This window comes from Mus caroli, unplaced genomic scaffold (assembly GCF_978045245.1).
Source record: "Mus caroli unplaced genomic scaffold, Mus_caroli_1 scaffold_18, whole genome shotgun sequence".
Lineage (NCBI taxonomy): Eukaryota > Metazoa > Chordata > Mammalia > Rodentia > Muridae > Mus > Mus caroli.
In genome coordinates, this window is record NW_028227273.1 from 67,672,836 (window position 1) to 67,734,896 (window position 62,061).

General features: G+C 43.9%; 2 protein-coding genes across 4 annotated transcripts; one reads left to right on the forward strand and one right to left on the reverse strand.

The window, feature by feature from the left end:
• Positions 1-29,876: 29,876 nt before the first annotated feature.
• Positions 29,877-30,595, forward strand: LOC110312398 (hemoglobin subunit alpha-like). The gene is made up of 3 exons (XM_021185958.2): positions 29,877-29,968; positions 30,074-30,278; positions 30,426-30,595. The coding sequence occupies exons 1-3, from the start codon at positions 29,877-29,879 to the stop codon at positions 30,552-30,554; spliced, it is 426 nt and encodes a 141-aa protein (XP_021041617.1). The 3' UTR covers positions 30,555-30,595.
• An 806-nt stretch (positions 30,596-31,401) lies between these two features.
• Luc7l (LUC7 like) lies at positions 31,402-60,738 on the reverse strand. 3 transcript variants are annotated; one of them, XM_021186248.3, is made up of 11 exons: positions 60,569-60,738; positions 59,617-59,687; positions 58,538-58,632; positions 55,295-55,393; positions 46,138-46,248; positions 45,173-45,316; positions 40,677-40,853; positions 38,872-38,960; positions 37,357-37,386; positions 36,580-36,747; positions 31,402-35,276 (listed from the first exon to the last, which is right to left on the reverse strand). In XM_021186248.3, the coding sequence occupies exons 4-11, from the start codon at positions 55,388-55,390 to the stop codon at positions 35,135-35,137; spliced, it is 957 nt and encodes a 318-aa protein (XP_021041907.1). In that variant the 5' UTR covers positions 55,391-55,393; positions 58,538-58,632; positions 59,617-59,687; positions 60,569-60,738; the 3' UTR covers positions 31,402-35,134. The 3 variants fall into 3 exon arrangements, with proteins under 3 accessions (XP_021041907.1, XP_021041906.1, XP_085689313.1); XM_021186247.2 differs by lacking the exon at positions 59,617-59,687; XM_085833187.1 differs by having other exon boundaries at positions 58,538-59,687.
• Positions 60,739-62,061: the final 1,323 nt, after the last annotated feature.

The window sequence follows — 62,061 nt, forward strand, 5'->3', positions numbered from 1 at the left end:
TCATCCACTTAAATCTCAAGGCTCTGAGAAGAATGTATTTTTTAAACAGAGTTAGAATTTATTCATTTTAAGAATTATTTATATATTTTAAGTATGTAAGTACATGTAGCTGTCTTCAGACACACCAGAAGAGGGCATCAGGTACCAATAGAGATGGTTGTGAGCCACCATGTTATTCCTATCATTGAACAGAGGACTTCTGGAAGACCAGTCAGTCTTCTTAACCACTGAGTAACCTCTCCAGCCCTCAGAGTTGGAATGCATTAAAAGGGATTTTTGTCTGAGGTGGTTTAGGCAGAGTCAGCCTGCTGGCCTGGAATTCGATATGTAGGCCTAGATGGTCCTGAACTCACAGACATCCTTTTGCAACTGCCTCCTCAGTGCAAGGATCACCCTGTACCAGTAACACAAGACACAGATTAAAGGGGGATTTGAAGGTAGATTTACATCACTTTCATTAGTTTTGAATTACGAGTTATCCTGTTTCTACTTATACCTGGGGTGTGTGTGTGTGTTTGTGTGTCTGTGTGTGTATGTGTGTGTTTACACAAAGGGCACAAGTGGGTGTCAAATCCCCGTGCTGGAGCTGCTGTTACAAGTAGTTCTGATCCAGCTCACTTGAGTGCAGGGAACCAAGCTCAGGCCCTCGGGAAGGGCAGCAAGCATCCTTCAGTGCGGAGCCATCTCTGCAGCCAGATCCTTTTTCTTTCTGTGTAGGAAAACACTTCACACCCTTTTGTGTTATCAATAGGAAGAGTCTCTCTGTCATATCTCTCTACCCAGAAAAGGCAGAAGTAAACGTTGGGACTGAACCCAATGCCTTCACTAAGTGTAAACAAAGATGACTCTGAAGGGGAGGGTTAAAAGAAGGAACGTGGAGAGAAAGGGAGGATGGAGGGTGGTGGACAGGAGAGGAGGAGAGTAAAGAGTGTAGGAGAAATAGGGAGAAGAAAGGAGAGAAGAGTGAGGAGGGAAAGGAAGGGGTGAGAAGGAGAGAAATTTGGCTGCTCTATGACTCAAGATCCTTAAGACTAAGACTCCTTGTAAGAATCTCAAAGAGAGCCGGGCATGGTGGCGCACGCCTTTAATCCCAGCACTCGGGAGGCAGAGGCAGGCTGATTTCTGAGTTCGAGGCCAGCCTGGTCTACAAAGTGAGTGCCAGGACAGCAAGGGCTACACAGAGAAACCCTGTCTCGAAAAACCAAAAACAAAACAAAACAAAAAAAAAAGAATCTCAAAGAGGAGAGACTCAAACAGTATACAGAGAGAGGAGAGCCCCCCCCCGAAAATCCAACCCCAAGGAGCGCCCACAAAGACACCCCAGCCAGGGACAACAATTCCTCTAAGTCCCCAGCATTATATCCTTCTTGACCTCAGAGCCAGTATGAAGCCTGCAGTTGGGGTTTGCACAGACCACAGGCAGAGAATAAGGTGTGACGTGGAACAATTGTGCCAACGATGACCCTCTGTACCCCCAGACAATGACAACACCTTTCTTACCAGACACATGTCTCTCTCAGGGGAACAGGAGCAGAAAAGAGGATGAACCATCTGAACCAAAGGCTGGGGTCAGTGAACAAGGTGATGTCAGCTCACCATGGACACTACCCTGCAGTGTAAGCTAGAGGCAGCCAAGGATGGTGGTCAAGCTGAGAGTTGATTCCCTCACACATGCCCACCCTACCTAGAGATAAATTGCCCAATACCGTGTGTATCCAGCAATCCTGTTCTGAATCACACTCTAATAATGAGCCCACTAGGGCACTTACTAATGAAGGTAAGTCCTGATCAGGACAAACAGTACCTATGTTAGCACAGAAGCCCTGGAGAGGCAAGAGAACCTTTCTGCCCTGCCCAGGCTCCAGAGGGCAAAGCTGCCCTTCCCTCATCCAGACTCTGCCTCTGAACTTTATTCTTCCTGAAGACACTCCACAGTTTTGCCTCCTACAAGACCTACTTCCTTAACTAAGACATGAGTCCCTCTCTGCCCAGGTAGCAGCCCAAGGCAAGAGGTGCCATATACATTCAACAACTCGGCAGGCCACCTAGATAACATTTGCACTGTCATGTCAGCCCAGAGTTTCCTCATGTCAAGGCGCAGCATGAGGACCCCATCAACCCTGGGGTGACTGCTGGCTGTGTGGGGGCGTGACCTGGGATCTGAGGTATTGTTGGTCCTTCACCTAATATGAGAGAACCTCCTGTAGTGTGTAAGCCACTGACCTATGTTTCCTTTCCCCAAGTTCCTGAACCAAACATGCCAGTACCATGAACAAGTTACAACCGGATTTATCCACCCTGAGGTTCACACCTCCACAGACAAGCTTTTTACTCCTGTTCAGACAATGATAACCTCCAGGTACCATAAACCTCTGACTTGTAACACAGCCCTCATTCTCTTGGCTCCTGGCCATGCCCTATGTCTGGTTGGGCACCTGCACCTCTTAGTATGAGGAACATACTTGACAGCAAAGAGAGAATTTCTTACACAAGGTGTCTGAGCCTTAAAAAAAAAACCTGTCATGGAGAAGAAACCAACGCCAGAAAAAAGTTGTGTGAACAGTGCATGGCTTCATCTACAAATCTATACAGTGCATGGGCAAATCAATGGGGACAGCAAGCAGCCTCCTGGTTCACAGGTCCTTTGGGTAGGGCTTGGACGGTGTACTGGCTAGTTTTGTGTCAACTTGACACAGCTGGAGTTATCACAGAGAAAGGAGCTTTAGTTGAGGAAATGCCTCATTGAGATCTAACTGTAAGGCATTTTCTCAGTTAGTGATCAAGGGGGAAAGGTCCCTTGTGGGTGGGATCATCTCTGGGCTGGTTGTCTTGGGTTCTATAACAGAGCAGGCTGAGAAAGCCGGTGAAGAACATTCCTCCATGGCCTCTGCATCAGCTCCTGCTCCCTGACCTGCTTGAGTTCCAGTTCTGACTTCTTCCAGTAATGAACAGCAATATGGAAATGTAAGCTGAATAAATCCTTTCCTCCCCAACTTGATTCTTGGTCATGATGTTTTGTCCAGGAATAGAAACCCTAAGATAAATTGGTACCAAGAGTGGGGTATTCCTGTGACAGCCTGACCATGTTTTGGGGAGGACTGTGGAAGGACTTTGGAACTTTGTGCCAGAAGATCATTTGCTGTTAAGAACTCTGTGAGATGTTGTGTAGGAGCTTGGAAGACAATGTTGAGAACAGTGCAGAAGATGGAGGTCTGGCTTGTGAAATTTCAGAGGGAAGATTACAGACTCTTTTCAGAGCCATTACTAGTTTGATTGTGAAGGTTCTGTGGTTCTGGTTAGCTGGGGATGAAGAATCAGCTGTGATTAACAAGATACCAGAACCACTACAGTGAAACCTTTGCATTACTGGGACTATTGATGCTGGATAGCTGGAGCTAAGAAATTAGTGGTGATTAAGAAGAGACCAGCATCATTGAGTTGACATCTTCTGGGAAGTGTTTTTTTGTTGTTGTTGTTTTTTTTATTTTTATTACATATTTTCCTCAATTACATTTCCAATGCTATCCCAAAAGTCCCCCATAGCGCCCCCCACTTCCCTACCCACCCATTTCCATTCTTTTGGCCCTGGCATTCCCCTATATTGGGGCATATAAAGTTTGCAAGTCCAATGGGCCTCTCTTTCCATTGATGGCCGACTAGGCCATCTTTCGATACATATGCAGCTAAAGACAAGAGCTCCGGGGTTCTGGTTAGTACATCATGTTGTTCCAACAATAGGGTTGCAGATCCCTTTAGCTCCTTGGGTACTTTCTCTAGCTTCTCCATTGGGAGCCCTGTGATACATCCAATAGCTGACTGTGAACATCCACTCCTGTGTTTGCTAGGCCCCGGCATCGTCTCACAAGAGACAGCTATATTTGGGTCCTTTCAGCAAAATCTTGCTAGTGTATGCAATGGTGTCAGCATTTAGAAGCTGATTATGGGATGGATCCCTGGATACAGCAGTCTCTAAATGGTCCATCCTTTCATCACAGCTACGAACTTCGTCTCTGTAACTCCTTCCCTGGGTGTTTTGTTCCCAATTCTAAGAAGGTGCACAGTGTCCACACTTTGGTCTTCATTCTTCTTGAGTTTCATGCGTTTAGCAAATTGTATCTTATATCTTGGGTATCCTAAGTTTTGGGCTAATATCCACTTATCAGTGAATACATATTGTGTGAGTTCTTTTGTGATTGTGTTACTTCACTCAAGATGATGCCCTCCAGGTCCATCCATTTGGCTAGGAATTTCATAAATTCATTCTTTTTAATAGCTGAGTAGTACTCCATTGTGTAAATGTACCATAAATTCTGTATCCATTCCTCTGTTGAGGGACATCTGGGTTCTTTCCAGCTTCTGGCTATTATAAATAGGGCTGCTATGAACATAGTGGAGCATGTGTCCTTTTTACCGGTTGGGACATCTTCTGGATATATGCCCAGGAGAGGTATTGCTGGATCCTCCGGTAGTACTATGTCCAATTTTCTGTGGAACCGCCAGACTGATTTCCAGAGTGGTTGTACAAGCTTGCAATCCCACCAACAATGGAGGAGTGTTCCTCTTTCTCCACATCCTCGCCAGCATCTGCTGTCACCTGAATTTTTGATCTTAGCCATTCTGACTGGTGTGAGGTGGAATCTCAGGGTTGTTTTGATTTGCATTTCCCTGATGATTAAGGATGTTGAACATTTTTTCAGGTGCTTCTCTGCCATTCGGTATTCCTCAGGTGAGAATTCTTTGTTCAGATCTGAGCCCCATTTTTTAATGGGGTTATTTGACTTTCTGGAGTCCACCTTCTTGAGTTCTTTATATATATTGGATATTAGTCCCTTATCTGATTTAGGATAGGTGAAGATCCTTTCCCAATCTGTTGGTGGTTTTTTTGTCTTATTGATGGTGTCTTTAGCCTTGCAGAAGCTTTGTAGTTTCATGAAGTCCCACTTGTCAATTCTCGATCTTACAGCACAAGCCATTACTGTTCTATTCAGGAATTTTTCCCCTGTGCCCATATCTTCAAGGCTTTTCCTCACTTTCTCCTCTATAAGTTTCAGTGTCTCTGGTTTTATGTAAAGTTCCTTGATCCACTTAGACTTGACCTTAGTACAAGGAGATAGGAATGGATCGATTTGCATTCTTCTACATGTTAACAACCAGTTGTGCCAGCACCATTTGTTGAAAATGCTGTCTTTCTTCCACTGGATGGTTTTAGCTCCCTTGTCGAAGATCAAGTGACCGTAGGTGTGTGGGTTCATTTCTGGGTCTTCAATTCTATTCCATTGGTCTATTTGTCTGTCACTATACCAGTACCATGCAGTTTTTATCACAATTGCTCTGTAGTAGAGCTTTAGGTCCGGCATGGTGATTCCACCAGAGGTTCTTTTATCCTTGAGAAGAGTTTTTGCTATCCTAGGTTTTTTGTTATTCCAGATGAATTTGCAGATTGCACTTTCTAATTGGTTGAAGAATTGATTTGGAATTTTGATGGGGATTGCATTGAATCTGTAGATTGCTTTTGGCAAGATAGCCATTTTTACAATGTTGATCCTGCCAATCCATGAGCATGGGAGATCTTTCCATCTTCTGAGATCTTCTATAATTTCTTTCTTCAGAGACTTGAAGTTTTTATTATACAGATCTTTCACTTCCTTAGTTAGAGTCACGCCAAGATATTTTATATTATTTGTGACTATTGAGAAGGGTGTTGTTTCCCTAATTTCTTTCTCAGCCTGTTTATTCTTTGTGTAGAGAAAGGCCATTGATTTGTTTGAGTTAATTTTATATCCAGCTACTTCACCGAAGCTGTTTATCAGGCTTAGGAGTTCTCTGGTGGAATTTTTAGGGTCACTTATATATACTATCATATCATCTGCAAAAAGTGATATTTTGACTTCATCTTTTCCAATTTGTATCCCTTTGATCTCCTTTTGTTGTCGAATTGCTCTGGCTAGGACTTCAAGTACAATGTTGAATAGGTATGGAGAAAGTGGACAGCCTTGTCTAGTCCCTGATTTTAGAGGGATTGCTTCAAGCTTCTCACCATTTACTTTGATGTTGGCTACTGGTTTGCTGTAGATTGCTTTTATCATGTTTAGGTATGGGCCTTGAATTCCTGATCTTTCCAAGACTTTTATCATGAATGGGTGTTGGATCTTGTCAAATGCTTTTTCCGCATCTAAGGAGATGACCATGTGGTTTTTGTCTTTGAGTTTGTTTATATACTGGATTACGTTGATGGATTTCCGTATATTGAACCATCCCTGCATCCCTGGGATGAAACCTACTTGGTCAGGATGGATGATTGTTTTGATGTGTTCTTGGATTCGGTTAGCAAGAACTTTATTGAGGATTTTTGCATCAATATTCATAAGGGATATTGGTCTGAAGTTTTCTATCTTTGTTGGGTCTTTTTGTGGTTTAGGTATCAGAGTAATTGTGGCTTCATAGAATGAGTTGGGTAGAGTACCTTCTGTTTCTATTTTGTGGAATAGTTTGTGAAGAACTGGGATTAGATCTTCTTTGAAGGTCTGATAGAACTCTGCACTAAACCCATCTGGTCCTGGGCTTTTTTTAGTTGGGAGACTATTAATGACTGCTTCTATTTCTTTGGGGGATATAGGGCTGTTTAGATCATTAACCTGATCTTGATTCAACTTTGGTACCTGGTATCTGTCTAGGAACTTCTCCATTTCATCCAGGTTCTCCAGTTTTGTTGAGTATAGCCTTTGGTAGAAGGATCTGATGGTGTTTTGGATGTCTTCAGGATCTGTTGTTATGTCTCCTTTTTCATTTCTGATTTTGTTAATTAGGATGCTTTCCCTGTGCTCTCTAGTGAGTCTGGCTAAGGGTTTATCTATCTTGTTGATTTTCTCAAAGAACCAGCTCCTTGATTGGTTGATTCTTTGAATAGTTTTTCTTGTTTCCACTTGGTTGATTTCACCCCTGAGTTTGATTATTTCCTGCCGTCTACTCCTCTTGGGTGAATTTGCTTCCTTTTGTTCTAGTGCTTTTAGGTATGTTGTCAAGCTGCTAATGTGTGCTCTCTCTAGTTTCCTTTTGGAGGCACTCAGAGCTATGAGTTTTCCTCTTAGAAATGCTTTCATTGCGTCCCATAAGTTTGGGTATGTTGTGGCTTCATTTTCATTGAACTCTAAAAAGTCCTTAATTTCTTTCTTTATTCCTTCCTTGACCAAGGTATCATTGAGAAGAGTGTTGTTCAGTTTCCACGTGAAGGTTGGCTTTCTATTATTTATTTTGTTATTGAAGATCAGCTTTAGTCCATGGTGATCTGATAGGATGCATGGGACAATTTCAATATTTTTGTATCTGTTGAGGCCTGTTTTGTGACCAATTATGTGGTCAATTTTGGAGAAGGTACCATGAGGTGCTGAGAAGAAGGTATATCCTTTTGTTTTAGGATAGAATGTTCTGTAGATATCTGCCAGATCCATTTGATTCATAATTTCTCTTAGTTTCTCTGTGTCCCTGTTTAGTTTCTGTTTCCATGATCTGTCCATTGGTGAAAGTGGTGTGTTGAAGTCTCCCACTATTATTGTATGAGGTGCAATGTGTGCTTTGAGATTTACTAAAGTTTCTTTAATGAATGTGGCTGCCTTTGTATTTGGAGCATAGATATTCAGGATTGATAGTTCCTCTTGGAGGATTTTACCTTTGATGAGTATGAAGTGTCCCTCCCTGTCTTTTTTAATGACTTTGGGTTGGAAGTCAATCTTATCAGATATTAGAATGGCTACTCCAGCTTGTTTCTTCATACCATTTGCTTGGAAAATTGTTTTCCAGCCTTTCATTCTGAGGTAGTGTCTATCTTTTTCTCTGAGATGAGTTTCCTGTAAGCAGCAAAATGTTGGGTCTTGTTTGTGTAGCCAGTTTGTTAGTCTATGTCTTTTTATCGGGGAGTTGAGTCCATTGATATTAAGAGATATTAAGGAAAAGTAATTGTTGTTTCCTGTTATTTTTGTTGTTAAAGTTGGCATTCTGTTCTTGTGGCTGTCTTCTTTTAGGTTTGTTGAGGGATTACCTTCTTGTTGTTTCTAGGGCGTGGTTCCTGTCCTTGTATTGGTTTTTTTCTGTTATTATCCTTTGAAGGGCTGGATTCGTGGAGAGATAATGTGTGAATTTGGTTTTGTCGTGGAATACTTTGGTTTCTCCATCTATGTTAATTGAGAGTTTGGCTGGGTATAGTAGCCTGGGCTGGAATTTGTGTTCTTTTAGTGTCTGTATAACATCCGTCCAGGATCTTCTGGCTTTCATAGTCTCTGGTGAAAAATCTGGTGTAATTCTGATAGGCTTGCCTTTATATGTTACTTGGCCTTTTTCTCTTACTGCTTTTAGTATTCTATCTTTATTTAGAGCATTTGTTGTTCTGATTATTATGTGTCGGGAGGTATTTCTTTTCTGGTCCAGTCTATTTGGAGTTCTGTAGGCTTCTTGTATGTTCATGGGCATCTCTTTCTTTAGATTTGGGAAGTTTTCTTCTATAATTTTGTTGAAGATGTTTGCTGGTCCTTTGAGTTGAAAATCTTCATTCTCATCCACTCCTATTATCCGTAGGTTTGGTCTTCTCATTGTGTCCTGTATTTCTTGGATGTTTTGAGTTAGGATCTTTTTGCATTTTACATTTTCCTTGATTGTTGTGCCGATGTTCTCTATGGAATCTTCTACACCTGAGATTCTCTCTTCCATCTCTTGTATTCTGTTGCTGATGCTGGTATCTATGGTTCCAGATTTCTTTCCTAGGGTTTCTATCTCCAGTGTTGCCTCATTTTGGGTTTTCTTTATTGTGTCTACTTCCCTTTCTAGGTCTAGTATGGTTTTGTTCATTTCCATCATCTGTTTGGATGTGTTTTCCTGTTTTTCATTAAGGACTTCTACCTGTTTGATTATGTTATCCTGTTTTTCTTTAAGGATTTGTAACTCTTTAGCAGTGTTCTCCTGCAATTCTTTAAGGGATTTTTGTGCTTCCTCTTTAATGTCTTCTACCTGTTTACCAGTGTTCCTTTGTATTTCTTTAAGTGTGTTATTAAAGTCCTTCTTGAAGTCCTCTACCATCATCAGGAGATATGCTTTTAGATCCGTGTCTAGCTTTTCCGGTGTGTTGGGGTGCCCTGGACTGGGCGAAGTGGGAGTGCTGGGTTATGATGATGGTGAGTGGTCTTGGTTTCTGTTAGTAAGATTATTACGTTTACCTTTCGCCATCTGGTAATCTCTGGGGTTAGTTGTTGTTGTTGTCACTGTTTAAAGATTGGAGCAGAAGCTGTGTTCCACTCACCAGCAGTCTCAAAATCCTGTGGCCGGGGTCGTGGGTAGCTGGCGGTACCCAGGTGCTGGTCCAGCCGGAAGAGGCCTGTGGTCCTACTCAGGCCGGTTTTCTGCTTCCCTAACTAATGCAGTCTCTGGTCCCGCGCGCAATTGGATTGGAGCAGAAGCTGTGTTCCACTCTCCAGAAGTCTTAAGATCCTGTGGCGGGTGTTGTGGGTAGCTGGCGGGTGTCAAGCGACCCTGCGCTCTAGCTACCCCTGTGCTGATCCGGCCGGATAAGGCCTGTGGCCCTACTCAGGCCGGTTTCTGCTTCCCTAACTAATGCAGTCTCAGGTCCCGCGCAATTGGATTGGAGCAGAAGCTGTGTTCCACTCACCAGAAGTCTTAAGATCCTGTGGCGGGTGTTGTGGGTAGCTGGCGAGTGTCAGCCGACCTTGCGCCCTAGCTACCCCGGTGCTTTTCTGACCGGAAGAGGCTTGTGGCCCTATGTAGGCCGGATTTCTCCCTCCCCAACCAAAGCAGTCTCAGTTCACGCGTGATTGGACTGGAGCAGAAGCTGTGTTCCACTCACCAGCAGTCTCAAAATCCTGTGGCGGGGATCGTGGGTAGCTGGCGGGTGTCAGCCAACCCTGCACTCTAGCTACCCTGGTGCTGATCCGGCCGGATCGGGAAGTGTTTTTTTGAGAGCACAGAGGCTGTGTTCCAGAGATAGCAAACGTTGTACCTTGTGCTGTGGCTGGACTTGGTAATGTGTAACACTCACCCAGGTGGTACTGGTTTTGAATGCCTGAAGGGGTCATGCAGAACAGCTGAGGCTCAGCACTGGGAGAGGCCATGGAGGCCACTGGTGAAGGAACAGCCTCAGTTGCAGTTTGACAGCCCAGGACTGAAGGTGTCAGGCAGTGACAGGACAGGAGATGCCAGTACCATGTGATGACCACCAAGAGCAGCAGCAGTGGAGTACAGGCATCTGAAGCCTAGAGTACGACCCGTGTGCTACAAAGGGCATGGCTGGAAATGTGACCCAAGCCCTTGGAGGAGCCCAGAATGTCGTGAGTTGGATCCCAGACATTGGATGGTTGGAGAACTGTGCCCTGGTGTTTTTCCCTCTTGAAGGAAGTTTTTTCTTTAGTGAAGCCAAGAGTTAAGAGAATTTTAATTGTAAAGACTTTGGATTTTAAGAGAGATTGAAATTTTAAGAATTTGTAAAGACTGTGGGACTTTTAAAGTTATTTAGATCTTGGGGTTGAATAAGAAACTAAGGGTTGAGGCTTACCAGTTATGTGTTTGTGTATCAAGTTGCCTAGGTGTCAATTGTACTGGCTAGTTTTGTGACAACTTGACACGGCTGGATTTATCACATAGAAAGGAGCTTCAGTTGAGGAAATACCTCCATGAGATCCAACTGTAAGGCATTTTCTCAATTAGTGATCAAAAGGGAAAGGTCCCTTGTGGGTGGGATCATCTCTGGGCTGGTAGTCTTGGGTTCTATAAGAGAGCAGGCTGAGAAAGCCGGTGAAGAACATTTCTCCATGGCCTCTGCATCAGCTCCTACTCCCTGACCTGCTTGAGTTCCAATCCTGACTTCTTCCAGTGAATAACAGCAATATGGAAATTTAAGCTGAATAAATCCTTTCCTCCCCAACTTGCGTCTTGGTCATGATCTTTTGTCCGGGGATAGAAACCCTGATTAAGACAGACGGTTATGACTAGTGAGCTAGAGGTTCTATTTCAGTGAGTAAACCTTCTGGAAATGGGTATTAGTGAAGACTGCACAAGGTATTGGAAGAACGTGATATCACTGAGTTGTACACATCAAAGACAGCTAAAATGCACAGGGCTTTGTGCCACATACCTCGAGTTCCAGAACTTAGGAGCTCTAGCATAGTCACACGTACACACACAAATAAATAAGAACAGAATCCCCAATGTACTGATAATATACTTACCGAGATTTTATCATTGCTGTCAGCATTGAAATATATAATAGGCGCTCATAAGGTCATTGTCCCCTAAGGAATTTGCCCTATGATCCAGGCAGATAATATTTCTCATCCACTTAATTCTCAAAGCTCTGAGAAGAATGTATTTTTGAAACAGAGTTAGAATTTATTCATTTTAAGAATTTTATATATATATATATATATTTTTTTTTTTTTTTTTTGGTTTTTCGAGACAGGGTTTCTCTGTATAGCCCGGGCTGTCCTGGAACTCACTTTGTAGACCAGGCTGGCCTCGAACTCAGAAATCCGCCTGCCTCTGCCTCCCGAGTGCTGGGATTAAAGGCGTGCGCCACCACGCCCGGCTCTATATATTTTAAGTATGTAAGTACACTGTAGCTGTCTTCAGACACACCAGAAGAGGGCATCAGGTACCAATAGAGATGGTTGTGAGCCACCATGTGATTCCTATCATTGAACAGAGGACTTCTGGAAAACCAGTCAGTCTTCTTAAGCACTGAGTAACCTCTCCAGCCCTCAGACTTGGAATGTATTAAAGGCGATTTTTGTCTGAGGTGGTTTAGGCAGAGTCAGCCTGCTAGCCTGGAATTCGATATGTAGGCCTGGATGGTCCTGAACTCACAGACATCCTTTTGCAACTGCCTCCTCAGTGCTAGGATCACCCTGTACCTGTGCCACAAGACACAGATTAAAGGGGGCTTTGAATGTAGATTTTCATCTCTTTCATTTTACCTTACACTTGTGGGTGTTTGGCTGCATGGATATCTGTGACTCTCTGTGTTTATGACTTTGGAAGACAGAAGGAGGCATGGATCCAACTGACCTGAAGTTACAGGAAACTGTGAGCATGCAAGTAGGTACTGGGAAGTCTAAGCCAGTAAGTCCCTGTCGATGTCTTTCATTAAAACAGACTCACCTTTAGTAGTTTTCAATTATGAGTATACATGTTTCTACTTATACATGGGGTGTGTGCTTTCGTGTATGTGTGTGTATGTGTGAGTGTGTGTGTTTCCTCGAAGGGCACAAGTGGGTGTCAAATCCCCAGTGATGGAGCTGCTGTTACAAGTAGTTCTCATCCTGCTCACTTGAGTGCATGGAACCAAACTCAGGCACTCAGGAAGGGCAGCAAGCATCCTTCAGTGTGGAGCAATCGCTGCGGCCAGATCTCTCTGTGTAGGAAAACATTTCACACCCTTTTGTGTTATCAATGGGAAGAGTCTCTCTGTCATATCTCTCTACCCAGAAAAGGCAGAAGTAAAACTTGGGAATGAACCCAATGCCTTCACTAAGTGTAAACAAAGATGAGCCTAAAGGGATGGAGGGTTGGAAGAATGGAAGACAAGAGAAAGGGAGAATGGAGGGTGGTGGACAGGAGAGGAGGATCATAAAGAGTGCAGGAGAAATAGGGAAAAGAAAGGAGTGAAGAGTGAGGAGGAGGAGGGAAAAGAGAATACGAGGAGGAGGATTATTTGGCTGCTTTATGATCAAGATTCTTAAGACTAAGACTCCATGTAAGAATCTCAAACAGGAGAGACTCAAACAGAATACAAAGAGAGTGGAGCTCCAACCCCAGAAACTCCACACACAAGGAGCACCCAAAACAACTACCCAAGCCATGGCCAGCAATTGTTCTACGTTCCCAGTATCTTAACCTTCTTGATCTCATAGGCAGGATGAAGCCTGTATTTGAGGGTTGCCTAGACAGCATGCAGAGAATAAGGTGTGAGGTGGAACAGTTGCGCCAAACGCTAAGCCTCTGTACACCCAGACAATGACATCACCTTTCTTACCAGACACCTGTCTTTCTCAGGGGAACAGGAGCAGAAAAGAGGATGAACCATCTGAACCAAAGGCTGGGGTCATGAACAAGGTGATGTCAGCTCACCATGGACACTACCCTGCAGTGTAAGCTGGAGGCAACCAAGGCTGGTGGTCAAGTTGAGAGTTGACCCCTCACACATGCCCACCCTACTTAGAGATAAATTGCCCAGTACAGTGTGCATCCAGCAATCTGGTTCTGAAACCCTCTCTAATAATGAGCCCACTAGGGCACTTACTAATGAAGGTAAGTCCTGATCAGTACAAACAGTACCTATGTTAGCACAGAAGCTCTGCAGAGGCAAGGGACCCTTTCTGCCCTGCCCAGGCTCCAGAGGGCAAAGCTGCCCTTCCCTCATCCAGACTCTGCCTCTGAACTTTATTTTTCCTGAAGACAATCCACAGTTTTGCCTCCTACAAGACCTACTTCGTTAACTAAGACATGAGTCCCTCTCTGCCCAGGTAGCAGCCCAAGGCAAGAGGTGCCATATACATTCAACAACTGGGAAGGCCACCTAGATAACATTTGCATTGTCATGTCAGCCAAGAGTTTCCTCCTGTCGAGGTGCTGCATGAGGACCCCATCAACCCTGAGGTGAGTGCTGGCTGTGCAGGGCCGTGACCTGGGATCTGAGGTATTGTTGGTCCTTCACCTAATATGAGAGAACCTCCTGTGGTGTGTAAGCCACTGACCTATGTTTCCTTTCCCCAAGTTCCTGAACCAAACATGCCAGTACCATGAACAAGTTACAACCGGATTTATCCACCCTGAGGTTCACATATCCACAGACAAGCTTTTTGCTGCTGTGAAGACAATGCTAACCACCAGGTACCATAAACCTCACACTTGAAACACAGCCTTCGTTCTCTTGGCTCCTGGCCATTCCCTATGTCTGGTTGGGCACCTGCACCTCTTAGTATGAGTAACATAATTGACAGCAAAGAGTGAATTTCTTACACAAGGTGTCTGAGCCTTTAAAAAAAAAAAACCTGTCCTGTGGAAGAAACCAACACCATAACAAAGGTGCATGAACAGTGCATGGCTTCATCTACAAATCTATACAGTGCATGGACAAATCAATAGGGACAGCAAGCAGCCTCCTGGTTCACAGGTCCTTTGGGTAGGGCTTGGACAGTGTACTGGCTAGTTTTGTGTCAACTTGACACAGCTCGAGTTATCACAGAGAAAGGAGCTTTAATTGAGGAAGTGCCTCATTGAGATCTAACTATAAGGCATTTTCTCAGTTAGTTATCAAGGGGAAAAGGTCCCTTGTGGGTGGGATCATCTCTAGGCTGGTAGACTTGGGTTCCATAAGAGAGCAGGCTGAGAAACCGGTGAAGAACATGCCTCCATGGCCTCTGCATCAGCTCCTGCTCCCTGACCTGCTTGAGTTCCAGTTCTGACTTCTTCCAGTAATGAACAGCAATATGGAAATGTAAGCTGAATAAATCCTTTCCTCCCCAACTTGCTTCTTGGTCATGATGTTTTATCCAGGAATAGAAACCCTAAGATAAATTGGTACCAAGAGTGGGGTATTCCTGTGACAGCCTGACCATGTTTTGGAGAGGACTGTGGAAGGACTTTGGAACTTTGTGCCAGAAGATCATTTGCTGTTAAGAACTCTGTGAGATGTTGTGTAGGAGCTTGGAAGACAATGTTGAGAACATTGCAGAAGATGGAGGCCTGGCTTGTGAAATTTCAGAGGGAAGATTGCAGACTCTTTTCAGAGCCATTGCTAGTTTGATTGTGAAGGTTCTGTGGTTCTGGTTAGCTGGGGCTGAAGAATCAACTGTGATTAACAAGATACCAGAACCACTAGAGTGAAACCTTTGCATTACTGGGACTATTGATGCTGGTTAGCTGGAGCTAAGAAATTAGCAGTGATTAAGATGAGACCAGCATCATTGAGTTGACATCTTCTGGGAAGTGTTTATTTGAGAGCTCAGAGGCTGTGTTCCAGAGATAGCCAACTTTGTACCTTGTGCTGTGGCTGGACTTGGTAATGTGTAAGAGTCACCCAGGTGATACTGGTTTTGAAGGCATGAAGGGGTCACGCAGAAAAGCTGAGGCTTGGCATTGGGAGAGGCCATGGAGGCCATTGGTGAAGGAGCAGCCTCAGTTGCAGTTTGACAGCCCAGGACTGAAGGTGTCATGCAGTGTTTTGGAGATGCCAGTACCATGAGATGACCACCAAGAGCAGCAGCAATGGAGTACACCCATCTGGAGCCTAGAGTAGGACCCGTGTGCTACAAAGGGCATAGATGGAGAAGTGACCCAGCCCTTGGAGGAGCCCAGAAGATCGTGAGTTGGATGCCAGACATTGGATGGTTGGAGAGCTGTACCCTGATGTTTTTCCCTCTTGAAATAAGTTTTTTCTTTAGTGAAGCCAACAGTTAAGAGACTTTTAATTGTAAAGACTTTGGATTTTAGGAGAGATTGAAATTTTAAGAATTTGTAAAGACTGTGGGACTTTTAAAGTTATTTAGATCTTGGGGAAATAAGAAACTAAGGGTTAGCCGGGCGTGGTGGCGCACGCCTTTAATCCCAGCACTCGGGAGGCAGAGGCAGGCGGATTTCTGAGTTGAGGCCAGCCTGGTCTACAAAGTGAGCTCCAGGACAGCCAGAGCTATAAAGAGAAACCCTGTCTCAAAAAACCAAAAAAAAAAGAAAGAAACTAAGGGTTGAGGCTTACCAATGATGTGTTTGTGTGTCAAGTTGCCAAGGGGTCAATTGTACTGACTAGTTTTGTGACAACTTGACACAGCTGGAGTTATCACATAGAAAGGAGCTTCAGTTGAGGAAATACCTCCATGAGATCCAACTGTAAGGCATTTTCTCAATTAGTGATCAAAGGGGAAAGGACCCTTGTGGGTGGGACCATCTCTGGGTTGGTAGTCTTGGGTTCTATAACAGAGCAGTCTGAGAAAGCCGGTGAAGAACATTCCTCCATGTCCTCTGCATCAGCTCCTGCTCCCTGACCTTCTTGACTTCCAGTCCTGACGTCTTCCAGTGATGAACAGCAATATGGAAATGTAAGCTGAATAAATTCTGTCCTCCCCAACTTGCTTCTTGGTCATGATGTTTTGTCCGGGGATAGAAACCCTGGTTAAGACAGACGGTTATGACTAGTGGGCTAGAGATTCTATTTCAGTGAGTAAACCTTCTGGAAATGGGTATTAGTGAAGACTGCACAGGGTAGTGGAAGAACGTGATGTCACTGAGTTGTACACATCAAAGACAGCTAAAATACACAGGGCTTTCTGCCACATACCTCAAGTTCCAGAACATAGGAGCTCTAGCATAGTCACATGTACACACACAAATGAATAAGAACAGAATGCCCAATGTACTGATAATATAATCACCGGGATTTTATCATTGCTGTCAGCATTGAAATATATAATAGGCACTCATAAGGTCATTGTCCCCTAAGGAATTTGACCTATGATCCAGGCAGATAATATTTCTCATCCACTTACTTCTCAATGCTCTGAGAAGAATGTATTTTTGAAGCAGAGTTAGAATTTATTCATTTTAAGAATTTTTTATATATTTTAAGTATGTAAGTACACTGTAGCTGTCTTCAGACACACCATAAGAGGGCATCAGGTACCAATAGAGATGGTTGTGAGCCACCATGTGATTCCTGTAATTGAACAGAGGACTTCTGGAAGAGCAGTCAGTCTTCTTAAGCACTGAGTCACCTCTCCAGCCCACAGAGTTGAAATGTATTAAAGGGGATTTTTGTCTGAGGTGGTTTAGGCAGAGTCAGCCTGCTAGCCTGGAATTCGATATGTAGGCCTGGATGGTCCTGAATTCACAGACATCCTTTTGCAACTGCCTCCTCAGTGCTAGGATCACCCTGTACTTGTGCCACAAGACACAGATTAAAGGGGGCTTTGAATGTAGATTTTCATCTCTTTCATTTTACCTTACACTTGTGGGTGTTTGGCTGCATGGATATCTGTGACTCTCTGTGTTTATGACTTTGGAAGACAGAAGGAGGCATGGATCCAACTGACCTGAAGTTACAGGAAACTGTGAGCATGCAAGTGGGTACTGGGAAGTCTAAGCCAGTAAGTCCCTGTCGATGTCTTTCTTTAAAACAGACTCACCTTTAGTAGTTTTCAATTATGAGTATACATGTTCCTAATTATACATGGGGTGTGTGCGTTTGTGTATGTGTGTGTATGTGTGAGTGTGTGTGTTTCCTCGAAGGGCACAAGTGGGTGTCAAATCCCCAGTGATGGAGCTGCTGTTACAAGTAGTTCTCATCCTGCTCACTTGAGTGCATGGAACCAAACTCAGGCACTCAGGAAGGGCAGCAAGCATCCTTCAGTGTGGAGCAATAGCTGCGGCCAGATCTCTCTGTGTAGGAAAACATCTCACACCCTTTTGTGTTATCAATGGGAAGAGTCTCTCTGTCATATCTCTCTACCCAGAAAAGGCAGAAGTAAACGTTGGGAATGAATCCAATGCCTTCACTAAGTGTAAACAAAGATGACTCTGAAGGGGAGGGTTAAAAGAAGGGAGGTCGAGAGAAAGGGAGGATGGAGGGTGGTGGACAGGAGAGGAGCAGAGTAAAGAGTGCAGGAGAAATAGGGAGAAGAAAGGAGAGAAGAGTGAGGAGGGAAAGGAGAGGGTGAGAAGAAGGGGAATTTGGCTGCTCTATGACTCTAGATCCTTAAGACAAAGACTCCATGTAAGAATTTCAAAGAGGAGAGACTCAAACAGTATACAGAGAGAATGGAGCCCACCCCTGAAACTCCACCCCCAAGGAGCGTCCACAAAGACTACCCCAGCCAGAGCCAACCATTCCTCTAAGTCCCCAGCATTATATCCTTCTTGACCTCAGAGCCAGGATGAAGGCTGCAGTTTGGGGTTGCATAGACCGCAGGCAGAGAATAAGGTGTGAAGTGGAACAGTTGTGCCAAACGATGACCCTCTGTACCCCCAGACAATGACACCACCTTTCTTACCAGACACCTGTCTCTCTCAGGAGAACAGGAGCAGAAAAGAGGATGAACCTTCTGAACCTAAGGCTGGGGTCAGTGAACAAGGTGATGTCAGCTCACCATGGACACTACCCTGCAGTGTAAGCTAGAGGCAGCCAAGGATGGTGGTCAAGTTGAGAGTTGATCCCTTCACAATTGCCCACCCTACCTAGAGATAAATTGCTCAGTACTCTGTGCATCCAGCAATCTGGTTCTGAAACCCTCTCTAATAATGAGCCTACTAGGGCACTTACTAATGAAGGTAAGTCCTGATCAGGACAAACAGTACCTATGTTAGCACAGAAGCCCTGGAGAGGCAAGGGAACCTTTCTGCCCTGCCCAGGCTCCAGAGGGCAAAGCTGCCCTTCCCTCATCCAGCCTCTGCCTCTGAACTTTATTCTTCCTGAAGACACTCCACAGTTTTGCCTCCTACAAGACCTACTTCCTTAACTAAGACATGAGTCCCTCTCTGTCCTGGTAGCAGCCCAAGGCAAGAGGTGCCATATACATTCAACAACTGGGAAGGCCACCTAGATAACATTTGCACTGTCATGTCAGCCAAGAGTTTCCTCATTTCAAGGCGCTGCATGAGGAAGCCATCACACCTGAGGTAACTGCTGGCTATGCAGGTGTGTGACCTGGGAGCTGAAGTATTGTTGGTCTTTCACCTAATATGAGAGAACCTCCTGTGGTGTGTACAGCCACTGACCTATGGTTCCTTTCCCCATAGTTCCTGAGCCAAGCATGCCAGTAAGCATGACCAAGTTACAACCGGATATATCCACCCTGAGGTTCACACCTCCACAGACAAAATTTTGCTGCTGTGAAGAAAATGCTAACTTCCAGGTACCATAAACCTCTGACTTATAACACATCCCTCATTCTCTTGGCTCCTGGCCATGCCCTATGTCTGGTTGGGCACCTGCACCTCTTCGTATGTGTAACATAATTGACAGCAAAGAATGAATTTCGTACACAAGGTGTCTGAGCCTTAAAAAAAAAAAAAACTGTCATGTGGAAGAAACCAACAACAGAACAAAGGTGCGTGAACAGTGCATGGCTTCATCAACACATCTATACAGTGCATGGGCAAATCAATGGTGATGGCAAGCAGCCTCCTGGTTCACAGAACCTTCGGGTAGGGCTTGGACTTTGTACTGGCTTGTTTTCTGTCAACTTGACACAGCTAGAGTTATAAAAGAGAAAGGAGCTTCAGTTGAGGAAATGCTTCCATGAGATCCAACTGTAAGGCATTTTCTCAATTAGTGATCAAGGGGGAAAGGCCCTTTGTGGGTGGGACCATCTCTGGCCTAGTAGTCTTGGGTTCTATAAGAGAGCAGTCTGAGAAAGCCGGTGAAGAACATTCCTCCATGGCCTCTGCATCAGCTCCTGCTTCCTGACCTGATTGAGTTGCAGTCCTGACTTCTTCCAGTGATGAACAGCAATATAGAAATGTAAACTGAATAAATCCTTTCCTCCCCAACTTGCTTCTTGGTCATGATGTTTGGTCCAGAAATAGAAACCCGAATAAGATATATTGGTATCAGGAGTGGGGTATTCCTGTGACAGCCTGACCATGTTTTGGGGAGGACTAAGGAAGGACTTTGGAACTTTGTGCCAGAAGATCATTTGCTGTTAAGAACTCTGTGAGATGTTGTGTAGGAGCTTGAAAGACAATGTTGATAACAGTGCAGAAGATGGAGGCCTGGCTTGTGAAATTTCAGATGGAAGATTACAGACTCTTTTCAGAGCCATTGCTAGTTTGATTGTGAAGGTTCTGTGGTTCTGGTTAGCTGGGGCTGAAGAATCAGCTGTGATTAACAAGATACCAGAACGACAAGAGTGAAACCTTTGCATTACTGGAACTATTGATGCTGGTTAGCTGGGGCTAAGAAATTAGCGGTGATTAAGAAGAGACCAGCATCACTGAGTTGACATCTTCTGGGGAGGTTTTTTTGTTTTTTTGTTTTTTTTTTTTTTAAGAGCACAGAGGCTGTTTTCCAGAGATAGCCAACGTTGTACCTTGTGCTGTGGCTGGACTTGGTAATGTGTAAGAGTCACCCAGGTGATACTGGTTTTGAAGGCATGAAGGGGTCACGCACAACAGCTGAGGCTCTGCACTGGTAGAGGCCATGGAGGCCATTGCGGAAGGAGCAGCCTCAGTTGCAGTTGAGAGCCCAGGACTGAAGGTGTCATGCAGTGTTTTGGAGATGCCAGTACCATGAGATGAACACCAAGCAGTGGTGGAGTACAGGCATCTCGAGCCTAGAGTACGACCCGTGTGCTACAAAGGGCATGGCTGGAGATGTGACCCAAGCCCTTGGAGGAGCCCAGAAGATCGTGAGTTGGATCCCAGACATTGGATGGTTGGAGAACTGTGCCCTGATGTTTTTCCCTCTTGAAGGAAGTTTTTTCTTAATGAAGCCAACAGTTAAGAGACTTTTAATTGTAAAGACTTTGGATTTTAAGAGAGATTGAAATTTTAAGAATTTGTAAAGACTGTGGGACTTTTAAAGTTTTTTAGATCTTGGGGATGAATAAGAAACTAAGGGTTGAGGCTTACCAGTGATGTGTTTGTGTGTCAAGTTTCCAAGGGGTCAATTGTACTGGCTAGTTTTGTGACAACTTGACACAACTGGAGTTATCACATAGAAACGAGCTTCAGTTGAGGAAATGCTTCCATGAGATCCAACTGTAAGGCATTTTCTCAATTAGTGATCAAGGGGGAAGGCCACTTGTAGGTGGGACCATCTCTGGGCTGGTAGTCTTGGGTTCTATAAGAGAGCAGGCTGATTAAGCCGGTGAAGAACATTCCTCCATGTCCTCTGCATCAGCTCCTGCTCCCTGACCTACTTGAGTTGCAGTCCTGACTTCTTCCAGTGATGAACAGCAATATGGAAATGTAAGCTGAATAAATTCTTTCCTCCCCAACTTGCTTCTTGGTCATGATGTTTTGTCCGGGAATTTAAACCCGGACAAATTAAACCCGGTTAAGACAGATGGTTATGACTCGTGGGCTAGAGGTTCTATTTCAGTGAGTAAACCTTCTGGAAATGGGTATTAGTGAAGAATGCACAGGGTAGTGGGAAAACGTGATGTCACTGAGTTGTACACATCAAAGACAGCTAAAATGCACAGGGCTTTGTGCCACATACCTTGAGTTCCAGAACATAGGAGCTCTAGCATAGTCACACGTACACACACAAATAATTAAGAACAGAATCCTCGGTCTACTGATAATATACTCACCAAGATTTTGTTGTTGTTGTTGTTGTTGTTTTTGTTTTGTTTTTGTTTTTCTGAGACAGGGCTTCTCTGTGTAGCCCTGGCTGTCCTGGAACTCACTCTGGTGACCAGGCAGGCCTTGAATACCGAAATCTGCCTGCCTTTGCCTCCCAAGTGCTGGGATTAAAGGCATGCGAAACCACTGCCCGGCACTCACCGAGATTTTATCATTGCTGTCAGCATTGAAATATATAATAGGCACTCATAAGGTATTTGTCCCCTAAGGAATTTGCCCTATGATCCAGGCAGATAATATTTTTTATCCACTTAAATCGCAAGGCTCTGAGAAGAATGTATTTTTGAAACAGAGTTAGAATTTATTCATTTTAAGAATTATTTATATATTTTAAGTATGTAAGTACATGTAGCTTTCTTCAGACATGCCAGAAGAGGGCATCAGGTACCAATAGAGATGGTTGTGAGCCACCATGTGATTCCTGTAATTGAACAGAGGACTTCTGGAAGAGCAGTCAGTCTTCTTTACCACTGAGCCACCTATCCAGCCCTCAGAGTTGGAATGTATTAAAGGGGATTTTTGTCTGAGGTGGTTTAGGCAGAGTCAGCCTGCTGGCCTGGAATTCGATATGTAGGCCTGGATGGTCCTGAACTCACAGACATCCTTTTGCAACTGCCTCCTCAGTGCTAGGATCACCCTGTACCTGTGCCACAAGACACAGATTAAAGGGGGATTTGAATGTAGATTTACATCACTTTCATTAGTTTTGAATTACGAGTTATCCTGTTTCTACTTATACCTGGGGTGTGTGTGTGTGTTTGTGTGTCTGTGTGTGTATGTGTGTGTTTACACAAAGGGCACAAGTGGGTATCAAATCCCCGTGCTGGAGCTGCTGTTACAAGTAGTTCTGATCCAGCTCACTTGAGTGCAGGGAACCAAGCTCAGGCCCTCGGGAAGGGCAGCAAGCATCCTTCAGTGCGGAGCCATCTCTGCAGCCAGATCCTTTTTCTTTCTGTGTAGGAAAACATTTCACACCCTTTTGTGTTATCAATAGGAAGAGTCTCTCTGTCATATCTCTCTACCCAGAAAAAGCAGAAGTAAACGTTGTGACCCAATGCCTTCCCTAAGTTTAACAAAGATGACTCTGAAGGGGAGGGTTAAAAGAAGGAAGGTGGAGAGAAAGGGAGGATGGAGGGTGGTGGACAGGAGAGGAGAGTAAAGAGTGCAGGAGAAATAGGGAGAAGAAAGGAGACAGAGTGAGGAGGGAAAGGAAGGGGTGAGAAGGAGAGAAATTTGGCTGCTCTATGACTCAAGATCCTTAAGACTAAGACTCCTTGTAAGAATCTCAAAGAGGAGAGACTCAAACAGTATACAGTGAGAGGAGAGCCCCCCCCCCGAAACTCCACCCCCAAGGATTGCCCAGAAAGACTGGCCCAGCCAGGGCCAACCATTCCTCTAAGTCCCCAGCATTATATCCTTCTTGACCTCAGAGCCAGTATGAAGCCTGCAATTGGGGTTTGCACAGTACACTGGCAGAGAATAAGGTGTGAAGTGGAACAGTTGTGCCAAACGATGACTCTCTGTACCCCCAGACAATGACAGCTCACCATGGCCATAACACTGCAGTGTAAGCTGGAGGCAGCCAAGGATGGTGGTCAAGCTGAGAGTTGGTTTCTTCACACATGCCCGCCCTACTTAGAGATAAATTGCCCAGTACAGTGTGCATCCAGCAATCTGGTTCTGAATCCCTCTCTAATAATGAGCCCACTAGGGCACTTACTAATGAAGGTAAGTCCTGATCAGGACAAACAGTACCTATGTTAGCACAGAAGCCCTGGAGAGGCAAGGGAACCTGTCTGCCCTGCCCAGGCTCCAGAGAGCAAAGCTGCCCTTCCCTCATCCAGCCTCTGCCTCTGAACTTTATTCTTCCTGAAGACACTCCACAGTTTTGCCCCCTACAAGACCTACTTCCTTACCTATTACAGGAGTCCCTCTCTGCCCAGGTAGCAGACCAAGGCAAGAGGTGTCATATACATTCAAAAACTCGGCAGGCCACCTAGATAACATTTGCACTGTCATGTCAACCCAGAGTTTCTTCATGTCAAGGCGCTGCATGAGGACTCCATCAACCCTGAGGTGACTGCTGGCTGTGCAGGGGCGTGACCTGGGAGCTGAGGTATTGTTGGTCCTTCACCTAATATGATAGAACCTCCTGTGGTGTGTGCAGCCACTAACCTATGGTTCTTTCCCCATAGTTACTGAGCCAAGCATGCCAGTAAGCATGACCAAGTTACAACCAGATTTAACCACCCTGAGGTTCACACCTACACAGACAAGCTTTTTGCTGCTGTGAAGACAATGCTAACCTCCAGGTACCATAAACCTCAGACTAGTAACATAGCCCTCATTCTCTTGGCTCCTGGCCATGCCATATATCTGGTTGGGCACCTGCACCTCTTAGTATGAGGAACATACTTGACAGCAAAGAGTGAATTTCTTACACAAGGTGTCTGAGCCTTAAAAAAAAAAAAAAAAAAAAAAAAAAAAAAAAAAACCTGGCCTGTGGAAGAAACCAACACCAGAACAAAGGTGCATGAACAGTGCATGGCTTCATCTACACATCTATACAGTGCATGGGCAAATCAATGGGGATGGCAAGCATACTCCTGGTTCACAGAACCTTTAGGTAGGGCTTTGACTTTGTACTGGCTTGTTTTCTGTCAACTTGACACAGCTGGAGTTATCACACAGAAAGGAGCTTCAGTTGAGGAAATGCCTCCATGAGATCCAACTGTAAGGCATTTTCTCAATTAGTGATCAAGGGGGAAAGGCCCCTTGTGGGTGGGACCATCTCTGGGCTGGTAGTCTTGGGTTCTATAAGAGAGCAGTCTGAGAAAGCCGGTGAAGAACATTCCTCCATGGCCTCTGCATCAGCTCCTGCTCCCTGACCTGCCTGAGTTGCAGTCCTGACTTCTTCCAGTGATGAACAGCAATGTGGAAATGTAAGCTGAATAAATCCTTTCCTCCCCAACTTGCTTCTTGGTCATGATGTTTTGTCCGGGAATTGAAACCCTGACTAAGATAAATTGGTACCAGGAGTGGGGTATTCCGGTGACAGCCTGACCATATTTTGGGGAGGACTGTGGAAGGACTTTGGAAATTTGTGCCAGAAGAACATTCACTGTTAAGAACTCTTTGAGGTGTTGTATAGGAGCTTGGAAGACAATGTTGAGAACAGTGCAGAAGATGGAGGCCTGGCTTGTGAAATTTCATAGGGAAGATTACAGACTCTTTTCAGAGCCATTGCTAGTTTGATTGTGAAGGTTCTGTGGTTCTGGTTAGCTGGGGCTGAAGAATCAGCTGTGATTAACAAGATACCAGAACGACAAGAGTGAAACCTTTGCATTACTGGGACTATTGATGCTGGTTAGCTGGAGCTAAGAAATTAGTGGTGATTAAGAAGAGACCAGCATCACTGAGTTGATATCTTCTGGGAAGTGTTTTTTTTTTTTTTTTTTTTCTTTTTTTGAGAGCACAGAGGCTGTGTTCCAGAGATAGCCAACGTTGTACCTTGTGCTGTGGCTGGACTTGGTAATGTGTAAGAGTCACCCAGGTGGTACTGGTTTTGAAAGCATGAAGGGGTCACGCAGAACAGCTGAGGCTCGGCATTGGGAGAGGCCATGGAGGCGATTGGTGAAGGAGCAGCCTCATTTGCAGTTGAGAGCCCAGGACTGAAGGTGTCATGCAGTGTTTTGGAGATGCCAGTACCATGAGATGACCACCAAGAGCAGCAGCAGTGGAGTACAGGCATCTGGAGCCTAGAGTACAACCCGTGTGCTACAAAGGACATGGCAGGAGAAGTGACCCAAGCTCTTGGAGGAGCCCAGAAGACCGGAGTTGGATCCCAGACATTGGATGGTTGGAGAACTGTGTCCTGGTGTTTTTTCCTTCTTGAAGGAAGTTTTTTCTTTAGTGAAGCCAACAGTTAAGAGACTTTTAATTGTAAAGACTTTGGATTTTAAGAGAGATTGAAATTTTAAGAATTTGAAAAGACTGTGGGACTTTTAAAGTTATTTAGATCTTGGGGATGAATAAGAAACTAAGGGTTGAGGCTTACCAATGATGTGTTTGTGTGTCAAGTTTCCAAGGGGTCAATTGTACTGGCTAGTTTTGTGAAACTTGACACAACTGGAGTTATCACATAGTAAGGAGCTTCAGTTGAGGAAATACCTCCATGAGATCCAACTGTAAGGCATTTTCTCAATTAGTGTTCAAGGGGGAAAGGCCCCTTGTGGGTGGGACCATCTCTGGGCTGGTAGTCTTGGGTTCTATAAGAGAGCAGTCTGAGAAAGCCGGTGAAGAACATTCCTCCATGGCCTCTGCATCAGCTCCTGCTCCCTGACTTGCTTGAGTTCCAGTCCTGACTTCTTCCAGTGATGAACAGCAATATGGAAATGTAAATTGAATAAATCCTTTCCTCCCAAACTTGGGTCTTGGTCATGATGTTTTGTCCAGAAATTGAAACCCTGATTAGGACAGATGGTTATGACTACTGGGCTAGAGATTCTATTTCAGTGAGTAAACCTTCTGGAAATGGGTATTAGTGAAGACTGCACAAGGTAGTGAAAGACCGTGATGTCACTGAGTTTTACACATCAAAGACAGCCAAAATGCACAGGGCTTTGTGCCACATACCTCTAGTTCCAGAACATAGGAGCTCTAGCATAGTCACATGTACACACACAAATAAATAAGAACACAATCCTCGGTGTACTGATAATATACTCACCGGGATTTTATCATTGCTGTCAGCATTGAAATATATAATAGGCACTCATAAGGTCATTGTCCCCTAAGGAATTTGACCTATGATCTAGGCAGATAATATTTCTCATCCACTTACTTCTCAATGCTCTGAGAAGAATGTATTTTTGAAGCAGAGTTAGAATTTATTCATTTTAAGAATTTTTTATATATTTTAAGTATGTAAGTACTCTGTAGCTGTCTTCAGACACACCAGAAGAGGGCATCAGGTACCAATAGAGATGGTTGTGAGCTACCATGTGATTCCTATAATTGAACAGAGGACTTCTGGAAGAGCAGTCAGTTCTTCTTAACCACTGAGCCACCTCTCCAGCCCTCAGACTTGGAATGTATTAAAGGGGATTTTTGTCTGAGGTGGTTTAGGCAGAGTCAGCCTGCTAGCCTGGATTTCGATATGTAGGCCTGGATGGTCCTGAACTCACAGACATCCTTTTGCAACTGCCTCCTCAGTGCTAGGATCACCCTGTACTTGTGCCACAAGACACAGATTAAAGGGGGCTTTGAATGTAGATTTTCATCTCTTTCATTTTACCTTACACTTGTGGGTGTTTGGCTGCATGGATATCTGTGACTCTCTGTGTTTATGACTTTGGAAGACAGAAGGAGGCATGGATCCAACTGACCTGAAGTTACAGGAAACTGTGAGTATGCAAGTGGGTACTGGGAAGTCTAAGCCAGTAAGTCCCTGTCGGTGTCTTTCATAAAACAGACTCACCTTTAGTAGTTTTCAATTATGAGTATACATGTTTCTACTTATACATGGGGTGTGTGCGTTCCTGTATGTGTGTGTATGTGTGAGTGTGTGTGTTTCCTCGAAGGGCACAAGTGGGTGTCAAATTCCCAGTGATGGAGCTGCTGTTACAAGTAGTTCTCATCCTGCTCACTTGAGTGCATGGAACCAAACTCAGGCACTCAGGAAGGGCAGCAAGCATCCTTCAGTGTGGAGCAATCGCTGCGGCCAGATCTTTCTGTGTAGGAAAACATTTCACACCCTTTTGTGTTATCAATGGGAAGAGTCTCTCTGTCATATCTCTCTACCCAGAAAAGGCAGAAGTAAACGTTGGGAATGAACCCAATGCCTTCACTAAGTGTAAACAAAGATGAGCCTAAAGGGAAGGAGGGTTGAAAGAAGGGAAGACAAGAGAAAGGGAGAATGGAGGGTGGTGGACAGGAGAGGAGGAGAGTAAAGAGTGCAGGAGAAATAGGGAGAAGAAAGGAGAGAAGAGTGAGGAGGAGGAGGGAAAGGAGAATATGAGGAGGAGGATTATTTGCCTGCTTTATGATCAAGATTCTTAAGACTAAGACTCCGTGTAAGAATCTCAAACAGGAGAGACTCAAACAGAATACAAAGAGAGTGGAGCCCCAACCCCAGAAACTCCACGCACAAGGAGCACCCAAAACAACTACCCGAGCCATGGCCAGCAATTGTTCTACGTTCCCAGTATCTTATCCTTCTTGATCTCATAGGCAGGATGAAGCCTGCATTTGAGGGTTGCCTAGACAGCATGCAGAGAATAAGGTGTGAGGTGGAACAGTTGCGCCAAACGCTAAGCCTCTGTACCCCCAGACAATGACAACACCTTTCTTACCAGACACCTGTCTCTCTCAGGGGAACAGGAGTAGAAAAGAGGATGAACCATCTGAACCAAAGGCTGGGGTCAGTGTACAAGGTGATGTCAGCTCACCATGGCCACTACCCTGCATTGTAAGCTGGAGGCAGCCAAGGCTGGTGGTCAAGTTGAGAGTTGACCCCTCACACATGCCCACCCTACCTAGAGATAAATTGCCCAGTACAGTGTGCATCCAGCAATCTGGTTCTGAAACCCTCTCTAATAATGAGCCTACTAGGGCACTTACTAATGAAGGTAAGTCCTGATCAGGACAAACAGTACCTATGTTAGCACAGAAGCCCTGGAGAGGCAAGGGAACCTTTCTGCCCTGCCCAGGCTCCAGAGGGCAAAGCTGCCCTTCCCTCATCCAGCCTCTGCCTCTGAACTTTATTCTTCCTGAAGACACTCCACAGTTTTACCTCCTACAAGACCTACTTCCTTAACTAAGACATGAGTCCTTTTCTGCCCAGGGAGCAGCCCAAGGCAAGAGGTGCCATATACATTCAAAACTGAGCAGGCCACCTAGATAACATTTGCACTGTCATGTCAGCCCAGAGTTTCCTCATGTCAAGGCGCTGCATGAGGACCCCATCAACCCTGAGGTGTCTGCTGGCTGTGCAGGGGTGTGACCTGGGAGCTGAGGTATTGTTGGTCCTTCACCTAATATGAGAGAACCTCCTGTGGTGTGTACAGCCACTGACCTGTTTCCTTGTCCCATAGTTCCTGAGCCAAGCATGCCAGTAAGCATGACCAAGTTACAACCGGATTTATCCACCCTGAGGTTCACACCTCCACAGACAAGCTTTTTGCTGCTGTGAAGACAATGCTAACCTCCAGGTACCATAAACCTTAGACTTGAAACACAGCCCTCATTCTCTTGGCCCCTGCCATGCCCTACGTCTGGGTGGGCACCTGCACCTCTTAGTATGAGTAACGTGTATATATACCTGATTTGTCTGTGTCCTTGACATGCCAACAGAGCCTAGTCATATTATCTTGTCCCAGGGACCTTTCTGAAGCTGCAGTTGAGAAGAGCATACAACATAGATCCCAGCAGGACAACTGTCCACACATAAGAGGAAGAAAAGATATGAGTGCATGGGGAGTGAAAGAGAAAAAGAGAGAGAGAGAGAGAGAGAGAGAGAGAGAGAGAGAGAGAGAGAGAGAGAGAGAGAGAGAGAGAGAGAGAAAATGAAAGGATAGCCTTTTTGATTCCCCAGACACATTTTTTTTTAATCTCAGTTCTTTGTGTTATCTATTTCTCTTACTCTCTTTTCATTTTTGCAGTGCTGAGGACTGAAGGCAGAACCTTCCTCATGCAAAGTGAACATTCTGCTATTCACTTACACCCCAGCTTCTGTGTAATTCTTTGCTTCTGTTATAAACCTGTGGGTCTCTCATTACAGAGGCTGACCTTAAACTCCTGGCCTCAAGCAATCCTCCTGCCTTACTCTGCCTGGCCCTCAAGCTCCCCATATGTGTCACCAAAACCAGCTCAGAGCATTTCCTTATTGATCCATTGTAGCTCTCGACACCTAATATGCAAGTCTGAAGGAGGAGTCTGGCGCCCTGCTCCTGCAGTTCCCTGGACCCAGAAAGCTGAGCTAGGAGATTCCAGGCCAGCCTGGAAACTAGAGCAAGACCTGCTCACGCTAGAGGAGGACAAGGCGAAAGAGGGAAAAGACAAGAAAGCAGGAGCCAGGGAGGAAAGAGTGGACAAAGAGGAAGAGAAGGGAGAAAGGTCAAGGAGAGAGATCCTCCCTGGGTTTCTAGCATCTTATTCTCAGAGCCAGGGTGAAGCCTAGGTCTCAGGCTTGTAAGTAGGGTGTAGGTTATGAAGAAGTGTGTAAAAATGGGTATTGTTTAGTTTGGTTTGAGCGACTTCTTTTTCTGCCCAAGACAGGGAGATCCTAACTTCTTCCCCAACTCCACTTGCTGGAGACATGCAAAGAACATGAGGCATACAGTCAAGTGATGAGGATTCCCTGCACCCAGAGGCAGATCCCCAACCCCAGACTCTTGAGGACAGGCAGAACACAGGCCAGCCAATGAGGACCGCCCAAAGGGCGTGTCCCAAGACCTGCAGGCATATAAGTGCTGCTTGTTTCAGGTCCAGCAAACTTCTGATTCTGATAGACGCAAGAAGAAACCATGGTGATCTCTCAGGAAGACAAAGCCAACCTCAGGACTATCTGGGACAAGATTGCTGGTCGTTCTGACTATGGCGCAGAAGCCATAGGAAGGTGAGATCAGGGCCCTGTTCTGTATAGATTACAGGATCCCCAACAGACCTGGGACTCAGTGGGCAGCTCCTGATTTCCTGTGACCTCAACTTCTCTTTCTCACAGGTTGTTTGAGAGCTTCCCCACCACCAAGACCTACTTCCCTCACTTTGATGTAAGCCAGCGCTCCCCCCAGGTCCAGGCTCACGGCAAGAAGTTAATGGATGCGCTGACTGATGCTGTAAACCATGTCGATGACCTTCCCGGTGCCCTGTCCACTCTGAGTGACCTGCATGCCCACAAGCTGCGTGTGGATCCCGCCAACTTCAAGGTATTTGCTAGCACCTTGCAGGAGGCATCTGGGACCCCTATGGAGGGCTTGTGGTCCTCGTGCCTAGGGCAGGGAACATAGTGCTTCCAGGAAGAGGAGCCAAGGCCCCAGGTGTCTACTATGCACTGACCCTTCCTGTCTCCACAGCTCCTGAGCCACTGCCTGCTGGTGACCTTGGCTATCCACCACCCTGCTGATTTCACCCCTGCGGTACATGCCTCTCTGGACAAATTCCTTGCCTCTGTGAGCAGCGTGCTGACCTCCAAGTACCGTTAAGCTACCTCCTGCTGGCCCTACCTTCTGGCCAGGCCCTTCTTCCCTCCCTTGCATCTGTACCTCTTGGCCTTTGAATAAAGCCTGGGTAAGAAGCCTGTATGCCCGGTTCTCTGCCTCTGCAAAGGTGTCATGTTTAGTGTGGGTACACCTCTAGGCTCTAAGCAGTGACTCTCAATTTTCCTAATGCTGCTACCTTTTAATATGGTTGTAGTGACACCCAATCATGTTTATTTTGTTGCCTCTTCATAACTATTATTAGCAACTGCAAATACCTGATATGCAGGATACCTTAAGACCCCAAATGGGCCACAACATGCTGAAGACCATTTTTGTACGCCCTACATTCTAGGGGGACACATTCCTTGCCTGGGTCCCTATGCTGAGGAAGGCCAAACAGTAAAGGAGGAAAGAGAAGGCCAACTGGTCCTTTTCCTGAGGTTTCTGGACAACCATGTTTGGTTCACTCCTACCCTTGGTATCACATCAGCCTTCAACATGAACTTGCTGGAATGCCATTTTCTCTCCCCACTGCTACCTTTCATTTCATTCAGAGATGGAAGGCTAACCAAATGCTTCCTTAGATGTAAATCCACCCTGCACAGCAGGCCCTGGTTTATCAGGTTTAGCACCAATATACACACAGCCTTCATATAAATCCTCGGGTTTGTAGGCCATACAGTGAGTTTAGGGCTATACAGTGATACTCTGTCTCAAAAGACAAGAGACAAAAACAAACCTTGGTGGTAATGAATCCAGCCAAGAACTACATCAGGGTTCTTCGTATTCTGGGCAGTAACATCAGAGTCTCTTTTCCCTGGGCCCACGAGTGACAAAACACCCGACAAGAGCAACTGAGGGAAGGTTTATTTGGCTCACAGTATAAGGGTACAGTGGTGGGAAGTCATGGTTGCAGGAACTTAAGGCAGCTGGTCACATTGCATCTGCAGTCAGGAAGTTGAGAGATGGCTGGTGCTCAGCTCTTGCCCTCCTTTTTCTTCATTCTAGGATCCCAGCATATAGGATGGTGCCGCCGCCCACATCCTTGGTGGATCTCTCACTGAATCCCCTGGAAACACCTGCAGGGGTGTGTTCTCATGGCATTTCTAAGGCCATCGAGTTTAGCAGGTTAACCACCACAGTGAGAAATATGTAGCTTACACTCAGAATGGAGTATTTCTTACTCATAAAAGTAATGAGATTACATCACACAGCTGAGTTTTGTAGAAACCTTGAGTGGAAGAAGCCAACACACCAAAAGCCATCCAGTGCATGAGTCCATGTTTGTGAAATACCCAAATGAGCAAACTAGAGAGAAAACGGGTTCCTGGTTGCCAGGGGGCTCAGGAGAAGCCAGTCAGTTCCAAATGGTGGGCTGAAGTTTCTGTCTGGATCAAACATCCGCAACTTTGTATCAGACCACTTCACAACACTGGACACGTAAATGTCACTGACTTATACCCATCAGAAGTGGTTATAATGGGAGTTTGTTATAAGAAGCTTTATTGCATTTTGCTATCACTGGAATACATCACAGTATTCTATAAATATCACTGTTCTGAAAAAAACATGTGCTAGAAGTCACACACCTAACAACAGTATCTTGAAAATTACTTTCATTTTAGCAGTAAATTTAAATTTAGACCCAAGGAAGTGTGTTAAGAACTCAGTAGGCAGAAGACACTGACAAAGTACACACTAAAATTCAGTGTATGCTAATAGTGCATGCCACGTATAAAATGTGAGGCTTTAGAGTCCAGGTAAGCTTAAAGCTGCCAGGCCACAGCTACCTTTGGAAACAAACAGAGCTCACACATTCTAGGACCAGACTGCAGAGTCAAGTCAAACGCAGACAACTGATCCTGCTGCTGGGACCCCCCCATCAGGATAACCAAGTTCTACCAGAGATTCCTGAAGCAATTGTCAGCTTGTTAACCTTCACCTGGCCCACTCTGGATACTTGTGGCTCACCATACAGGCCTTGACAGACAGTGACATTCCTAAGCCACATGACTCGGGTACTGACTTCCAAGTACTGCTGAACTGGGGATGGGTCCTCCAAGAGGCACAACCTGCAACTCCCCTCATTATCTGGATATTAAGTGACTATTCTTTCAATGCAATGGGCCAAATTCCAAGTGTCACAGATCCAAGTGAAGATCCAGCCTTTTACCTGTTACCATGACCATGGGACATTGGGAAATTCAAGAGGCCTCCAACACTCAGTGCACTCCAACCTCTTCACTCAGTGCACTGAACATCACCAAAGGCCTAGAAAGAACAAGAGGGTCCAGGAAGGATGTATCTACTCTCTCTGAGCTGGATACCCACTTCCTGTGGGCTGAGCCCATGGGTGACTGGTTACTGGGTTTTTGAAAACTACTGGCTCTCCCAGTTCTTCCTTGCTCTGCGTAATCAGTACCTGCCTCAGGCCTCAGGTTACAGATGGAAGACCCTATGATTTTTTTTTTTTTCTTTTTGGTTTTTTCGAGACAGGGTTTCTCTATGTAGCCTTGGCTGTCCTGGGTCTCCCTCTGTAGACCAGGCTGGCCTGGAACTCAGAAATCTGCCTGCCTCTGCCTCCCAAGCACTGGGATTAAAGATGTGCGCCACCACTGCCCAGGGACCCTATGATTTCTTGCATAATGTCCAGAGCTACCAACAACACCACAAACAGATCTCTGGTTATCTATGTCCACCTGAATTACAGGAAACTCCACTTAAGAAAAGTTAACAAAACATCAGGAGGCAGAGTAAGGTAGATCTCTGAGTTTGAGGCCAGCTGGTTCTATACAGAAAACCCTGTCTCAAAAAAACAAACAAACAAACAAAAAAAAAAAAACCCAAGAAAACAAAAACAAAGCATCTAGGCATGTTGGGACAGTTGTTAGAAACAGCTACTTGGGACAGAAACAAATGTGCCTTGAGTCCTGAAATCCAAGTCTGCCCGCCTAGGCAAGACTGTCTTTCCAGAAAAAGTTCAAAAACCAACAAAAAAACTTTTGCCACAACATCCTTGTAAAAACTCACCCTCCACAAGAGACTGGGGAAGCCGACCACTCAAAAAGATGCTACCGAGGCAGGGGGTCTGCCTACTGTACCCCAGTAGTTGTAGTTGTATATCATGTGAGCCCAGGGATTATCCTGTGGGCACTACAGGCCATGGCACAGAAATGATTCCAGAATCTTTACTCTGTGATAAAATAAAGCAAAACAGCCGTTTCTCCATACACACATTTATATTTAGATAGAAAGGGATCCAAACCAGACATGCTGATGTTGGATCTAAGGTTAGGACTGTCCAGTTAAGGCCCAAAAGAGTCCAAGAAACAAAATGTGCCCAGCATAAGTGGTCACAGCTAGTCAAAATGTCTACCTGGGACCAAGAAGGCCAGGTACAAACCTTATTCCAGGGAGACAGCAGAACTAAACTGAGCCCCACCTGGAGGCCAAGGGGCTAGAGATGAATGAAATCTACACATGGCACCTGTGTATGGTACAGAGCCCAGTGCCTCCAGAGATAGTCCACCCTACCTCCTTGTATATGGAGACAGCTGATCAAGGAAAGCCTGTTTTCACAATACCCGCAGAGCAGGTACCCACACACATATCCTCCTACAGACGGGAGTCCACAGCATCACAAGGAGCCACATTACAAAATCACAAGGTCCTATGTGCAACCATCAAATCAACAGCTCAAGAACAGCATTGAAGTTTTTACAAGCACAGCACGGGGGGGGGGGGGGGGGGGGGGGGCTTTTTCATTTAACACAACCTACTAAAGTTCCCTCCAAAAACAAACTGTAATACCTCCCTCCCCAAGACAAGTGAAGGGAAGCCAACTCCTATTCAGTGATCCTTTCTATTTGGGCTTCACTTTGGTCTTAAGGCATTGGTCCTTGTGAGCAACAACAAATGCTCAGGGGGTAACGGTTAGCCTGTCTTGAGTATAAACCTCCCAGAATACCTGACCTAAGCTGTAACTCTCCCTCAAGGCCTCCTTGATTAGCAGGTCATCTATGTCTTTATTCCACCTAAGTAACAAAATGGAACTGCAGTGTAGCTGACCTGAGCTAAGGTTTCAACAGATACAGCTCTTCCTAGGGAAATAATTGTGTCATATGGCTCCTTCTCCCATCCACAGAACCTGTTCTATGTCTGCACTGAGAGTACATGAGCAGCTAAGATGCAGAGTGTGAACCAGGAAGGGAAGCCACATACATCTGGCTCAGTTAAGTGTGTTGGGAGTGCCAAAAATTCAATTGGTCAGACATTTGGTCAGTTTCCTCAGGTAACGGCAGCACCAGCCTTTGCTCCACAGGTGCGGGTCCTAGTGAAGTGCCTCTACTGTAGAGGACAGCAGATACCCCAACACAGCTGTCAGGAGGCAGCCGCCACATTTATTTGTTCCTATACAATGTAACCCCAAACACAGAAGCAGCTCTGAACAACTCTAGAGACTCACAGCTAGGACCAAACAATAGAAATTTTAACTACAAAAGATGAGTTGTATCAGCAAATATAAAGGGTAATTTAGGCGGTGCCGAACATTTGTCAGACTATTTACAGCGCCTGAGCCAGATTCAGATCTCGCCAGCCTCCTTCTCCTCCGACCTCCGCGATGCAGTCTTGCCATTGGAATTCTCCAGCCTCCAGTCAGTGGGCCCTCGTTCATTCCGCCCGTACTCCCAGGATTCCTCTCTCAATGAGCGCTCCCTGGAGAACCTGGGAAAGTGAACCAGAGGCTCAGCAGAGGCTGCCACCTCCCTCTGGCTGGCTGTTGCACAGGAACCAGTAAGGCAGACCCTCAACCCTGGATGAGAGAAGGGCATGCCCCCACCACATTCAGGCACTTTTTTAAGACAAGGTTTTTCCATGTGGCCCTGGCTATCCTGAAACTCCTTCTGTATGCCAGGCAGACCTCAAACTCAAGAGATTCACCTGTTCTGCCTCCCCAGTGCTGAGATTAAAGGAATGTACCACCATCAGCACCAGGCCAAGCTTGACTTCATTAGGTTTCTGATGACACAGATAATCTTTTAAAAAAGAAAATTTGACCCTTTTAGCTGGTGATGGTGGCTAACACCTGTAATCCTCACACTCAGGAGGGTGAGACAGACAGGAGTAACTAAGTCTGCAGGAGATTTGGTCTCAAAATATCTGATAAAAGGTAACATTAGAAAAGGTCTAATAAGGGCTAGAGACATAAGTGAGGATATGATGTTCTTGTGAAGAACTGAGCTAATTTCCCAGCACCCAAGTTGGGTATCCCCAAATCACCAGTAACTCCAGCTACAGAGCATCCAATACCTTTTTTTGTCCTCCAAACAATACATGTACACACACACACACAGTAACACACATGACATAATACACTAATGTATACATATAATAAAAGTAAATAAAAAGCAAAGAATTTTAATAAGGAAGTTTTCAGTGTAACAGAAACAAAACAAATGGGAGTACAGCAAAGCTTTGCATGTGAAATGTGACCCAGGATGTAACGACAATGGAAAGTGGGATGGAAAGGCACAGGTCAAGCATGGGGAGAGACACTCGTCATGTCAGCACACAGGAGCATCCTGAGTTCAAGCCAACCTATGTTACAAAGTGAATGCCTGTCTCAAAACAAAATTTTAAAAATAAAAATGTCCAAGAGAAGTAATTAAGCAAAACCTAATCAAGACAAAAATCTCCGCTGCTTTTTACCAAGTTAAAGTACGTAAAGCCCAGCCAAACGGAGGGCCGTGTGAGAGCTCAATGCCCTACCCCATCCCAATCAAGTGTTGGTGCCACTCTCTATTCCTCAGGGCACCAACACTGGGTGCTTGTCACCCAGAACCTGCATCCCCACAAGCCCAACCTTGTCCCTACCAGACGAAATGGCCAAAAGGCCAGGAGACAGATCTCAGCAGACCCTGGGCACAGAGACAGGGCTCACTCCGGGTGAGTTACGGAGGAGGAGTCCCTGGGCACAGAGACAGGGCTCACTCCGGGTGAGTTACGGAGGAGGAGTCAGAGTAGTTACTTGTATTTTGTACTCCGGTCCCTGGAAGCCCGGCGGTGACCCCGGCTGTGGCTCCGGGAACGGCTGCGATGGCGCCTGTATCTATCTCGGGACCTGGAACGGGAAAACTTCCGCCGCTCTCTGGAGGCAGACCTAGACCGCCTCCGTCGACGATCCCGGGAGCGTGACCTGGAAAACCCAGATGATTTGAAAGCTAAGATATCACTGTGATGGATCAAACCATACTCGTTCCTCAGCTCTCAGCATCGATTGGCCTTCAGGGTTACTGGGATTTCTTTTTCCTCCTACAATGTACAGTTTGGAAGTGAAAAAGTCCCCTGAATTAATCTGAAGGCCATTATCTTTCCCCTGAATGTTTCTTGAAAAGATAGGTCTTGGCCAGGTAAGGTGGCATATGCCTTTAATATCAGCACTTGAGAGGCAGAAACAGGCAGATCTCTAAATTCAAGGCCAGCCTCTTCAATAAGAATTCCAGGACAGACAAGTTATACAGAGAAACCCATCTCAAAAAACAAAACCAACCACCACCAACCCAAAAAAACCGAAACAAACAAAAAGAGGCCTTGGACATTCCTAGTTGCTCTTCCCCCAGCTCTTCCCAGCAGTGGCAGCATATGTGTGAAAGCATGGCAGTCCATGTGGTATCTTTCTACTGTGCTAAACCCTAACATCTATACTCTTCACAAAACAGTCCTGTGAGGCTGTGAACATCAATTAAATGTTTTTACAGAAAAAGGCACTCAACCTGAGAGCCCTGTGATAGATCTTGAAACCTACCTTCTGCGATCTCGGGTTCTTGATCCAGACCTAAACAGAAAGATAAATAGATGAAAATGTTAATCCATCTAAGAGACAAAGGAAAATGGATCTCCGTGAATCTGAAGCCAGCTAAGGCAACTTAGTGAGATGCTTCAAGAGTGCATAGATGAGTCTGGCTCTGATCTTTTCTTTGAAATGAATCCCAAATATTTATCTGAGTACTTCTCAGGCATCTCAAATTGAATACAGCCAAATTCTAACCCCTATTCCTGGCTCCACCCTCCCTGTCCTAGGTAAGGAACAACTCCAGATCAGAAACCAAAAAGGCTAGGTGGGCATGGTAATACATGCTTTAATCCCAGCAGGGAGAAGCAGAGACAATCAGATCCCTGATCTACAAGGCTGGTTCCACAACAGCCTGGGATATACAGAAAACACTGTATCAAAAGACCAAGAAGAAAAGAAAAAACAATCACTAAGCCCAGTCAGTTCTACTCCAGACAGCCTACCCCAGACCTTACCACCCACATTCTTCCTGCCTCCTAACTCCCATTAGTGCCTCACTGGTGTGGAGGCTTTTGCCAAACACCTTACATTTTGCTTCTCAATGGGCAAGAACATATTCCAACCACATATTTTATGGTAAAGTCTGTCCAGTGACCCCACATAACCAATTAAAAAAAAAAAAGAAAAAAGAAAAAAGACAGCCATACAAAGCTTCCACCCTCACAAAGCTGATGATTTCCCTTCAAGGCACTGCCATGAGACTGCTGCTTAGCTACCATTAGTAGATCCACTTCTGCCTTCCCTATTTGATAAGGGCTCCATGGCCAGCTGTCAGAGGAGCTGTCTGGGTGAGTTTAAAAGATGGCTGGGTAGCAGTGGGACAGACCTTTAATCCCAGTCCTTAGGAGGCAGAGCCAAGTGGATCTGAGTTTGAGGGCAGCCAGGGGTCTACAGAACAAGTCCCAGGACAGCTGGAGCTATACAGGGCAACTGTAGGGGGTAGAGAGGGACACACGGACAGAGGGAGTAAGAGGAAAAAGGAGAGGGGACCCTTGTCAGCTCCTCCTTCCCTAGCTCCAATCAGTGTTGCACCTGACCACAGTGAGTATGTCTCATAGGTTTTGCTTTTAAAGGCTACATACACTGGAGCCAGGTGTGATGGCATATACCCTAATCTCAGCCCTTGGGAAACAAAAGCAGGCACATATCTGCAAATTCTAGGTCAGTCTGGATTACATTAGTAAGACCCTGCTTCAAAACAAATAAATGCAGGGACTGGTGAGATGGCTCAGTGCGTAAGAGCACCCAACTGCTCTTCCGAAGGTCCAGAGTTCAAATCCCAGCAACCACATGGTGGCTCACAACCATCTGACGCCCTCTTCTGGTGTGTCTGAAGACAGTGTACTTACATATAATAATAAATAAATAAATCTAATAAATAAATAAATGCTTTTACATGTTTCAAACACTGATGGCTCCAAGTCACAAAACAGCAACAGCAGTTTCCTAAGGCTACCCCATGCTTACCTCCTGCCCAAGCGCTCTTCTCGCTCTCTCTCCTCTCTTCTCCTCAATCGATCCTGATTTCTTTTTTCCTGTTTTTCAGCCACAGTTTTCTAAATAAATGGGAAAATAAGGAAAAGCAACAGCTTTTAGGAAACAATATTCTACTCATTTAAAACCTAACAGAACACATGAAAAAAAATTAACCATCATTTTCTACATTTGGTGACAAATTACAGAAAAGGGGCTGAACTTCTAAGGCACAGGGCTTAAATCACAATGCTTCAAACCAAGCCATAAACTTAGCTGTTCATCCTTCAGCCTCTCCATGAGCTTTGTAGTAAGAAATGTTAGTTAAAGAAACGTAACTCACTCAGACCAAAAGCAATAGCACCCTGCTGTTGGGAGTAGAGATGGAGGTAGCCAGAAAACAGCTCACTTTTGATTTGGTGTGTGCTATGATATATCAGCACAATCCATCAAGCTTGGTCCTATATGCAACAGAAGCAGGAGGCTCTGAGAACCTCTACTACCAAATCAGCATCAACTTAAGCTAGCTTGAGAAGTGTCAAGTGCCTCTACAACACACCAATAATACTGAGAGAGAGGGAGGGGGAGAGGGAGAAGGGAAGAGGGAGAGAGGGAGGAAGGGAGGGAGGATGAGAGAACGAGAGAACACAAAGGAAAGAATGGGACTGAACAGACAGCTCAGCAGGTAGGCTGCTCTGCCATGGGACAGAGAACTTTAGAGTCCACATGTGAGTAAAAACTGGCTCTAACTCCAAGGGATCCGTTGCCCTCTTCTGGCCTCCAAAGGCACTGCAAGAATATGGTACACAAATAAGATATTCATGCAGACAAATTACTTCTCCCACACATAAAATGAAACTTTTTCTTTTTTTAAACCCAGAAATATGTCAGGCAATTTTGGGCCACGCCTTTAATCCCAGCACTTGGGAGGCAGAGGCAGGCGAATTTCTGAGTTCGAGGCCAGCCTGGTCTACAGAGTGAGTTCCAGGACAGCCAGGGCTACACAGAGAAACCCTGTCTCAGACAAAAAAAAAAAAAAAAAACACCAGCCTCTCTTCCAGAAGACCTTGGTTCGATTCTCACCACCTACATGGCAGCTCATAACTGTCTATACCTCCAGTTTCAGGGAATCTGATAATCTCACACAGACATAAGCAAAACACCAATGTACATAAAATAAAAATAAATAAGTTAAAATAAATCAAAAATAAAAAACAAAACCCAAACGCTGCAGGTCCTTCAAGCCCTTGTCGCCCAAGGCTACAGGAACGACATGGACACCAAGTCGGGTTCACGCAGCAGCTTCTTTACTTCGGGCTTTTTCCCTACAGCTCTCTTCCCCAGCAGCTTCTTCCTCTACTCCTTCCTGCAGCTTTACTTACAACAGCTAGCTTCTACTACTGCTTCTCTTAAAACAGCTTCTTCTACTCAAGGGCTGTACCCAAAACTCCTCTACTCGCGCCTACTGACTTCATCTAGCTCCACCCCACCTCATCCAATCAGAATTCACACACGCTCCAGGCACGAGCTCAGATCGGTCACCGACAAGATGACAGGTCCGGATTACGAGGAACAGTCCAGCCTGACAGGCAGCCCACGCATGCAGCCTCACTGCGCAGTAACCAAATTGGCCCTTGCAGCCACACCCACTTCCCGCACCCAAACAACAAAACAAAAAGGAAACAAACAACACAGAAACATGTCCAAATCCAACTTAAAGAATACAGATAACTTTTTTTAATTAAAGCTAAAAGTAACAAGACTCCAAGGAGCTCTCCAGAAACAATATATTAACATACCCTCAACTGATCAAGCTTCTCCCGGATCTGAATGAACCCCAGGTGTAACTTGCCCCCGAAGTGGTCTGCAAGCCGACGGTCATTGTCATGGAGACCAAGGTAAGCTGAACAAACCTCGCAAACACGGAGTTTTTGCTGTTGAAAACTAGATGCAGGCATGGAATTTCTATATTCTTCCTATGGGGGAAAAAATAAAGATGAGGCATTTCAGAACTGTCACGCTGCAAAGGTCCTCCAAATGGAAAAACATGAAACGTAGGCAACGTTTTACTACATACTGAAACTGGATTGATCAGCTTTAGGTTATGTTGGAAACTTCAATTTCACTTGGTTTTTGGTTTTTTTTTTTTAACTAACATTTAGAGGCAGGTAGTTCTCTGAGCTCCAGGACAGTCACACAGCTACACAGAAAAACCCTGTCTTGAAAAAAACAAAAAAAAACATTTATGTTTGTCTCATCAAAGGAAAAAAGACAATTCAAATATGGAGATAAGGACTATTCTCAGAGATCAGCAGGGAAGATATGTTTCTGAATAAGAATAGGGAAGAGATCCCAAAAACTAATAAAGACTGGTGCTGAAGAAGCCCTGGGGTGGCTCCCAGCAGCCACAAGGAGGCTAACAATCATCTCTCCGTATCCAGTGACAGGATCTGGGGCTTTTCTCTGGCTTCTGAGAACACTAAACACAGGTAATACGCCAATAAAGACAACACCCAAATACATATTTTTTTTAACTTGAAAAAATAATTGGGCTGAAAAGATTGTACTCAAGAATGTATGCTGCTCCCTGGGTGTGGTCACAGACACTTAATCTCAGGAGGCAGAAGCTGGTGAATCTTTGTGAATTTGAAGTCAGCCTGATCTACAACCTGAGTTCCAGGACAGCCACAGGGCTGTTACACAGAAAAACCCTATCTCAAAAGAACAGCAGCAAAAGAATCTGTACTGTTCATGCAGAAGACCTGAAATAGATCAATTCCCAGCACTCATGGTAGGCAGCTCGCAACCACCAGTAACTCCGACTCAAGGGCAACCCAATGCCTCTAGTTCATCTCAGCAACCTACACTCACATGCACATAGCCCTTCACACACAGAATTAAAAGTAAATATATTTTACAAGTAAGCAAAAACTAGAGCAGTCATAGCAATTGTGTCCTAATATCCAGGATACATCAAATGCAGGTCTAAAAGTTCTGGTGAAAAGGCCAATCACAGACACTTTCCTCGAAGAGAAAAGTACACAACACATAAGAAGCATCCTCCAGGAATACTAAAATGTATATAGAGGCCGGGCGTGGTGGCGCACACCTTTAATCCCAGCACTCGGAAGGCAGAGGCAGGCGGATTTCCGAGTTCAAGGCCAGCCTAGTCTACAAAGTGAGTTCCAGGACAGCCAGGGCTACAGAGAAACTCTGTCTCAAAAAAAAAAAAAAAAAAAAAAAAAAAAGTATATAGAAAAATCTCTCATTCTGCCTCAAAGCATAATACAAACAGAAAGAAATCAGGAACACTAACTAGTACTTGAACTCCAGTTAAACAATGCTGCAAATTCATTGAAGAAAAGCATTCGTGGGAACAAAATACCCATGGAAGGAGTTACAGAGACCAAGTTTGGAGCAGAGACTGAAGGAAGGTCCATCCAGAGACTGCCCCACCTGAGGATCCATCCCATAAACAACCACCAAACCCAAACACTATTGCAAATGCCAACAAGATTTTGCTGACAGGACCCTGATATAGCTGTCTCCTGTGAGGCTCTGCTAGTACCTGGCAAACACAGAAGTGAATGCTCACAGTCATCCACTGGACAGAGCACAGGATCCACAATGAAGGAGCTACAGAAAGAACCCAAGGAGCAGAAGGGGTCTGCAGCCCTATAGGAGGAACAACAATATGAACTAACCAGTACCCCCAGAGCTCCCTGGGACTAAACCACCAACCAAAGAAAACACATGGTGGGACTTGTGTCTCTAGCTGCATATGTAGCAGATGATGGCCTAGTCAGCCATCAATGGGAGGAGAGGCCCTTGGTCTTGCGAAAATTCTATGCCCCAGTATAGGGGAATGCCAGGGCCAGGAAGCAGGAGTGGGTGGGTTGGGGAGCAGGGGGAAGGGATAGAGGATTTTCTGAGAGGAAACTAGGAAAGGGGATAACATTTGAAATGTAAATAAAGAAAATATCTAAGGGAAAAAAAGAAAAGCATTTTTTTAAAAGACAATACAATACACTCACACACATAAAGAGAGAGAGAGATTAAATAGTCTATAATCTAGAACTCCCTAAAATGTAATTGTCTCAGCCTAAGTGCATGCCTGTGCACACATGCATGCATGTGGACACACACAATTAAACAGAAAGAACGTCTCCATGTACTCTCAAGTACTGGAATATCTAGTAAGGGCTACTGTGCCCAGCTTACCATTATCTTAAAAATCAGTTTCAGAAATGAAGACTGCTGGGGTAATAATCCGCTCCCGCAAATAAAAAAGTTTAATCAACTGTCTGTGAAGGTGTATCCCTGTATTCTCAATTATTAAGTGCTGGCAGGATATATGGTTCTGTCATTTCTACAGCCCACAATACCTGCTTTCTATACCTGCTTCCTCATCTGCCCAAAAAGAGGACTCTCTAAGAGTATCATGTTAGGGCTGGAGAGATGGCTCAGTGGTTAAAAGCAACGACTGCTCTTCCAGAGTTCTTGAGTTCAATTCCCAGCAACTACATGGTGGTGGCTCACAATCATCTGTAATGGGATCTGGTGCCCTCTTCTGGTGTGTCTGAAGAGAGCAATGGTGTACTCAAAATAAATAAATAAACCTAAATAAAAAAAGCAAGCTGCCATGGGGAAGGTCACAGTGCTCCCAATCCGGCCAAAAGGCAACACTAAGATGTGGAGGGGCACGGTCCTGGTGCCGATCGCTTCAGAAGGAGGAAGCTGTGGAATCTCCCCCACTGTGCTAAGCTTTTTGTGTGTGAGAGAGGAATGTGGCTTTTGATAGATAAAGAGCTGTCACGGAGAAATGAAGGAGAACAGACAGGGTAGGGAGTCCTGGTCATAGACAGCCATGCTCTTCCTCTTTCTTTTGTTTTTTTTGTTTGTTTGTTTGTTTGTTTTTGTTTTTCCAGACAGGGTTTCTCTGTGTAGCCCTGGCTGTCCTGGAACTCACTCTGTAGACCAGGCTGGCCTCGAACTCAGAAATCAGAAAGTGCTGGGATTAAAGGCGTGCGCCACCACTGCCCCACGCTCTTCCTCTTTCAAACACCCCCACCCCAATCAGGTAGATCAAAAAGAAGTTTTAGGAGCGAATGTAAGCTATATAAAAGATGGATACAGGTTCTTCAATAAACTTCCTAAAAGCCACAGACTATACAATACTATGATTAATGTAAACGACGGCATTTGGACTGATTGCTGTTTAAATATAGGCATACTAATCGTAACACACCAGTCCAGTTGGGGGGGCGCTGATAATGGGGCACTTTAGGTGATAATTTGGAAGTTTCTGACCCAACCTTAAATTTTCTGAAAACTTGTGACCACATTAGGTTATAAAGATATCATTTGAAGTAAAAAGAATATAGAAATGGCTTAACATTGGCCCAAATATACTAATTTGTTAAATTAATATCACTCCCCTAATGCCACTTTTCTTCTTGTTTTGAGGTAGACAGCCCAGACTGGCATCAAACTTACTATGTAGCCAAGGCTGGTTTTGAATTCCTAATCCTCCTAGCCCACCCCCACCCCCAAGAATTGGGATCATAAGTGTGTCCACTGTGACTGAACACTAATACTTCCCTTATCTTAAGACGTTTCTTAGCTGGGAATAATGGCTGACACCTGTAACTGGGAAGCTCGGGCAGAGGGATTATTTTATATCACAGATCAGCCAGCACAATAAAAGGAAACCATGTTTAAAAACAAACAAAACAAAATCAAGACGATGGCTCGGTGATTAAGAATGATTGCTGCTATTCCAGGAGTTAAGTTTGGTTCCCAGCACTCACATGACAGCTCACAACCAGAAAATGAACTCCAGTTCCAGAGTCATTTAGTCTCCTAGGGGAACCATACACACATGCACATGGTACACATACAAGTAAGCAAAATACCAAAATGAATAAAAAATTTTAGAAAAAAAAAAAATAGCCAGTAGTGGTGGTGCACGCCTTTATCCCAGCTCTCCGGAGGCAGAGGCCGGCAGATCTGAGTTTGAAGCCAGCCTGGTTTAGTGTGAATTCAAGGACAACAAGGGCTACAATGACAAACCCTACTTAGAAAAACAAAACGTTGAAACACACATACACTCACGCATGCATACACATACACACACAGAGAGCCAAACATAATAGTGCAAGTCTTTAATATCAGCACATGGGAAGAAGAAGCAGGCAGATCTCTGTGAGTAAGGCCAGCCTGGTCTACACAGCCAAATTTTAGGACAACCACGACTATATAAAGAAACTATGTCTCAAAATCTACAACCACTAACCTCTGCTTCTTTTTTCTTTGCACGAACTTTCTCCACTTCCATAAGAATCTTCTGGGATTCGTCCACATTTCCTTCAGCTCCTAGCTGCTCGGCTTTAGCAAGAAGTTTTCCTATTTCTTCATTTAATTCATGTACCTTTTCTGCCTGAGGACAGAGAATCAGATACTGAATATCAATACAGAAGAACGAAGTATCTCTTTTTCTTGCTGCATGTCTGGCCTATTCCCCTGAAAAATAAACAAACATCTTAAAATCCAGACTCAGCCACACACATATCTAAAGACTTTAAAGCTCAGTGGCAATGTAGCTGGTGGCCTATGATCTAACATTTGGATGGAGGCTAGGGGTGCGGGGTTGGGGTATCATGAGTTCAAGATCATTCTCACATAGCTGGTTCAAGGCCACCTGGAACCATAAAACACCCTGTGACATCCTTACTGTCATTACACCAGAAAGTAAGTCAGCATGCTCCACTGCATGGTTTTGATTTTCAATGGCACACAGATCATATTAAAAGTGACACTTTAGAAGATACTCTTGTCTACACATCTTTTGTGCTCTGGATATAGGTAGTAAAATGTCAAGGTTTAACATGCAAACTAAGGTTGCAAGCAAACTATCCAATCACTAGGATTTATCAGCACAATAGCATCTTTTTTTAATCAGTAACTGCGTACAGCCTAAGAAATTTTAATGAGATCTGCATGCCTTTAATCCTAGCACTCAAGAGGCAGGCAGATCACTGTAAATTCAAGGCTGACCTAATCTTCTTAGTTAGACCTTGTCACAAAAAGAATAAAAGAAAGGCAGGCAGGCAGGCATACAGGTTCCTGTGACACACAAATGCTTGGTCACAGACCCTGTCTCCAATGAAAACAGCCAAGACGGAAAGCACCATCTATCCAGAATCCTCACCCAGTGTGAGGGTAAGAAAAAAAATGAGTTATAGCAGTTACTTAATATACCTTAGCCGAAACTTCTGCACTGATTTCCTCCTGTGTTTCAGCCAGCCGCTTTTTGGCAAGTTCGGTTCTCCGATCACACTCTGCAATGAAGGACTCTAAGTGATCCATAGCCTAGTTTGGGGAAAGCAGAGAGTTATGGTCAATACTACATAGGTGTTTTTGTCAGTGTATGGCTTTTATTTGAGAAGAGGAGTGCTGGAGATTACACCCAAGACCATGACTATGCTAGAAAAGCACTCTACTAAATTACATCTCCAGACTACCTTCCTCTGACAAAGTCTCACAGACAAGGCTGGCCCAACATGGTATCTAGTCCAGACTGGCCTTCAACTCACAGTCTTCTTGCCTTAGCATCCAGAGTTCTGGATGATAGGTGTGCACACCATATTCTGCCAACACTCCATAGTCTTACCACCTATGTGTGTAATAGGAACAAGCCTGTATTTCTTTGTTTGGTTGTTATCGTTTTGAGATAGGGTCATACTACATAACACTTGTGGGCCTGAAATTCCCTATATACATTATTAGATGGGCACATCTTTGTAATTTCTGGCCAGCCAGGGTTACATATGAGATCTCATAAAAAGTAATTACAATTCCTATCCCTCCCACTGGTATTTGTAGTGACAGCATGAGCTGATATTCTGCTTACCAATTTATTATGATTGTTTTGTCAAACCAAATAGCTGATTTACTTATTTCCAAACTTATAGAAGGATCTCTAACTCTCTGTAACATTACCAAGTGAACTAAGGAAATTGCTTGGCTGGTCAAGTGTTAGCCATGCAAACTTTAGCACCTGAATTCAATCCCTCAAAAGTGTGCACATAGCAGTAAAAGAAAACCTTTATCATTCCAGCACTGAATAGGTGGAAACAGGTGGATTTCCTAGGCTTCCCAACCAACCAGCCTTGGTACATTCCAAGCTAATAAGAGATCCTGTCTCAAATAACAAGGTGAGGAGCTGGAAAGATAACTTAATGGGTAAAGGTACTGGACACCAAGCCTGATTAATCTAAGTTCAGTCCTTGGAACCCACATGATGGAAAGAGAGAACCAATTTCTACAAACGTGTGTGTGTGTGTGTGTGTATACAAGCAAATAAATGTAAAAATAAACAAAAATATTTAAAAGTATATAATAAATAATAAAATAAAAAAATAAAAACAAACAACGAAAGTCCCACAAGTGGATAACACCTATTAAAAAACAGCCAAGCTTGTTATCTGGTCCCACAGGCACACAGAAGGCTGAGGCAAGAGGATTATTATGAGTTAAGAGGCCAATTTGGGGCTATAGTCTAACATAAAGAAAGGCACCTCCCATGTAGAGAGGACATGCAGCTCAGAAGTGGCTCAATGGCTTCAAGGACTTTGCTGAGAAAGTATGGAAGTATTAAGACTGAATTGGTTTCCCAGGACTCTTACAAAATAGAGACAGCTGGGCAGTGGTAATGCACACCTTCAATCCCAGCAGAAGGAGGTAGGCAGATCTCTTCGAGTTCTAGGCCAGCCTGGTCTACAGAGCCAGTTCCAGGGCAGCCAGGGCTACACAGAGAAACCTGTGTCAAAACAGGAAGGGGGAAGAGAGAAGGAGAAGGTAGATGGGCAAGGAAAGATCTGACCTATTTTATTAAGATACTTGTAAGCTGTACTTCTGGAAAGATGAAGAGCTGATCGCCTTACCCAAAGTAACAGTTCCCCATACAGGATCCTGCAGTTCCCACCACACTCACTCAGGTCACCACTACACTCACTACACTCTACTCACTACACTGTGCACCTAGAGCAGATCAACGACTCGCCCAGGAGCCATACAGAGCCATGCCTTTATCATAAGCAGACTCTTGGTCCATTGGCAATGGACTCAAATGTCTAAAACCTAAAAGCTAACACAGAGCACAAGAACAACATGTGTCAAATCATGGAGTGTCTTCCAACAGATACATTCTTTAAAATGCACTCCATTTTGCTGCCCCTTTCTTCTCCTTTAAAAGTGTTTCCAGTGTAACTTGGCTAAATAAAGGCAGCAAATTTAAAGACTAAAAAAAAAGTTAAGTGTAAAACTCAGGTTCTGGGCTGGTGAGATGGCTCAGTGGGTAAGAGCACCCGACTGCTCTTCCGAAGGTCCAGAGTTCAAATCCCAGCAACCACATGGTGGCTCACAACCATCCGTAACGAGATCTGGCTCCCTCTTCTGGAGTGTCTGAAGACAGCTACAGTGTACTTACATACAATAAATAATAAATAAATCTTTAAAAAAAAAAAAAAAAAAAAAGGCTATATAAGAGCCTCTTTAAAAAAAAAAAAAAAAAAAAAAAAAAAAAAAAGGGCTGGTGAGATGGCTCAGTGGGTAAGAGCACCCGACTGCTCTTCCGAAGGTCCAGAGTTCAAATCCCAGCAACCACATGGTGGCTCACAACCATCCGTAACGAGATCTGGCTCCCTCTTCTGGAGTGTCTGAAGACAGCTACAGTGTACTTACATACAATAAATAATAAATAAATCTTTAAAAAAAAAAAAAAAAAAAAAAAAAAAAAGGGCTGGTGAGATGGCTCAGTGGGTAAGAGCACCCGACTGCTCTTCCGAAGGTCCAGAGTTCAAATCCCAGCAACCACATGGTGGCTCACAACCATCCATAATGAGATCTGGCTCCCTCTTCTGGAGTGTCTGAAGACAGCTACAGTGTACTTACATACAATAAATAATAAATAAATCTTTAAAAAAAAAAAAAAAAGGGCTGGTGAGATGGCTCAGTGGGTAAGAGCACCCGACTGCTCTTCCGAAGGTCCAGAGTTCAAATCCCAGCAACCACATGGTGGCTCACAACCATCCGTAACGAGATCTGGCTCCCTCTTCTGGAGTGTCTGAAGACAGCTACAGTGTACTTACATACAACAAATAATAAATAAATCTTTAAAAAAAAAAAAAAAAAAGGCTATATAAGAGCCTCTTTAAAAAAAAAAAACTCAGGTTCTAATCACAATTGACCACTTATATCTAAATGGTCCTATGGGGTGGTGGTACAATGATACCAATTCCTAAGAGCACCTTGGCATATTCAACCCTGCCTGAAAACCAGATAGCTTGTGTTTTGGGGGAAAACAGAAAACAAGATTACTGTGTCCTGGCTAGCTCTGAACTTTGCTATGCCAGCCTTACTAAACAATAAACGCCTTCCTTAGCCTCTTGAGTGCTGGGATTATAGGTAAACACTCTAAGCTATAGTATTTTTACAGAAAAGTATTTACTTGACTTTAGGCAATTGTCTGTAATCTTAACACTTGGGAGGGAGAGTCAAACCATAGCTACAAAGCTTGAAATTAGCCTTGGCTACATGAGACTCACTGTATCCTAGAAAGCAAAACAAAAGATAAAAGAAAACGGGTAGGGGGGGTGGATGTAAACTTTTAAAAAGATCTGTGAGCTCAAGAGCAGCCTAGTCTACACAGTAAGATTCAGGGCAGCCAAGTTTACATTGCAAGACCTTATATCAAATAACAACCAAAACTAAACAAGCAAACATAAATAAGTGGGGGACTTATAGTAAAAACCACTTATATGCAAATGCTTGACTCTACCTGTTGCATCATTCTAGAAATTTTCTATAAATGTAACACCCATCCCACCCCACCCCCACCCCCCACCTTTGGCCAGCATAGTCTCACATTATGACATTTCCTTCTGAGAACTACTCTGAAATATGGCTAAAAAGGAGATCAACCAAGCTATGTTTCAGCAGTAGTATTAACCTGACTGCAGGTCTGCAGTTTTATAGACAAAGTATGAACTCCTCAATTTAGAAATACATGACCACTAAAAGAGAACCCAAAAATGCTTTAGGGACTGATGGCTCAGTGTTTAAAAGCCAATTCTGCTCTTAAAGAGGACCCAAGTTTGTCAGGTGACTCACAACTGCATATAACTCCAACTCCAAGGGGATATGATGTCTCTGGTCTTTACAGCCAGAACTCATAATATACACACCCACATACAGACAACAAATAACTAAAGTGCTTTGTATCTGTACTGTCCATGTTACTGTAAATAATTTGGGTGAGGGCTTGAGCTGGGGGGCAGGACTCTACCATTGAGATTACCCCCAACTCACATCATATCCAAATTCTATGCTCTACATCAGTATAGTAAACATAATTTTCTAATTATGTATATATGTTCATGTCTGTATGTGGATATGCACATGAATACAGAAATCCATAGAGCAATAGATCCCCTGGAGATGGAGTTACAGGCAGTTGTGAGCCACCCTACATGAATGTGATACCAAGCTCCAGTCTTCTGCAAGAGAAGTACGTGCTCTAACCAAGACATCTCTCCAGACCCATTAAACCACTCTTAAACAGAAAAGACTTTAATCCCTTCTATAAATAAATGCTTTAGTTTTTGCTACTTCACTAATTCCAAATGACCTCATCATAAACCTCATGCAGTCTCATACTTCTCACACTAACACCCAAGTATTTCTTTTGAGAAATTTCCTTTCATCCTTCTCACTCTCCCTTCCCCATTTCTTTTGAAGGTGCTGGAGATGACATTCCCCAGGACCTTCCACAGCTAGGCAAATACTCTCCCACTAAGCATGCTCTCCACTTCTAGACCATGCTGAGTAAGTTTTAACAGTTCTTTAGAAGTGACCAAGAGGATATCACCCCCTTACATTTATAAAAGACCAGTTCCTAAAGCCATCTATCTACTCAAGGAGCCTACTTGGTGGTACATGCCTATCACTGAGGCAAGATTTTCAACTTGATGCTGAACTGAGCTACTTAGTAACTCTTCATTAAAATACCAATGCAAAAGAGTTTGGGGAGCAGGGCGTAGTGGCACATGCCTTTAATCCCAGCACTTGGGAGGCAGAGGCAGGCGGATTTCTGAGTTCATGGCCAGCCTGGTCTACAGAGTGAGTTCCAGGACAGCCAGGTCTATACAGAGAAATCCTGTCTGGGAACCCCTCCCCCAAAAAAAAGTTTTGGGAGGGGGCTGGTAAGATGGCTCAGAGGGTAAGAGCACTGACTGCTTTTCCGAAGGTCCTGAGTTCACATCCCAGCAACCACATGGTGGATCACAACCACCTGTAATAAGATGTGACACCCTCTTCTGGTACATCTGAAGACAGCTATAGTGTACTTATTTATAATAATAAATAAATCTTTAGGCCGGATCGAGCAGAGACTGAGAGAGTGGGGTTGACTGGGGTGAGCAGACATCCTAAATTCGATTCCCAACAACCACATGAAGGCTCACAACAGCTGTAGTGTACTCATATACATAAAATAAATAAAATCTTTAAATAACTATATAAATAAGAGGTTGGGGAGATGTCCAGGTATGGGACATCTGAGTTAAATCCCCAGCACTCCCATTAAAAAAGCTTGATATGGGGCTGGAGAGATTGTTCAGTGGTTAATAGCACTGGGTTCTTCCAAAGGACTTAGGTTCAATTCCCAGCACCATAACTTGACAGCTCACAACTATCCACAACTCCAGTTCCAGGTCAGGTTTATGAGCTGGTATTGAGGGAGCATAGAAGCTAACATAAACCTTGAAAAGCTAATAGGCACTAGTCATATATTAATGAAACAGCCACAGGTCCCTTTGTTAAAAAAGATAAGGAGATAAGGTGCTACCTTTAAGCAAAAGGAACTGTCTTCAAGCTCCTGAGGGAATGCTGGCTTCAGTCTAAATACCACATTTAGGGAAAAGGAATTGGAGGAACTGTAACAGATTCTAGAGTTCAACTTGGGTCCTCATGCTTGAGGCTTCCCTGTTTGAGACCTGACACTCTCAGACATACATGTAGGCAAAAAAACACATGCACATTAAAAAACAAACAAACAAACTCACAACCTTGGTGTGGCCAAGAGTGATGGTGGTACATGCCTTTAATCGCAGCACTCAGAAGGAAAAGCATGTGGGTTTCTGTGAGTTTGAGGACAGCCTGGTCTACTTAAGAGAGTTCCAGGAGAGCCAGGACTATGTTATGTAAAGAGACCCAGTCTCAAAAAAGGGGGTCGGGAGAATCTTAGGGTAGTAGCACACACCTACCTACCTCAAAACTAAATTAAAAATAATTTTTACATTGTTCTGCCTGCATGTACGTACATACACCATGTGTGCAATGCTGTTGAAAGCCATTGAGTATGAGATTCCCCACCCCCCACTCTGTTGGTGTTAAAAACAGTTGTGGGTCACCCTGTGAGTGCTGGTAAAAAAAGTCAGGTCCTCTAGAACAACCATGTCTCTGAGCCCCAAAATAAATTTCAAAACTAAAAATAAAATCTGCTGAGCTAAAAAGTAAAAAAGAGAGAGGAAGAGAGGATTGTATATATATATAAAGAAAGTAGACCATTCATGTACATATTACAAAAAAATTGTCTTAGTTTAAAGGATTTTTATGCAGATCAATATTGAGGTATAGGGCTGGTGAGATGGCTCAGTGGGTAAGAGCACCCGACTGTTCTTCCGAAGGTCCAGAGTTCAAATCCCAGCAACCACATGGTGGCTCACAACCACCCAAAATGAGATCTGACTCCCTCTTCTGGAGTGTCTGAAGACAGCTACAGTGTACTTACATATAATAAATAAATCTTAAAAAAGAAAAAAAATATTGAGGTATAACTGAAAACCAAAAAGATTATCTAGCATGTACATTTACAATGTGAAATCATCATAAAAAATGAGCTAACACAACTAATGACTAGGTTACACTTAACTGAAATACTACAAATACTTCAGCTCTATTCTCTTACCAAATCTCTAAATAGAATATCTCAACTAGTCAAAACACTATACATCTTACAATGGAAAATAGGCCCTGTTGGTTAACATTACCCTGTTTCTCTTATCCATGTATGTGGGAATCTTTGATGTACCAGTACACATTTTTAATTTTGTGCTTGTGTGTTGTAGGGAGCATATACACCACATGTGAAGGTCAAAAGATATCTTGAGGGGGTTTTCTCTTTCCACAATGTAGGCACCAGGGTTAATGTCAAATTGTCAGGCCTGACAGGAAACCCTGTTAATCCATTCTGCCAGCCTCCTTGATTCCATTATTTTTTTTCCCCAAGACAAGTCTTCCCTGTGTAATCTTGGCTGGCCTGATTTTGCCTGAGTGCTGGGATTAAGGGCTTGCACCACCTCATCCCACTCCAAACTCTTACACAGATAAAATGTCTGACTACCCGCTTTGAATTCTTACACAGATAAATATATCAATGTATCCAAAGGATTGGGAGGAGGGCTCTACATGCTAAGTGCCAGTGACAGAAAATGTATGTGTGTGGTTTGAATATGCTTGGCCTAGGGAGTGGCACTATTAGGAGGTATGGCCTTGTTAGAGAAAGTATGTCACATTGTGGGTGAGGTGAGCTTTGGGACCCTCCTCCTAGCTACCAGGAAGCCAGTCTTCTCTGAGTTCCCTTCCCTTACAGAGCAAGATGGAAAACACTCAGCTCCTACATCAAACCTCTGAAAAGGTAAGTCAGCCCAAATGAAATGCTGTCCATTATACAAGGCACATTGGTCTTCGTGTCTCTTCACAGTAATGGAAACATCTCAAGGTAACCAAACAGGGGGACTAGAAATAACTCAGCAGTTATGAATGTATACTACTGGGCTGGAGAGATGGTTCAGTGGTTAAGAGCACCGACTGTTCTTCCGAAGGTCCTGAGTTCAAATCTCAGCAACCACATGATGGCTTACAACCATCTGTGTCTCAAGACAGCTACAGTATACTTACATATAATAAATAAATAAATCTTAAAAAAAAAAAAAAAAGACAGTATACTACTCTTGTAGATATCTATAGAGTTCAGTTCTTGACAGCCATGTCAGGTGGCTCACAATTCTATCGTCTTCTGTGGCTTCTGACAGTATCTACAGTCAAATGTATATACCAAAAAGGCATCTACATTAATAAAAATAAAAATAGAAACTGGCATTCAGGAGGTAGAGGTAGGTGAACTCAGTGAACTAACCAGCCAGGGTCTATATGAGTTCCAGGTAAAACAAAATTAAATAGTGAAATCCTGGCTAAAAATAAAATGAAACAAAAAATTAAGACTAAAAATTTCTGGAAGGTACAATTTGTTATTTATTTTTTTTAGTTGCTTGAGCCAGAGTTTTTAATACTGTGTGTAGATCATGAACTCCATACTCTTCATAATATATTAATCACTACATGTGTTCCAATATTTTCATAAGATCTTCTGCATCATTAACCAGGCTACTTTAAAAAGGCATTGAGCGAAACAGAGTAGCTCAGGAGGCTGAGGCAAGAGGCTCATTCAAGACAAGCTGGAAAACAGTAAATACCAGCCAGCCTGAGCTGACAATGTGAGGACTTTGTATCAAAAAAACCCAAAAAACAAACAAGTAGGGGTCATTAGTTAAGAGCACCTGTTTCTCTTCAGGCTCTATTCTCAACACACACACACACACACACACACACACACACATTGGGTGGCTTAAAACTGGCTGTCAGCCAGGCGTGATGGTGCACGCCTTTAATCCCAGCACTCCGGAGGCAGAGGCAGGCAGATTTCTGAGTTTGAGGCCAGCTTGGTCTACAAAGTGAGTTCCAGGACAGCCAGGGCTATACAGAGAAACAGTCTCAAAAAAATCAAAATAAATAAATAAATGAATGAATAAGTATACTGTCATTTTAGTTTAGTATACCCAAGAGATACAGTCCTGAAAGTGACTTTTTGAAACCCAGTATCTTAATAGTCTTTTTGCTAAAAATTTCCAGGGGCTGGGAATAGTTTGATTGGTAGAATGCTGTCCAACATGCATGAAGCTCTGAGTTCAATTGCCAGCAGTATATAAATCTATTATGATGGCAAATGACTGTAATTTCACCACACAGTGGGAAGTGGATTAAGAGTTCAAGATTGTAACTGACTACATAACAAGTGCTACACATGGACTATATGAGTCAGGCACAAAAAAAGCAAACTAGGAAATAAAACTCAATACAGCAACAGGTTGAGACCCACCCGTTGTGTATTAGAACTTTAAAGTGGTTGGTTAAGATATACATAGTATTTGCTTTGTAACTTACAAACATCACATTACTCTCAGTAGCGACTAACACTTTACAGCCCTGATAAATCAAATCAGAAAACAAATCTTACATCTAATTCAAAAAACAGGTCTCTTTCTTTACTTGCAATTTCATAATCTGCTCGAAGGGCCAAGTCGTGGATTTTGGTACATTCTCCTAAATCCATGCGCTGTGGAGAAAAAAAAAACTATACATTAACACCTATCCATTTTAGAAAGCATGTAATTAATATGACTTAGTGTTTCAACTTTCACTGAAATAAGCAATATAGTTTTATAGAGAGTAAATGAAGAAATGGACCAAGTGTAATGTTGTGTGCTGATAATCTCAATGGTCTGGAGGCTAAGCAGCAGAGGGATAGCAAGTTCAAGTCCAACCTGGCCTGTGTATCTATGTGTGTGTGTGTATATATATATATACATACATACATATATATGTATGTATGTATATATATGTATATATATATGAATTGAATGTATGTATGTATATGTATATATATGTATATATATATATGAATGATATATGTACATATATATATGACCCTGTCTCCAACAGAAGAAATGGAGGCAAGCACATTTGCACATTTCTGTGATTGTAGTACTTGGTAAGGAAGGGAAAGTGGGAGGGTCAGGAATGCAAGTCATCTTTGGCTTCATAATAAGTTCAAGGTCAGCGTGGGCAACATGAGACTATATTACAAAAACAAAAAGAACTGAGATATAACCTAGAAATGTATTTTTCTCATTTCATTGTTTAGAACTATTTAGCCAGGTAATTTAGCCAGGTAATGGCGGCCTATGCCTTTAACTCTAGCACTCTGGAGGCAGGCTGATCTCTTGAGTTCCAGACCAGCCCGGGATACATACAGAACTCCAGGATAGCCAGGACTACTACATAGTGATCCTGTCTTAAAATTTCAAAGAAAAAAAAAAAAGATTAGCTTTTGTCAAGTTTATTTTTATTTTTTTTTTTTTTATTTATTTATTTATTATATGTAAGTACACTGTAGCTGTCTTCAGACACTCCAGAAGAGGGCGCCAGATCTTGTTACGGATGGTTGTGAGCCACCATGTGGTTGCTGGGATTTGAACTCTGGACCTTCGGAAGAGCAGTCGGGTGCTCTTACCCACTGAGCCATCTCACCAGCCCCAAGTTTATTTTTATTTTTTCATTATCCCAAACATCTGGTTAAGAGGAAGAAAAGATATGGGCCTGGTAAGGACAAGAATACAGTATTACTGCATCAGCTTTCTAGGCATTCTCAAAATCTTCACTCATCAAAGATGCTCCATGCCAGGAGAAGTAGTGAACAACTTTAATCCCAACATGTAAGAGACCAAGTCAGATGGTCTACAAAATAAGTTCCAGGTCAGCCAGAGATATACAGTGAAACACTGTCTCAAGGGGCTGGGTGATCAGTGACAAGAGGACAAGACCTACTATCCTCTTGCTTCTGCATGAGTGCAGGAACACACACATGAATAAATACCACTACCCAAGTTTTAATCCAGGATTCACCAGGAAATGTTTTTTTGGCACACATTCTTTCATACAATCAATACACTTCTCAAAATGGCTGTGAAAGTCTTGAACTGGACCTTCCCAAAACACTCATTCTAAATGGCTGAAATATGGCAGATGACTCTCTTCACTGCTTAATCTTAAATTTAATTTCAAATGAAAGCACATTCCTCAAAACTATAATTTATCTGTGTTATTCAGAGTCTACAGTTATTGGTTAGATTTCTTGAAAGAGTTATAAAAGTATATAATCAATGTGATCTCCATTTGATTTTCATTTTATATTAGGGGCTGATAAGATGACTCAGCAGGAAAAGCCACCTGATGATGAGTGCAATCCCCAGATCCAATGGGGGGACAGAATCTTTCCTCCAAATTGTCCTCTGACATCTACATGAACACCTTGGCACCTACACGGACATGCACACAACAAATACACATTCAGTATAAATAATAAATAAGGTAAGAGCAAACAGAGGCTGAAAAGGTGGCTCAGAAGGACTAAAAACTACCTATAATTCCAATTCCAGAGGATCCAATGCATTCTTTTGGCCTCTGTGCACACCTGCATGGACCCAGGCCTACATCCAAAATTATGTGTTTGTATGTATATACATATGTATGCATTTATGTAAATATACTATTAGTAAGGTCTAATATAAATTCAACTTGAAATTAAATAAGATCAGCAAAATTTTCAAAACAACACGATTGCTTAATGGATTTCAATGAAATGTTTCACAACCCAAGCACTTACCAACAATCTATAATTTGAAGAGCAACAGACTTTACATGGTAAAGGAAAATAGAATTCTACCTAAAAAACATTCACTCCCCCTACAACTCCCACTCCATATGTCCCATGAGACCCTCAAAGTCAAATCCCCTGAGTGTGGAGAGATGGATAAGAGTAGAATACCTTGTATGCGTGTATGAAATACTCAGCCGGGCGTGGTGGCGCACGCCTTTAATCCCAGCACTCGGGAGGCAGAGGCAGGCGGATTTCTGAGTTCGAGGCCAGCCTGGTCTACAAAGTGAGTGCCAGGACAGCCAGGGCTACACAGAGAAACCCGGTCTCGAAAAACCAAAAAAAAAAAAAAAGACAGTTTTAAGTTGCCGTGTGAGTCCCAGGAATTAAACCCGGGGCCTCTGAAAGGACAACCAGTGCTCTTAAATACGGAGGCATCTCTCCAGCCCTGTAACTCCTTATAACAGTATAAAGTAGGTAGTCCAACAATTCTAATCCTAACACTCTATTTTCAAACATTACATTATTTAATTTTAAGGCTTAATTTTATAATTTTCAAATTACACATATTCCAGTGTCTGGGTATGTGCACATGAACGAATGTAGTTGTCGAGCATATAAAAGTATTAGATGCCCTAGAACTGGAGTTATAGATATCTGTAAGCCAACACGTGGGTCCTCTGCAAGAGCAAAAAGTGCTCTTACCCACTGAGCCACCTCTCTAAGCACCCATCATGTAATGTTTTGTTGTTGTTGTTGGGTTTTTTTTTTTGGTTTTTTTTTTTTTTTTTTGGTTTTTTTCGAGACAGGGTTTCTCTGTGTAGCCCTGGCTGTCCTGGAACTCACTCTGTAGACCAGGCTGGCCCCGAACTCAGAAATCCGCCTGTCTCTGCTTCCCGAATGCTGGTAATTTTTTAAAGACAAAATCTCTCTCTTGGGTTCAAAAAAAAAAAATATATATATATATATTTTATTATATATATAAACATTCACTGTAGCACTCCTTCTAAGTAATCTAATCACAAAGGTCTAGAATGCACCTACCGTCCCAGCAAGGATGTCATGGGGGCAGCAGTCCAGAAGGTGACTCTTGCAGACACGGTCATCTGTAAACTTGACCCTCTGTCTGGTTTCATCTCCTGAAATTCATTTGTGGTTTTAAATAAAGTATTATCTCATTCACTACACAAGGCTATCTGGCAAAATTAATACACCTGGACGATTTGCAGACTAGTGTTTCTGTATTCTTCCCATTATATACACTAAGAAACTGAGCTAAAGATATTTACAATTGGAATAAAATACAAATAGTTTTTAAGCTGAGTTTTTATGAAGAAGCACACTGAACCACATCTAACTCCACAGTTAATTCACAGAACAGAGTCAGAAGTAGGAGTGAGCACCAGAAGGCATCCGCCCAAATTTACATGTGGGCAAATGACCCATCAAGGCCCACGGTGTAATGAGTGCCATGAATCCACTGCGGATCAGTACAGCTGCTAATCTCCACCAACCAAAGCTACTCAACAATCTGATTTTCTTGTCAGAATCAAATTAATAGGCAGTACTTTCTGAAAAAAACTACAAGAGGAAGACCGCTTTCAAGCTCTATCACTGACTTAAGTATCTCTAGACCTTTTCTTCTTCTCCCCCTTTCATCCCCACCCTCAAAAAGGAAAGTTGGCACCTGGGAGTCACTTTTAACAAGACAATACCAAAGAAAGCAAAAAGGAATCCGGTTAGTCAATACACACTGTGAACTCCAACACATACTGTACCCATCTGCAATCTTCAAGAACTCAGCTGCAGAATTTTATGCCCGCTGTTGAAAAGTTTTAAAGGAAAAGTTTTCTTGCCCACACCTGCAGTAAGGAAGTCGGGGAATGATACATAATAGTAAAGGCAAAGTGGTATGTGACAAATTCTAAGGCTATCTGTGTACAGGACACAGTGCTGTGTAATAGTCAGGGAGAATATAGTTCAGGATTGGCAAGCATCCAGGATTAATGTCGTGTCTTTTTACTGAAAATGTTTTCTTTCTAAACTACACTTTTAAAGTTACTTGTGGGAAAAAAAAGCAAACACTTTTTGTTATAACAGCTTAGAAATTGGTTGTGACTCACGGCTCGATGAACATGAGGCTTTTCTGCAACTCCCTTGCAGATTGATGTAGGCAGGCAAAGATACACTGAACCTTTATAAATAAAATAGAGGGGCCACAATTGTTCAGTTTGTATGAAATAAAAATATGGGAAGCAATTCAAAAGCAACTCAACATACAAAGAAAGCTAAAAGCACGTATTGACCTATGAAATAGTGCAAAGAATCTGCACAGCCCTGTGAAATGTGCCAGTGTGAAATTACAGCTTTATTACTTTAGTAAAAATGAAAACACAAACCACAGCAGGGATCTAGCTTTGCTAGGATGCAACTGTTTTCCTGAGACACCACCATGATCTTGCACGCCTCCTTACAGAACCAACTACCTAATGAATGCGGAGAGGTGACTAAACCGAGGCTAATCTGTGAGGCAGGGGAATGAAGGGAGGGAAGACTAGAAAAGTACGCGGAGGGAACCCACGTTAGAAATGCTCATTTGCGGCTCCCCGTGTAACCGTATGGAGCAAGAACGCCCGGGTTTTTCGAAACCCGTCCAGCTCCTTCGGGGATCGCCTCTCCTCCGAAGAGTATCAGAGAAATTCCGCCACCCGGCAGCCAGCACCCCGGAGCCCGCGCTGGTTCCAGCCCTTCGCCGACGCTCCAGTTTGCCCGGCGGCGCCGAGCCGCGGTGCCGACCAAGAGGAACTCGCATGACGGAAAACGAGAAGGGGACAGAGCCCCACCGTCGGATCGGACTCTCAGGAAGGAGGCAGCCCGGACCAGTAGAACGCGGCGGCTGCGAGAGACTCGCAGGCCAAGCAGATCAGACAAAGGCCCCGAGCCTGGGGTCAGCAAGCAGGGGAGAAAAATGGCGCCCCGCGCAGACGCACGCTGTCACGGCCCTCACCTCAGGCTTCCAGGCGGCCTCGCCTTGCTCCCACCCCGCCCAGAGCCTGGGCCACTGCTCAGACTCACCGTCCCGAGCCGTGCCCATGAGCTGGTCCAACAGGGCCCGCATCTGCGCCTGGGCGGACATGGTGGCCAGTGGGGACGGCCGAGAAGCTCCGCACAACTCAACAAGAGAAGCCGCAAACAGCAACGAGAAAAGACGCTCCTATCAGCCAGAAGCCCGCACGGCGCCTTCCGGCCGCGGGGAATGCTGGGAGGAAGTTCTTTGACGTTGATGCAAGGCCTGTCGGGAAGTGTACAGGAGTCGCTGAGTGGACCGGTCGCAGATGTTCTAAAGACTAGATCAACTAAGCTTGATTTCGGCCGGGCGTGGTATGCCTGTAATCCCCAGGATCATGCTTGAGTAGTTCAGGGCCAGCGTCCTGGGTGTCAGGCTACCCTGTGGAAGCGTGGTCATTGTGAGACTAAGATCCTACCTCCTGCTTAAAAAAAAAGGGGGGGGGAGGGGGGCTGGAGAGACGGTTCAGCGGTTAAAGGCACAAACTGCTCTTCCAGAGGTCCTGAGTTCAGTTCCCACCACCATCTGTAATGGGGTCTGATAACCACTTCACCTGTGTCTGAAGATAGCTAAAATAGTTCTTTATTAAAAAAAAAAAAAAAAACTAGATAAAAACTCCACCACTAATTTTTATCCTGGTTCCTGAAACATCAAATTCTCTGCTCTAATGAGACTTTAGTCAAACAAATATAAACTTGAGACAAAGGCTTTAATCCCAGCGCTGGGGAAGGCAGAGGCAGGCACATCTCTGAATTAGAGACCAGCCTGATGGTACAGAGCAAGCTGCAGGATTGCCAGAATTACGCAGGGAAAAGCTGTCTCAACAAAACAAGGGGGCTGGCGAGATGGCTCAGTGGTTAAGAGCGCCGACTGCTCTTCTGAAGGTCCGGATTAACGAAATCTGATGCCCTCTTCTGGTGTGTCTGAAGACAGCTACAGTGTACTTACATATAATAATAAATATTTTTTTTAAAAAAACTAATGATAAATGAATTTCTAGGTTATATCTCAGTTCTTTTTGTTTGTGTAATATAGTCTCACGTTGCCCATGCTGACCTTGAACTTATTATGAAGCCAAAGATGACTTGCATTCCTGACCCTCCCACTTTCCCTTCCTTACCAAGTGCTGCAATCACAGAAATGTGCAAATGTGCTTGCCTCCATTTCTTCTGTTGGAGACAGGGTCATATATATATATATATATGTACATATATATCATATATATGTATATGTGTATACACACACACACATATACACAGGCCAGGTTGGACTTGAACTTGCTATCCCTCTGTTGCTCAGCCTCCAGACCATTGAGATTATTAGCACACAACATTACACTTGGTCCATTTCTTCATTTACACTCTATAAAACAATATATTGCTTATTTCAGTGAAAGTTGAAATGCTAAATCATATTAATTACATGCTTATTTATTTATTTTGTTACTTTCCCCCCCCCCACCCCACCCCCACCTTTTTCCTCTTGCTCCAGCCCCTAGGCT

What these genes read in the sequence shown, in the direction of transcription:
- LOC110312398 (XM_021185958.2), top strand. Translation starts at nt 29,877, where the DNA reads ATGGTGATCTCTCAGGAAGACAAAGCCAACCTCAGGACTATCTGGGAC. An exon ending in GGCGCAGAAGCCATAGGAAG is followed by an intron (nt 29,969 to 30,073) that starts GTGAGATCAGGG and finishes TCTTTCTCACAG; the next exon opens with GTTGTTTGAGAGCTTCCCCA. An exon ending in TGGATCCCGCCAACTTCAAG is followed by an intron (nt 30,279 to 30,425) that starts GTATTTGCTAGC and finishes CTGTCTCCACAG; the next exon opens with CTCCTGAGCCACTGCCTGCT.
- Luc7l (XM_021186247.2), bottom strand. Translation starts at nt 60,629, where the DNA reads ATGTCCGCCCAGGCGCAGATGCGGGCCCTGTTGGACCAGCTCATGGGC. An exon ending in CAAAGAAAAAAGAAGCAGAG is followed by an intron (nt 40,854 to 45,172) that starts GTTAGTGGTTGT and finishes TTTCCCCCATAG; the next exon opens with GAAGAATATAGAAATTCCAT. An exon ending in GAAGAGCGCTTGGGCAGGAG is followed by an intron (nt 37,387 to 38,871) that starts GTAAGCATGGGG and finishes CTTTCTGTTTAG; the next exon opens with GTCTGGATCAAGAACCCGAG.